A 69,634-nucleotide genomic window follows, 5' to 3' on the forward strand; every position below is an offset into this window, starting at 1 on the left:
TTCGCTGAAGTTAATGCCGGCGCGTTTCTAGTCCCATGTAGATCTCTAAGGCGACGAGAATTTTAATTATCCTGTTTTTTTCTTCTCAGTACCCAGTTGACAGTACGAGATTTTTTTAAAAAAAGTTTGCTGCCTTAAAATACTTCTGATTTGCCATTCTTGCTAAACTATTTAGAATTACACGTATCTTCGCGTCGTGTGGGTCGGCTCTGGTTGTAGTTTCTTGGATTTTTGTTTGAGAGGACTGCAACCACAGTTGAATTTTTCATGTTAGAGATAATTTTATGTGGGTTATAATTGTATTCTGTCATCTCTGTGTTCTGTCGATTAATTACAACTAACCAAGATTTGAAAAGATGAGACCAAGTGAGTTGATGCTTTAGGCTATTAATCATTTAACATTTTTTTCTAGCATGTGACAGTGTTTTCATATTAAATGCCTTAACGTCTCTACTTTGGAAGACACACGAAGACATTAGAATGTAAATGTGAGCCCCTTTATTTAAGGACTTTGGATGAACTGTACTTAATGCATGCATTAAATGGCAGTTAATTTGCTGAGGAGCTAATTCAGTTGCAAAACAATTCAGGCCATATCTTAACTTTTAAAAATCTGTTTCTCTTGTGCTCCATTGTCAAAAAGCATATATTATATTTAATATAAGTGCAGCTTGCCCTTTTTGTGACCGTATATTTTTGAAATTTTTGCTGTGTGATACAAGTGCAAATAGGTAACTTTACAGTATATACCCTAAAACAAATTAGTTACAGAAAGCTATCAAGATATTGGTCGGTGTCTTTTTGTAATTTTGGGGGGTGGGGGAAGAGTGCTGGTTTAGCCTTGAATTGAGGAATACCTGTTTTAACCTTGATATGCTTGAAAGTGATGGATTTTTAAAAAATTTGCTGCTCAGAATCTTTAAGTTACATATTTCAGTTTTGTGGTTTAACATTAAATGTTTGAAGTGTAGACTGATGAGGGAAGACATGAAAAATGGTATGGATAGAACACTACTTTTACAGCACTTTGTTTTCTTACTTAAAGAGTAGTTTGTCAGTAGCAACTTCTAAAGTAATTTGTCCCCAGATACTTTAGTTGTAGTCCAAAGTTAAGGGACTTTTGATTGTGGAATTTTCTTGGACTTAAATGTAGTTGGAGTGATATTGGCATTTGTAAGGCTATGTAGATTTTTTTTGGTATTTGGGTACCTTTCATCAGTGGTGTGTGGTCTTACTCCAGTTTTTAATTGGACAGTGTTAATGGTATAGAAATCTGATACTGAGTTTATTAAATATTTGTAGCAGATTAAAGACTTGTGCATCTCTGCAATTCACCTGGTAAAAGAAATAATTAAAATGTATTTGTTTCCTCAGGGCCATGATCCAAAGGAACCAGAGCAGTTGAGAAAACTGTTTATTGGTGGTTTGAGCTTTGAAACTACAGATGATAGTTTAAGAGAACATTTTGAAAAATGGGGTACACTTACAGACTGTGTGGTGAGTTACTAAAGGGACAAAAAAGGTTGTTAAAGGGTGTAGGGCCTGTACAGATGTATTTCAGTACTTTAAAATTTTGTTTTATAGGTGATGAGAGACCCCCAAACAAAACGTTCCAGGGGTTTTGGTTTTGTGACTTACTCTTGTGTTGAAGAGGTGGATGCAGCAATGTGTGCCCGACCACACAAGGTTGATGGGCGTGTAGTGGAACCAAAGAGAGCTGTTTCTAGAGAGGTATTTTCATAATATTATGCTGTGTAATATGTGAGATAGTTGGAGAATTTGGTTTTTGACTAATTTTTTAATCTGTAGGATTCTGTAAAGCCTGGTGCCCATCTAACAGTGAAGAAAATTTTTGTTGGTGGTATTAAAGAAGATACAGAAGAGTATAATTTGAGAGACTACTTTGAAAAGTATGGCAAGATTGAAACCATAGAAGTTATGGAAGACAGGCAGAGTGGAAAAAAGAGAGGATTTGCTTTTGTAACTTTTGATGATCATGATACAGTTGATAAAATTGTTGGTAAGTAGAAACTTCCTGGAACTTGAATGAGAAAACAGAAAAGGTCCCTTTGTGCTATGTTAGATTTGCCAAATTGCGTTATCATTTTGTATTGCATTTAATAGCCTATAAAGCATATGGTTCAGTTTTCATAAATGACATTCTGGAACATTCCCTCATTCTTGAAGTGACTACTTTCTTGATATTTAATAAGTTATGTAGTGATGTGTTTTTCCAAACATCAAATAACTTCTGTTTGTTTGTTTGATTAAAAAAATTTTTAGTTCAGAAATACCACACTATTAATGGGCATAATTGTGAAGTGAAAAAGGCCCTTTCTAAACAAGAAATGCAGTCTGCTGGATCACAAAGAGGTGAGTAGTACAATATATACACATAGAATAGGTATGAGTGGCATTTGTAAGGTTTTTTAAAGCTCTCCCTTTCCCTTGTTTAAAGGTCGTGGAGGTGGATCTGGCAACTTCATGGGTCGTGGAGGAAACTTTGGAGGTGGTGGTAACTTTGGCCGTGGTGGAAACTTTGGTGGAAGAGGTAAGAGGGTGATCTAAGCTTGTGTCTACCTGAAGTTTATTGGTAAGTTGTATGTTTGTTTTTAATTCATACCTTGTTTTTCTTCAGGAGGCTATGGTGGTGGTGGTGGCAGCAGAGGTAGTTACGGAGGAGGTGATGGTGGATATAATGGATTTGGAGGTGATGGTAAGTTTTTAATAGGTATTCGATATTTTGATTTTGTTTCTATACTTCATGGAAAGTTACATACTTGTTTATATTTTTAATTTCAGTTATAATTTGCATGGCTTGACTACATTAAAGTAGACTTTTCCGCCTTAAGCTTGTAACATTAACTAGTTCCTTTTTTGGCCAGTAGCGTTTTTTGTACTAGCATTTGAGCTGAATTGTGTCTTGGGAGATAGTTTACTATTTTCTTTAGTAGTGAACTTAAATTTCAAAAAACTAGAATAATTTTTTTTTTTTTTTGGATACTTAATCATTCATCTTAAATTCCGTCCTCTCTAGGCCTTGCTGCTGCCGCTGTTGCTGCCACTTTGGACGGCACAGGCAGGGGAGGTGGGGAAAGGCAGAGGGAGGAGGAGAAGCAGTTCCCCACTGAGCAGGGAGCCCAATATAAGGCTCAGTCCCAGGACCCTGGGATCATGACCTGACTAGAAGGCAGCCACTTAACGGAGTTAGTCACCCAGGTGCCCCTAGCCCAGGTTTTTGATGCTCTGTTAATAAGGTGTTAACTAGTCTTGAGTGTTAAATTAAGTCCTTGGTTTATTTCCAAGTTGATCAATTGTAATATAAATTAGAGTTCAGTAACTTGACTTCACACATTGATGTTTTTGTGTGACTTCCATTTTTCTTAAGGTGGCAACTATGGTGGTGGTCCTGGTTACAGTAGTAGAGGAGGCTATGGTGGTGGTGGACCAGGATATGGAAACCAAGGAGGTGGATATGGAGGTGGTGGTGGAGGATACGATGGTTACAATGAAGGAGGAAATTTTGGAGGTGGTAAGCTTTCACTTGTTTTAAATGTTCAAGATGTTTATAGTTGATAACATATTTCAAAATGTGTTAAAATGCAACATTTGGTCAAATAGTAATACTAGAAAATACTAAAAAGATGAATGATAAAACTGAATTTTTTTGCTTTGCTGGCTGTTCAGCAAATTGGTAAAATATGAATGTACATTTTTTGGTCATACATTTTTATGTAATTAAACATCTTTTCAATTTTTCAATATTATGTAATTGAAATGGATGTTTCTCAGTACTGTATTTATTGCTAGAATTTTGATTCTGTGCACTTTTAAATTGGACAAATGGGAATAGCAAATTGAATGTGCAGACACATTGAAATGAATAGAGTGTGGTCTGGAGTTCAGGGGACAGAAGTACTTGGAATTTTAATGTCCTAGGTACATTTTATTTAAAAAAAATTTTTTTTTAAGATTTTATTTATGTATTTGACAGATCACAAGTAGGCAGAGAGGCAGGCAGAGAGAGGAAGGGAAGCAGGCTCCTTGCCGAGCAGAGAGCCTGATGTGGGGCTCGATCCCAGGACCCCGAGATCATGAGCTGAGCTGAAGGCAGAGGCTTTAACTCACTGAGCCACCCAGGTGTCCCCCCTAGGTACATTTATCTTTAAGCTATATGCCCAACATGGGGATTGAACTCATGACCCCCAAATCAAGAGTTTCATGCTCTACCCCCCGAGTCAGCCAGGCACCCCTAGAAAAAATTTTTTTAACAGCCAATTTAGAATACCTTCTTTGTCACTGACTAAAAAGTTGTGCTAGTCCAGATTAGAGCAGGTCAAGTATAGTTGATGATAGTGGTATGAAGGCAAGAATGTGTGCTAGGGTATTGGCATCTGATGTGGATGAAAGATGGCACCTATCTGTATACATGCTTTTCTTGGACCATCTTCACTTTATATCCTCTCTTCCTAGTTAATGCCTGAGGTCTGCTAGTGGCCCTCTTGTGGAGTCGGTACCTCTGTATATGGTTTTCAAAGGGTCGCCTTGTAAGAGTGATGTCATGATTGTGGAAAGATAATCAGTATATTGAAAAGAAGAAAATAATTGTGTAAGTTAACCACAATAAAACTTTTGTAATTTCAGGTAACTATGGTGGTGGTGGGAACTATAATGATTTTGGAAATTATAGTGGACAACAGCAATCAAATTATGGACCCATGAAGGGGGGCAGTTTTGGTGGAAGAAGCTCGGGCAGTCCCTATGGTGGTAAGTACTTTTCTTCCATTCCCCACCCCTACCCCTTTTGGTTAAAAATTTTTATAGATTTCTTAATTAAAAACTTAAATACATTTTTTTAAAAACCTGTGTATTTCTAGGTGGTTATGGCTCTGGTGGTGGAAGTGGTGGATATGGTAGCAGAAGGTTCTAAAAAATTTTCAGAAGAAAAGGGTAGGTATCTTTTTAAAATTTTATCATGATGATAAAGAATATGTGGAACTGTTCACTGAGTGTAATAATTTTTTTATCCTGTATTATTCAACAGGCTACAGTTCTTAGCAGGAGAGAGAGCGAGGATTTGTCAGGAAAGCTGCAGGTTACTTTGAGACAGTCGTCCCAAATGCATTAGAGGAACTGTAAAAATCTGCCACAGAAGGAACGATGATCCATAGTCAGAAAAGTTACTGCAGCTTAAACAGGAAACCCTTCTTGTTCAGGACTGTCATAGCCACAGTTTGCAAAAAGTGCAGCTATTGATTAATGCAATGTAGTGTCAATTAGATGTACATTCCTGAGGTCTTTTATCTGTTGTAGCTTTGTCTTTTTCTTTTTCTTTTCATTACATCAGGTATATTGCCCTGTAAATTGTGGTAGTGGTACCAGGAATAAAAAATTAAGGAATTTTTAACTTTTCAATATTTGTGTAGTTCAGTTTTTCTACATTTTAGTACAGAAACTTTAACAAAATGCAGTTTTGAAGGTGTTTCCTTGTGAGTTAACAAGTAAAGAAGATCATTGTTAATTACTATTTTGTATGAATTTTGCTAAAGTTAACTGTAAAGAAACACCTGCTGACTTGCAGTTTAAGGGGAATCTATTCTCCGCATTTCCAAACCATGAAATGAATGGGCTCTGACATGTGGAGAGAATAGATAATTTGTATGTTTGCAATGTGTGTTTTAGATAAATAGAATTGGGTATTTAAATTAGCATACTTGTGAATTTAATAGCATTAAGATTTACCTTCAAATGAAAAAAATCTCAAAATTCCTATTTGGTTTTTGTGCATTTTCTTTCAAAATGTAAATCATATTTTAGTGTGTTAGTTTTGCTAAGAGTCCTAGCCATGTTTAGAACATCTCCATTCTACATTCACCTTGGTCACATGTGAACTGCCATAGTTTTTATTTGGGTGTAAAGAATGTCTACTGCCCTTTGTTTAAATTCTGGAAAGGGGCAGTGGATGTTTTCCCTTTCACTTAAAAACCATTCTTAAAAATTTAAAAATACAGGACCACTAAGCGTGCTGTGTCTGAGCAAATTAGTGGCTACCATTTTTTTTTTTTCTTCCCGTTTTCTCAAAGCACAAGAGGCCCATAAATCTTCGGTTATTTTCCTTGGTTTAATATATATATTTTTTTGATACAAGCTTTTAGAAGCAAGAGAATAAAAATCATGCATTGTTGAACCCTTAACTGGCTGGCATGCTTTCCTGTTTGTACCCTCTCTATTGGATAAAACCAAGGACAGTCTAGAAAATCCTAAATGACTTCACTGCAGTAGAAGTGTAGCACAGTTGCTTAGTACAAGCTTCTCACTTTCCCACAGACCTGAATTCAAAGTTGAATAGTCTGAGTTCTTGCTCACTTAAAATCCAAAAGAACACACTGTTACTCCATGTGTATGCTTGAACCTGAATCGTGTTGGTATGAGTTAACAGTTTGGTTTGGAAGACCTTGGTTGAGAAGAGTTTGAGATAAGGTCATATATAAACACCAATGTCTACTGTTTTGCGCCAGCTAGTGCTTACAATTTCATTCGAGCCCTAAGTTATGTGCTCTGCTGTTCTCTTTCTTTGGCAGTTGAACGTTGAATTCAAGATTATTTTTGTTTTCAGAAGTACTAAGCAAAACAAGCAATAAAAAGGGGAATGGGGCGTGCTAGTGTTTGAATATGCTCTCTTGTTGCTCTAATTCTGTGCCTCTGTGCATTATTAATATTTGGATGCATGCAATGCCAGCATGGAAATCGGTCTTCACAGATACTGCAGTTTTCCAGAAAACACTCACAAACCAATAAATGTAACAGACAACATTCCATTTGTTAATGGACATATGTGAATAAGCAGCGTAGAAAATAGGCTAATATTAGAAAATGGTTAAGTCTTTAACAACTTCAAATGTGGTTATATAAATGGACACTGTCAATGTTCATACCTTAAACCTGGGTACCTGGTCAAAGTACTGCTTGGGAAACATTTTATTAAAATTGAGCTAAATTGTCTCAAGTTCTTTTATTCATATAATAAAGGTTGAAGGAATGGGGGAGATTAACATTTCCTGTTTCTATGTTTGTGAAATTGTTTGACACAACCTTGACAGTATCCTTTAATGGCATATGAGGTTAATTGTACTGTTTAACAACCTTTTTATGTTCTGGAACTAGTTTAATAGTGAAAATATTTTCAGTAAGTTGATGTTTGCAACCTATAAGCAGGTGAAATCTGTGTATGTGACCTGTTTATAAGTTGTATTAGCTTAGTTCTTGTGAACAGTGTGGAAAAGTAAGCCATGAGGAGAGCGATTTAACCAGCTTTAAAGGACCTAAGGTGTGCATTTTAAGCACAGTCTGGATCAAAGGAGACTCACTAAGACAGGACTTCAGCAGCCTTTTGAGTATGGACAAGTCAGCATAAATAAAGAATGACAAGGCAGCAGCAAGAGCTTCAACTACAGAGAAGTGAAGGCATAAGATACTATGGTGATAGTGAGCAACTTTCCAAAAGCTAGTTAAATCTGCTTATTACAACTGAAATATCGAAGAAAGTCTAGCAGGAAGGAGCTCTTCGCCTATTGGAACATCAATGAGAGATAGTTGCCACAGTCACTAGGTCTAGCATTTAGACCTGCAAGGAAGGGCAATAAGCATTAGGTAAGGCTTGAATTTGAATTTTTTCACTAATTAAAGAGTAATTTTTTGTAAAGCAAGGTAAGAGTAATCTTTTTGATTTGCAGGTTGAATGAGAACCCTTCTTGCCTAAATGAGGAATGTCTTTCCTACCATCTTAAATACGAAGGTTTCTGGCTGGGTAAGGTTTGTAGCTCACAGTAAAAGCTGATGACACCATTTGTTTCCCTACAAATACATATTACATATTTTCAAACCATTAGGTACACTGGCAAAATTATTCAGCTGATAACTTCGAGAACCACATCCAACACATTTTAAAACCATTTTAGGCCCTGGCAACAACCATGGGTATCTTGAGTCAGATACGGCTCCATGTATACGATTTATTCTTGGTGTCTTTAGGATAAAGTTAGTTTTTGATAAGAGGAGTAAGGTGATAAGCAGGACACTTGTAACAGAAGCATTAAGCTGCCAATCCTCATTCTTTGAAAAACACCTTAGAATGAACTTCCAAAATTGCCAGGTGATTCAGATTGAAAAATGGTCTTCATTCAAGTGGCCTCAAATTCTCTTGCATGTAAATTCAGGGAATTACTTGAATAGGGTACATTTTTGGTTCTTTTTAACCAGTTAGCCGGAAGTAGTAGGAGCCTAATTATGCTATTCCCTTTTTAAAAGATTTCCCAAAGAACAGTTAAAATATTCCTTAGTATTCGTATCAGTTGATTATTCATAAGGGCTATTGCTGCCCCAAAAGGGCTTATTAAAAGTTGAGATTTGAGGGGTACCTGGCTGGCTCAGTTGGTAGAGTTGAGCATGCAGCTCTTGCTTGGGTTTATGAGTTCAAGCCCTGTTTTGGGCAGGTTTAAAGCAGTTTATAAAGTTCATACGTAGTAGATTTAGTTCGCCAGGGTTTATTCTCGGAAAATGACTGGTTGGCTCTGTTTCTGTACCTAAATCAGGATTGAATTTCTACACAGAAGTGTTGAAGAAGGTAATGGCATTTTGATAATTTTCTTTACTAAGTGGTTGTAGTGTGACATTAAGATAGGAAACATTTTTTTAAAAAGGCATTGTTCGTTCTTCACAGTCCATCTCATTTCTTACAAAATAAATTGATTTTATTTAAATGTAGTTCCATTGTCATTCCTGAAAATGTGCTCTTCAGTCATAGTACCAGTTTAAAAAAAAAAAGTTCTAAGGGGGAAATGGTTGAGAAAAACATTTCAATCGATCTTGTCAAGCCATCTCACATGTTACTGCTTCCCACACTACATTTTTTAAAAAATAACAAGCCTGATACACATGAAATCTTGAAGAAAATTGGGTAATACAGATCATTTAAAGATCTGAACAACGGAAATAAGCTTGTTTCTTGAGTTCCACTATGTAAGTTACAACTTGAAACATTTCTAGTTACGGACAGTCTCTCGAAGTTCGGATGTCGCAAGTAGAATGATTCGCAGGTTAATGCAGGGGTGATGTAAGGATTGTTAGCCTATATAATATTCAAGATTACTTTTAAATTCAATGTTTTATCCTGATTTTTAAGACTTAAGAGGTGGTCTGTAATGGATTCAAATGTTTCATTTGTAGTATAATGAGATGTTTACAGAAAGATAACTTTTTCATTAAAATATTTTTAGAAATGTGTGTGTTGTTTTGTTGCTTCACAGTGTTGATGTGATTTAAACACTTAGGTGAATATTACATTAGTAAAATAATAGGAAACTTGGAATGATCCTTTATATAGTGGTTAAAGATAATGGATTCTATTCAGTGGAAAATAAATACATGACACTAGAAATACATGTTAGAAGAATAAGCCAAAAGCATATTACTTAAGGATGTAAGTCTTGAATACCAATAGGCGAGATGTTGGGGTGATGAGGAATCTGAGCTTTTGGGGAAAAAATACAAAGTTATGGATACTCGGGAAGAGAGATGGGGACAGGGTTTCAGATGTTGGATCAATTCCCCTCCCCACCCCTATCCAAGGCAGTGGATTGCTTGAGTCTACTGTGGTGTGATGGTGGGCTGGGAGGAAAAAGCATGAAATTTTGTTAGACCGCAGTGGTGCACTGATAACAGCAAAGTAATCAATTGTAGGGTAGGGCTTTGAGAATTGTGACTTTTAGGAAAACTTCATAGCACAAGTATTTAGATTCTTAGTGTTAATAACAGCATATTAAATACAGTTGAAGCTGTGTGAGGAATTTGAGCTATTAGGATTGCAACACATTTTGATTACAACGCAATATATTCAGTGGTTTCAAATTTTGCAGCTTTAAGTACCTTATAATCCTGTTTTAATACTTCTAAAGTAACTCAGCAAGAGTGAACTTAATTTCTACCAAAATAAATTTGTTTTTCAGAATGAAAATGATAATCTGGCAACAAAACATTGGAATCTTCCATATGTTTATAGACTAATTAAATCTTGGAGAGAGATGAGTGTTCTGCAAAAACTGGACCTATGTTATAGTTGATTTAAATTAGGATTGTATAGAAGGTACCAAGGATTGGGAAGGGGTTAAGATTAATAGGTAAAATATGCCATTTTTGCTTAGATTTTTTTTTTCAAAGACCAGTAATGGCAGGTTGCATTGAACTGCCTTTCAAGCAATAAAGGTTAAGTGAACCACCATACTGAAAGCTAGTTAGGAAATAGGAATTTGCCCAAGATACGCAACTTGAACAATTTATTGATAAATTTAGATTAAGTACAAGGGTGTTGGCAGCCTTAAGATATGGAATGGTTAAGTGTCACCTAATCCATGTATATAGCCATTATAATTGTTATAAGGGCCTAGAATCACAAGGGCGAATCAAGTGTAACAGTTAACACTTGACGTTAAAATACATCGTTAGTCTGTGCATTGTTGACAGAAATGTTGAATAAGTTTTTGTTCTTCAAAATACCTAGGAAAAGAACTGATTGGTGCTCTATTTGGATTTAATCTCATTTGTCTCCTTTTACATCCTTAATAGGTTGGAAAATTCACTTAGGTTTTAGTTTCTTAGAATCAAGTTTAACAGTAAAATACTTAAATACAGAAGTTTTGTGAGCTTTGGCAAGTTTACTTGGGGTTTCTTTTTTATGCATGCTACACTTAGGCAGTTAGGTGATGCCAACAAACCCTTAGGAATGGTGGTTTTATATACATTAAATATGTAGAATTAAGCATTACATTGAAAATCGTAATCAAGGGACACCCGGGTAGCTCAGTTGGTTGGGCATCAAACTGCAGCTCAGGTTGAGAGAAGCCCCATTGTTGGGCTCTACTGGGCTCTGCTCGGCATGGAGCTTGTGTAAGATGCCTCCCCTCCCCCCCAATAGTAATCAAAATATACTGTTTAATTTAGTAGCATATGCTTCAAGTATTAAATGAGGCTAGTGGGTCTGACTTTGGACTTTGAGGTTGTGATGCATAAATGTTGTCTCTAATATTGAAGGAAATGTTAAATTTCATTAAATGTCAGTAACTCGGTTCAAAATTCTCTGACATCCTATCCAGATAGTAGCTGTTTTGACCTAATTTTTTTTTTTCGTTTGTGAAATGGAGATTATACCTACCCTCGTTAATTAAGCCTGAAGGTTAAATCTGATAATGGGTTTAAAGAACTTAATCTGTTACCTGGCCCATGGTCCCTAAAGATACTTTTGGTAATAATTTATGGGTACTGTCTTAATATCTTCAAGCATAGTTAAAATTCTAATGGACGACAAAGTTAACTATGCCATTCTTTTATTTTTTTTTTTTTTTAAAGATTTGAGAGCAACAGAAGTAGGGGGAACGAGTGGGGAGGAGAGAGAGAGAATCAGACTCCCCACTGAGCAAGGAGCGGAACTCTGCTCTGTCCCAGCACACTGGGATCATGACCCTAGTGGAAGACAGATGCTTGACCTTGACTGGGCCACCCAGGGGGGGTTCCTTGATATGCTAATGTCTTAAAGAGGTTTTTTCCCTCCACATACAGTGAAAGTTTTTGAGATCTTTAAATTTTTCTCCATCTCTCAAAAAGTATAAAATGCAACTGAAAACTGAGCCTGTCCTGGTATTTTTGAAATAGGAATGAGAATTACTTTGCATATGTTTTGAGGCTGCAAAGTATGGTATGAGAAGTACAAGTTGAGCAGCCACTCCTTCCCTAAAAATCCTGGCCTTAAGAAATCTCAGCAAGAAGATGTTTCTTGGCTTAACAAATGCAGTATCTTTCAGCTAAGGTTTCTAAGAACGCTTGATGTATGTCAGTGTAAAAGGCATAGGTACAGATTTTAAAATGAGTCTAATATTTCAACAATTGGATTGCCAAACAATCTGAGGACGCTAAAAAGTCCAGGTGGGCTCAAGTCCAGCTGAGGAGATGAACACTTCATTTTGTCATGAGGTTAGGATTTGCTGTATTTAAAATTGGGGTTTCTAACTCTGCATAGTATGTGTAGTAGTTCAAAGTTAGTTTTTCAGGTACTGTAAAGAACTATGGTTACAGAATGAACTGCTCTCCGGCTAGAAGTCTGTTGCAGTCTGCCTGGCAGTGCTTTTCACTCCTGTTAAGTGCCAGCCCGTTCCAGGTGGGGCTGCTGGTTTTGGACTCATGCCACGTCCCCAACATGCTCACACACCTATAATTTTGTCTAAGGGTGGGGCACTTCTGTCAAGATCCCAAGATTTATTTTTTTGTGTTTGGAAAAAAACGAGGTCTCCAGGATCTCAACACCACCACTTACAGGAGATACTTGACTGCAGGAGGAGGACCAGGGCAGAATCTGAATATTAAGATACACCCATTAGTTCTTAAATTCACTTTCAACCCTGAGCTTTGACCTTTGAGTCAGATTCTCTAACTTGCTAATCTGACTTCAATTTCTTTGACTAGCAGCTAAAAGGCATTCTAGTAAGGCTAATAAGGAAAATGAGAAAACACCCATTTGCAGAGTGCTTAATGAGCTGGGCACAGTACTTTCTGTGTAGTAACTCAATACTTGCCCTACAGATGAGGAAGTGAGCCTATGTGCTTTGAGTTACTGGAGGTCATTCCAGGAAGATGGTGGCAGCAAGCTCAGCCAATCTGGCTTTAGGGCCTACTTTCTGTGTAGTAACTCAACACTTGCCCTACAGATGAGGAAGTGAGCCTATGTGCTTTGAGTTACTGGAGGTCATTCCAGGAAGATGGTGGCAGCAAGCTCAGCCAATCTGGCTTTAGGGCCTGTGGACCTCTAAACTGTATCACTCCTAACCGATTAATAGGACTCAGTGAGTAATCCACTACATAACTCTCAAGATGAATCTTCAGATTGAATTTCCCCACTCTAAAAACGTAAGACAGATTAGATGAAGAAACAGTGAATCAATGCTGAGTGGTCTACTGGACAGACTACAGATAGTTTTGTGGGGCCTTAACTTTGTCTTTATGTTTAATCTCTCAGTATGTCCTAAAGTGAATGGACTTTCCCACCTAGACTTCACTTCTAACCAATCTTCATCTCGGGGCAACTCAGTTCTTAAAGATGTTCAGGTCCTTGGGTGCACCTTCGCCCAACATCCATTCTATCAGAAAATTCTGTTTTACCTTTGAAACCTACCGAATCTAGTGCCTTCTCATTCCAGCTATCACCACCCTAGATCAAGATAAAACTATCCCTCCCATGTGAGTTATTTCAGAGCTTCCCCACATTCATCTAACTGCTCCCATCTTAACCCTCTAGACTATTTTCAATGCATAAGGCTAAGGAAATGTACACATAACACCCATAGCTCCCCATTTTGTAAAAGCCAAAGCCTTCATGAAGGTGTTAGGGGTTCTGTGTCACATTACACTATACCTGCCCTTTTCTTCCCCCCTCCATTTTCAGCCATGTAGTCCTTTTTCTGTCTCAAATAGGCTTCAGAGCCTTTGGACTTCGGTGTCTTGTCTGCAGTCCTCTTTTTAGCTAATAGAATGGGTCTCCCTCACCTTCAGATGTTGCCATCTCAGTAAGGCTATTCTTTGCAACCCTATTTTATTCTAGCATGGGGGCAGAGGGAGAGGGAGGGAGAATCATAGGCAGGTTCCATGCCCCAGTGCAGAGCGTGACACAGGGCTTGATCTCCTGACCATGACCTGAGATGAAATGCTTTCAGACACCAATTGAGCCATCCTGATGCCCCTCTAACCCCATTTTAAATCACAATGCTTCCTTTCTACTGGCCTTCCCAATCCTGGCATGTGTAAAGTTTGCGGTCTTCAAAAACAGATTTTGGGGCACCTAGGTGGCTCAGTCATTAAGTGCCTGCCTTCGGCTCAAGTCATGATCTCAGGGTCCTGGGATCGAGCCCCACATCAGGCTTCTTGCTCAGCAGGGAGTCTGCTTCTCTCTCTCCCACTCCCTCAGCTTGTGTTCCCTCTCTTACTGTGTCTCTATCAAATAAATAAAAATAAAATCTTAAAAAACCCAGGGATTTCCACTGTGTCCTCTGTATTTTAAAAAATATCTAGCACATGGGGGGCGCCTGGGTGGCTCAGTGGGTTAAGGCCTTTGCCTTCGGCTCAGGTCATGATCTTGGGGTCCTGGGATCGAGCCCCGCATCAGGCTCTCTGCTCTGGTGAGAGAAGCAAGCAGAGAGCCTGCTTCCCTCCCTCTCTCTCTCTCTGCCTGCCTCTCTGCCTACTTGTGATCTCTGTCAAATAAATAAATGGAATCTTAAAAAAAAAGAAAATAGCACATACATGGTAGGCAAACATGCACTGGTGTGAATAAACACAATGTTTTCATGTCAACATACAGTATTTTCCTTGGTTGAGAGGTACTTGCTATTGAAAGAAAATATCTTCTTAATACACTTTATAATCTCTGGAACCAGAAGTTTAGTATAAAATACTTGTCATATTTTCAGTGACTGGAAATATTTTGAAAATGCAAAATGCCTGAATATGTTAAGTGTGTTACTGTTATGGAAAATAAATAAATGCAAATGAATTCCAAAGAACTTAACAGTAATATTCCTTTATTAGTACCAGCTTTTCAACTAAATTGGTTTTTGCCAGAGTAAACAATTTAATATAAAAAAATGCTTTTGTTCATACAGTATTTATAAAAAAAAAGTACATAGTGGTTAGTTTTACAACAATTTGCTTTTAGCCAGATATCATATAAATCTATGAATGTAACAAATTAGATAAGAACAGTATAAATAAGAAGTTTTTGTAGTATTTACACTTATACAGAAACTAGCCCAAATGGTGTTCTAAGAAATTAAGTTTGCAGTTAAAGTGAAACTACTGATTCAGCATACTGATGAACTATTTTAATGCTTTTTAAAGTCTGAATTATTTTCTATACTAGTTTTGACTACAATTTTGCATAGAATTACTTATAAAGTATATTTTTGCATTTCACATCACAGTAGGAGCTTTTAGTATAACAGTACAAAAACAAAAAACCAAAAAAACCCCCCAAACAACCCACTAGCTCAGAAAAGGTCAGATCTTCCCAAATCTAGTTTTTCTTCATATCTGGCTTCTTACTTTTGGGCACAAGGAATACATTGCCGTCTCTTGTCTGCTGCAGGGAGTACTCACTAGGAGAGTAAGGTTTTCCATCTTCATCACGGAGCATGCTGAACACTTCGAGATACAAGGTGCTGAGCTGTTTTTTCAGTAGATGGAGGCTTTTGTCATTCTCCCCTTTTTCTTTGAGCAATTTTTCTTTTTCATCTTTTAAATGATCCAAATCTTGTTCCAGTTCCACTATATTTTCCAGTTTTCTTTTTCTGCAATTCTGAGCAGCCACTTTATTCTTACCCCTCCTGCGTATATCTCGAATTAATGCCAACTGAGCCTCATTGAACTGCTCCTTGGACATCATTTCATTGAAGTCATCAACAGGGAGGTTAATGATCTTTTCAACAGGGAATGGGATATGGAGAGCTTTTGCCCTTAGCTCATCTCTTGTGAGATGAGCCTCTAAGCGGCTCGAATGTTTGTCTTTTGTGAATGGGGTTTTCCGATGACCAGGGCTTACAGGCAATTCCTTCTTTGGTGTGTTTTCGCACTGGGTATCACGTGCAGGAGCGCTGTGCCCTGGAGATGGTGACAGGGGTTGGGCTGTATCTCCAGCAGACTGTACTGGCTGTGTTTTAGGACCATTCTGTTTAACACTTCCAGGAGCACTATCTGTCTCTTCCATTTCTGAATCACTGAAGCCAAGTGGTGTGTCTCCATAGACTGAAGATTCCACCGAGTGTTCTGGTGATGCCATGCCAGGACTTGTGTTGAGTGAAATGCCAGAGTCAGAATCATTGAATTCTGTGCTTTCAGGCTGGTTCTGATTGAAGGCTTTACAGAGTGATAGATCAGAAACATCAATTGGCCCATTAAGAAGTTCAGAGAGTGACTGGCTTAACGTAGCAGAGGAGGGCATGCTGTTGCTACTACTGGGTTCTGCTATGAAAGCAGAATAAAATTCATCACCAAAATCTGTGTTTATTGTGGCATCTGAATTTAATGAGTTCACGGTCAACTGGCTGGAATCTTCTGTGGAGAGGATGCTGCTGAAGGAATCCTCGAAAGCATTGAGAAAATGCGGACTACAGTTACCTACTTCTTTTTCCAGCGAGGGCACTGATGAGTAGAAATGGTAACTGTTGTCGATTTCTGTCATTTTGGTTTCTGGACTTGGAACTGTGCTAGTCTCAACCAGTTTGTCATTTTGAATATTAAGACACTGTGTGGAAAAGAAATTTTTACTAAATGTAAATCAGGTTAAATATTTTAATAGCTGATAATCTATATCTCACGGCAAATATTTATTATTTATTTATTTTTAAAGGATTTTATTCTTAAGTAATCTCTACCCCCAGTATCGGGCTTGAACGCACAACCCCATGATCCAAGGTTCACACGCTCCGGTGATGAACCATCTAGGTGCCCCTAATGGCAAATATTTTTAATAGTGGGTAATCTGCATCTGATGGTATACTCTCCCCACCCCCATTCTTTCCAGGCTCTTCTGTAATTCAGATAATTCCCATTTCTGACAGATACTTATGTCTAAGCATTCGTATTATTTTCAAAGTTCCTAGATCAGACTTCTGGCCTACAAAGACCAGATCTTTCCTCAAGACATCCAGTCCACTTAATTAAAGTGCACGGAAGTGAACACGGACAGCCCTTGTGACTAAATTTATTTAAGTAACCTCTACACCCAGCGTGGGGCTCAGACTCCCAACCCCGAAAGAGTCACATGCTCTACCAACTGGGCAGCCCTCTCACGACGGATTTAAAAGCCCCCTCCAATCCTTGCACTAAGTCAGTGACATGTAAATAACTGCAGTAATTAGTTTAAAGGCACTGAATAGGAGAGTGTCTTTGGCGTTTACTGATAGTAGATCTTAGTTACCTGCAATTCTGGAATGGACAGTAGCTCCTCCCAAACTTGCTCAATGTCCTGCTGCATATTGTCTAGATCAGCAATGACTGACTGAACGAGGAGAGTCTGGGATGACTGAGCCTGATTAGGAGCAACAAAGACTGGAGTCTCCATTTGGCTGGGAATATCAGGAATAAGTGACTGAAACGCAGCTGAAGAAACCTAAAATTGACCAAGCATGTATCTACGTGAGTCTGTGGGCAACACTGAAGAAGAACACTCCCAGGCCCCATCACAACACCTTACACTGGACCTGGCTAACAGTTCTGTGCTTCTCTAGTTAGAACCACTTATGACCCCTATTTCTACATAACGAAAACACATCTTTTCTCCCCTGCCCAACTGACTCCAGATGGACTCATTTACTAGTTTAACTGTTTTATGCTATGTATTTGAAGGTAAATTTCAAAATAAGTAAAAATCTTGAAGTTTTAACTTGTATCTCTTGGTAAAAATAACCTAGTACGGGGCTTCAATCACACACACACTATTTAAACTGTTAACTGAGCAAGTCTTGGTTTATTACCCGGTTTGCTTTTTACTCACCAAAATTTATTTCTAAGTACCTATAACCAATGGATTATTTGTTTCCATGGTTATGCAGATCCACGCTTCTGGGTATGCAGGGTAAGTGGTTTTGGTTTGGTATTGTGTAGGGTTTTGGTTTTTTTGCTTTTTTTTTTTTTTAATTGTGAAGTTAACTGTAGGCTAAGGTTTCTTCGACAAAATTTCCTCCTAAAATATTTTTTTTAATGGAGACACACTTATAGGACATATTAAATGTAGTTGGGGAGCTTCAGTGTTAGTCAAATGCTATACCTCATTGTCATCGACAAACGGGAATGTCTCTGCCAAAAGCTGCATGCAGTCATCAAAGTACAAAGCGTCTGGTTTGGGAATGTCGGCAACCTTGATAAAAGGGAAGGACATCAAAGAAGAAAAAGATTGCTCAGTGTCAGACAATGTTTATAATATAGTTAACCAAACACTTATCTTCTTTCAGAAATCAGTTTAGTATAGAGCACAGAATCAAACCAACAAGACCATCTGGGTTCCAATCTTGGCTTCCCCAATTTCTTGAGTGCTCTGAGCTTCAACTGCTCATCTATAAACAAAACACTAGCAATCTATACTACTAGTTTTACTGCTGCTAGATCCTCACGTTCTGTTCCCACAGCTTACAAAGCGCAGTCAATGTAACATACACCTTTGCACTCCTTACAACTCTGTGAGGGCAGTCAGTCAGGTGTTGAACTCGTCAGGAGGCTGAGGTTGGGAAGCTGACTTGATTTGGTCATGAAGACAGTAAAAAAGGCAAAGCTGGAATGCAAATCCAGACGTTTTAACTCTTGGGCCAGTATCTCTCTTCCTTAAACCCTGACACCTTCCCAAGAACTGAGTTTTTTGTACCTGGGAGTAGTTGGCAGAGCTGCTGGTTTCTGATGGGATGTGTTGGGCTGGCTGAATTGGGAGGAATTCACCTGTTTCTTCATCTAGTTGTAACTGAGCAAAAAAGGCTTTCTCTTGCTCCTTTTGGAGTTGTTCTTGTCTTTCCTTTTCAAGTTTCTTCTGTTTTTCCAGCTCATGCTCCTTCCGTCGTTGACTAAAGTCAAATACTTCTCGACTTACCCCAAGATCTATATCTTGCCTCCAAAGTATGTCAATCAAATCCATGTCCTGTGTTAAAAAAAAAAAAAAGGAGAGAGACCACGGTTAAGATGGTTTTTAAAATGGCAGGTACCATATAATCTACATTATGCCATTGTTGATGGGGGTAGGGTAATGACCATCTGAATGGGAACACAGATCCAATGTCTGGAAGGGCACAGTTAATTCCATTCAATGAACCTATTCATTAAAAGAAACAACCACCTACAAACACAGCCATCCATTCTAACCACTTATTACTTGATTATTAATGACTGGATGATGGCAGAGTTCACGGAGGAGCATGCTGCACGTTAAAGTTCCTGAATTAAAAAAAAAATCCCACACTTGTTTAATGGAATACAGAAATTACAGCCAGGACTCCAAGTCACTGGTTTCTTATGAGAAATGGAATTTGGCAAACATGCTCAAATATGTGGAATTTTTTCTAAACCCATTTTATAGCTGGAGGGAAGGTGAGGAACGGCACCCTTGTTAAATGTCAATCTAGCGGCTGTGAAATTTCACCTTCTTTTGGTATTTCCTACATGAAATTATTTCCCCCCATCATTTCTTGCTATTCTTGTCCCTGTGACTCATTTATTAAAACAATTTCCTTTTGACTTGAGTTTTAGCTCCTGAGGTGTGAACAAATTAGTAAAGAAAAGTCCTAGCTAATGGTGATCTTGTGACCCATGGGTGAAGCAAGAGGCTGCCTTGAAAAAGAGGTAGTGCTCACTAGTTTCGCTTCTGAGAAATCACAAGCAGCCCTCTTAAAATAACACAAAATGAAAAACAAAAAAACATGGCTCCAGGGAAGGATGGAAGTTACCAAAAGTTTTAAGATACAGGGAGAATCTTACAATGAGGGATGGTTATTTTGATTTCTGTAACAAAGCTAGGCCTTGGTTCCACGTCCAGACTTTCCTAACCACGTGTTAAAGGCAGTTTTCTGATTTATACCTTTCATTTTGGGAAAGTCTACACAGGAAATTTAAATCACTCTCCATTGAAGAAAGTCATCTATACTGAAAATAATATAATGAGATTGAGACCAGAAAAATCAAGACATGGGGGAAGGGAGTTGGGGCCCGAAGGCAGGGTAGACACAGTGTGCACAACCAGCATTTTTGGTCCTGGTGATGGTGGGCCGCATTAGGTTGCCCCGTGTGTCTAGACTCTACTGCTTTCCGCCTCCAAGGACAAAAATAACATGGTTATTGCTTCACTGAGCAGTCAGGCTATTTTTACCTGACAAAGGAGGAGCAGGCCACCCAGCCTAAACGCAGCACAGCGACATGGATAGCAGAGGCCATCGCTACAGCCTTGGTGGGAGAATCCTAAACACCAGGAAATCCTGCTCCTGGGGTCTATCATCCTTCTAGCCTTGAGCAAGGTTAAAAAGTGTCCCCCACACATGGCAGGTACAGTTAGAACAGCTGTAGCTCTTCAGAACTACAGCCAACGTCTGTCAAAGGCTTTCTACATGTCAAGCACCATTTGAAGTACTCTACATACAAACAGATCCACAAGACAACCATATGCAGACAACATTCTTATTTTACAGATGAAAATACCGAGGTTTAGAACAAAGGGAGACTGCTAGAAAGTGTACAGGGATATGTCCTAGGCAGTCCCAAACTTGGACTTGTGCTGTCTTAAACCACAGATTACACTAAAAAGTGTAAAATCTGTTCACTGACCAGTGGGCAGGATATAAAATCCACTGTCATACACATACACACACACACAGACACACACACTTTAACATCTTGGTGGTGTGAAAAAGTGGCTAGTTTACAGAAGGCTGGATTGAGCACATCCCCTCAAGTCATCTTCCTGGCCATGACAAGAACACAGCAACCACAGAGCATTTATTCATACGTGGCTATCTCCTCAGGAAGCTCCCCATGAACAGTAAGCATGAAAATAATTTCCAGGTTAAAAATGATGGGCCTCCATTTTAATGGACATGTTTTATCCAAAGGCAGAGAGAAAGCTACTTTAAAATTCTGATCTCAAGGTGTCTGGGTGGCTCAGTGGGTTAAGCCGCTGCCTTCGGCTCCGGTCATGATCCCAGGGTCCTGGGATGGAGCCCCGCATCGGGCTCTCTGCTCAGCGGGGAGCCTGCTCCCCCCCCCCCGCCCCGCTGCTCTGCCTACTTGCGCGTGCTCGCTCTCTCTGTGAAATAAATAAAATATTTAAAAAAAACTCTTTAAAATTCTAATCTGGGAAAAAAAAAAATTCTGATCTGGTTAGGTCGTAGCTTCTCAATAGGTTCAGACCCAGCGGAGTATCCCATCCAGCTCGGAGAACTGGGCAAAGGCACCAAGCTACTGAGGTCTTCAGACTATTCACATCCACTAAAAGCCAGTGCTGAAAATTAAAAGAATGCACGATCACAGTCTCAGCTGAACTCCGGTCCCTCTCAGAAATGGATGCGGACAGCGTGCTGAGCTCTTCAGGGCAACAGAAGAGAAACGCGCACACGCGTCCTGCAGCTGGGGTCACTCTGGCGCATCCTTCCCTCACTTCCCCAGAATGCCCAGGCGGGGGCTTCTCCTTGTCAAGCGATCCCAGGATCAAAAGGAACACCCAGTTTTGATTTGTTCCTGAAAGAATTGAAAGGACAGTGAAGCAGTTTATGCTGCAAATACCTGCTCACAAACCAGACTATTCCAGAGTATCCCCCAAACCCAGCTCTTACAGGCTGAAAGAAAACTTCTACTGTAATTGACTCGAAATTTATCAGTGGCGGTCACACCAAGAGTTGATACAACTCTATTCCTTCCTTTCCTTCTCCAGATGAGCTGTCTTGAGTGGGTTCAGATGGTTTAGCTCCACGTTCACGACCTAATAGTTCTATCCCACCCCTATCTGCAGATGTTGGTGGATCAAGTGAGACGTGAAAGAAACTGCTCTCTATTCGTGTGACGTCTATGCGAATGTTGCTGCGCACACTGGCAGAGATGGTTCTAGTACTCGCAGTCATAGGAGCAAGATCGAACTCAGGGCAAATGGATGATCATGAAGCTGTGGGCCCAAATGTAGCAGGAGCCTGCGGCAACCTTCAGCGACGAAGCTACTTGGTTCCTCCTCCTTCAGGGAGGGCCTGAAACGGACTCATGGGCTTGTGCAACATGCATTGAAAACAAAAACACATTAACACACACTTTTGTGTTTATTTTCATGTACACACCCACCCACACCCATTCAACTGTCGTTCGATTCCTGACAGGACTACCCTTCAATGCACAGCTCGACTGATTCAATTTTTTAAACATTTCCCTAACATGCTCAGAAGAGGACACCTTGACGGATCTTTATCAACACACAGGAAAAACAGATCACGAAGCATCACCCGGCCCAGCTCTTGAATCTCCTGTTCTCGGACCTGAAACAATGCAAGGCCCAGGGAGGCAGAACGGCCCCCATGGCCCGAGCGTACTGTCTCCACCAGGAATGCCATCAAAAGAGGTTTCAAGTGACAACATCTACTTGCTCTTAATGCAGACTGGGCAGCCTTCAGTGAGATCACAATGGGCCCAAAACAGGTTTCAAAGTGTCCTCAGAGGGTTTTTCCTCTGTGTTTTAAAGTTTATTTTGATGTAGTGTTTATTGTTGCTATGAAAAGTCTCTAAAAGAAAACTTCTACTTAAAAATAAAAGCAAGGGTAGTCTTAACCACCTCGAATTCCTTAAAGCAGATGTTCTGATCAAATTTATAATGAAGCAACAATGGGTTTCCTGTCCTGGCCTTCATGTATTATCCTCTGTGTTACTTACATTTCTACAACATTTTCAAAAGACCACGGCTTCGGGGATTTGATATTGTTTGAAATCCTCAAAGCTCTAATTGAAAATGAGAACTGTGTCCACCCAAGACTTGCCACTGGGGAGCCCCCTGGCCTCAGGACTGTTCTGTGCTACCCTCACGGTCATGATCTCAGGGAGCACTTCCTGCAAGGAGCCCCATGACTGGGCATATGACTTCTTCCACAAATGACCCATTCGGGGCGACACTAGTGCCTCATCTGAGAGGAAGGCATCCGGGTGGAGCCCATCAACAAACAAGAACAGGACACCAGACAGTGGGGAAGGGAAATGCCTGAGGAAAAGCTAAAACTGCTCTAAGGCACATAAATCCCAGGCCCTGAGAAAGAAGAGCTCCTTATTCCCTCCCAAGCCCCTGAAGAGGAAGGCCAGCACGCTAAATGGCAGCTCAGTAGAGTCTGGGGAAGGAACAGAAAGCAGGGGGACAGTTCCCGCAGCATTCCGACAGGTATTCCTTAGGACTAGGCAAAGAGCTGGCTGTGAGCCTTCACATGCCATATGGAGCCGCTCAGCATCTTAAATTTTTTTGTTGTTGTCCTTTAGTGATTCCTGAGTGTGTTGCAAATTATGCTGCAGCTTGGCTTACACAAAAGATGACAATTTAATAAGAAACATAAATGTTTGACAATTCGCATTAAATCACCATCTGGTCCAAAGGAATTCTTCGTATTTAAAATGTATATATCATCATTTGCCATCTGTGTAATCTATTACACATTTTATGGGGAATCTGAAGTTGGATTATTAATTTATACCATTTCAAAACAAACATCTCTGTTCCAGGATAAAGAAAGGAGAAAGGCCTCGAACAAGTCAGCATTTTTCATACTCAGATGATCCAAAAAATTAGAAAAGATAAGGTAAGATAGCACCATCTCCTCTTAAGAAATTCTGTAATCTGAGGCTCTGGGAAAATATCTGAAGTGAAAAATAAAATGGCTTCTATAATATATTCACACATGTAAATGAGACTTGCACCTCCCAACCCACTGCCTTCCCCTCCCTCTCCCATCCTTTATTTTGTCTTGAGGATGGGAAGGCAGTGGGAAGTTTGCTTCTAAAAACAAATTTCACCAATCAACTTAAAAAATTAACTCCACAGAGTACGAAGCTTGTGAACAGAAAATGAAAACTCCTCACTTTCTATTTTACTGTGTAAGCATGAAACCATGTCTCCAGCTACTCCTAAAAATCATGTATTTCCATTAAGAAAGTAATAAATGAGGCTTTTAAAGTTTATTCTCCTTGAGATCTCTCCTTCATCCAAATATTAATTACTAGCATTCAGAGTCCAAGATATTTTTCAGTAATTTTTTCCCCATTCATGTCAGTCTTTAGATTATGCCCAGGTGGTTGTATTATTCACCTGAAAATGAAATCTGGGTTAATATTTTTTTGACAGAAGATGCTCAAATATTTTTTATCAAAACCAGATGGAACATGAGTCCTATCACGCTGTCCAACATGAAGAGCCAAGTGGGCTACGACACAACCAAGGGCCTGCTCAAATTCTGAAGAAATGATAAAACAAATCTCTCCTTGACTCCCAAGTCCCAGTCCTTAATAAATCCAGTAAAATGATAGGGGCGCCTGGGTGGCTCAATCGTGGGGCATCTGCCTTTGGCTCAGGTCATGATCTCAGGTCCTGGGACTGAGCCCCACATCGGGCTCCCTGCTCAGCGGGGAGCCTGCTTCTCTCTCTCCCACTCCCCCTGCTTGTGTTCTCTTTCTTGCTGTCTCTATCAAATAAATAAATAAAATCTTAAAATAAAATAAAATAAAATGACAACAAGCAGGTGTGGTTTTAAAATATTTTTCGCTGATGACTATTATATTTCATAAATAATTATCTGCCCATTTACTTCTCTTAGCTTCTCTTCCACTGCTTCATTACAAGAAGATACACAACAGGGACACTTGGGTGGCTCAGCTGGTTAAGCCTCCGCCTTCGGCTCATATTGTGATCCCAGGGTTCTGGGATTGAGTGCTGCGCTGGGCTCCCTGCTCAGCGGGGAGCCTGCTTCTCCCTCTGCCTGCCGCTCCCCATGCTTGTGCTCGCTCTCACAAATAATTAAATTAATTTAAAAAAAAAGGTAGAAGATACACAAAACAATGCCAATTGTTTTTTCAGTGAGCATTCTAGAGAAGGCAGATGACAGGTTATCCTTGCACTGTTGGTTCTACTGGACTGATGGGCTAATGTTTAAATATATTTGCTACAGTAACTGTGAAGTACGTAAGAGTCACAAAGAGTGTGTGTGTGTGTGTGTGTGTATGTGTGTATGTATACTCATACGTAAAACCACAGAATGTTAGGTGTGGAAGGGGCCTTTCAGCCATCTAGGCCAAGTACGGATGTCACTGAGTTAACTTCTGTGTAACTACAGCTCCATTTTTAAAAATAACTAGCCTAACAGAAAGTTCTATGTCTGCAGAGGCTCCTAGTAAGTAGTAATAGTTACCAATAGTCCAAGTTTTCCTTCTAGAGAAATCTTATGGAGGATTATTTCCCCAATCTTCAACAACCAGCGATTTCTAATAAATATTCTTAAACATATACCAAGAGATGCACATATACCAAGATCACGAGTTTGCTCTTCCCTGAGGACTAGAACCATCCTTCCCACCTTTTGTCTCGTAACTAGAAAACGGTCCAGTTTCCTGAGTCTGGCGTGTTACTACGCACAGACATTTTCATGGGCTGCTTCCTGTTCACAAACCAGTTTCTCAGCAATGACTCAGTCTAAGAAATATGATCCAGCCGGTTTACTGGAACTCTCACCCATTATGCTCGTCTCCAAGCTGCAAACACAATACAAAGATAAAGCAAAACCAGACAGTGAACAGAATAGGAACTTGGACTGCTGGTTTGCTCAGGAGGCATGTACGTGTTTAGCCAAAAAGAAGTCAGAAAGGACACTGCACTTCCAAAAGGGTCGGTGAGCCCACCTGCTGCAAAAAGTGCACAGATCCAACTCTTCCATGAGAAGTTTCACACCTGTGTCCCAAAAGACTTCCTCCTGGGTATTTGGGTGGATGGGGCTGCCAGGTCTGGGAGGGCTTCTGGGACCACGGCTTACCCTGAGTTTGCCAGGAGAATGGCTTGGTTTGATAAGCAAACTTGATGATACATTTTTCTGAACTCTTTTGCATTTTTTTTAAAAGATTTTATTTATTTATTTGACAGAGTTCACAAGTAGGCAGAGAGGCAGGCAGAGAGAGGGAGAAGCAGGCTCCACGGAGCAGCGAGCCTGATGTGGGGCTCCATCCCAGGACCCTGGGACCATGACCTGTAACCCACTGAGCCACCCAGGCGCAACCTCTTTTGCATTTTTTTTTACCAAGCCACATATATACATTCAGTTCTGGACACTGTCCTCCATACATGAGAGGAAATCTGAGTAGGTCCTCCATCACTATTTGAATGATTCTACTGGGGGGAACACCTGGTTGGCTCAATTGGTTAAGCGGCTGGCTGTCTTCCACTCAGGTCATGATCCCAGGGTCCCGGGACCAAGTCCTGCGTCTGCTTCTCCCTCTGCCTGCTGCTCTCCCTGCTTATGCTTTCTCTCCCCATCTCTCTAACCAATAAAAAGAATCTTTAAAAACAACAACTACTACTACTACTAGGAAACACACACACACACACACACACACACACACACAACGCCCCAGAAGAACCTTCAGAAGCACTGGATCTAAACCCTCTACCTACCTTACTGAAATTCACCAGGTGTGAACACACCACATGGCTCACCCATCCACGCTGAGGTCCAACAGCGCTGCCTGCCCATCCTGGTTTGCATTCTTTCTACAGGGTGGCTGCCAGGAGGGAGAGCAGTGCTCTAGCACAACTCAACGGCTGGGCTCTTTACAGCCACTTCTGCTACTTCTAAACACCCTGTGTGATCCTTTACCCTCTTTGGGTCCTGCTTTTTTTTTTTTTTTTTTTTTTAAGATTTTACTTACTCATTTGTCAGATAGAGAGAAAACAAGCAGGGGGAGTGGCAGGCGAAGGGAGAGGAGCCTGATGCGGGGCTGGATCCCGGGACCCTGGATCAAGACCTAAGCCAAAGGCAGATGCTTAACTATCTGAGCCACCCAGGCGCCCCAGGGTCATGCATTTATAAAAAGAAATTATTTATTTCAAGCTTAAAGCTCCTTTTCAGATTTAACTGCCTACCATTAGCTTTAAGAAGTAAGAATCAGGGGCGCCTGGGTGGCTCAGTGGGTTAAAGCCTCTGCCTTCGGCTCAGGTCATGATCCCAGGGTCCTGGGATTGAGCCCTGCATTGGGCTCTCTGCTCAACAGGGAGCCTGCTTCCTCCTCTCTCTCTCTCTGCCTGCCTCTCTGCCTACTTATAATCTCTGTCTGTCAAATAAATAAGTAAAATCTTAAAAAAAAAAAAAAAAAAGAAGTAAGAATCAGGGGAGTCACCCAGGCTTGGAGGCTGAGTAAGCACTATGTGGTAGGTGACGGCCACTAGCCAGAGACCTTGTTTGCCAGGGCGGGGGTGTGCGCTGAATATTAAATACAGACACAGGAAATGTGGTAATACATAGAAACTACCTAAAACACAAAGTTGTTTTTTTTTTTTTAACTGTAGATTTGTTAAAATATATTCTAAGGGGTCTATTTTTTAGCTTTTTTTTAGCATGCTATCTTCTGAGTATGAAGTTATTTCCTGAAATAATGAGCCGCTGATGGCTAAAACCTCGTTTTACTGGGATGGTGGTAGTTATAATACGGGGGGTGGGTCAAGAGCAACAAGACTTGTGCCTGTAACTACACGGATCATCACTCCGCCTCCCCATCTAACACGTGTGTACAGAGCACCTCTCAGACACCAGCAACTGTGCAAGGTGCCCGGGGGGACAGTAAATAAAGACAGTCTCTGATCTTAGTTCGGACACGCTGAGCCACACACAGAAGCCAAGGCAGCACGAAGGCAAGTATCACTAAACTGCACAGACAGACCTCACTCACCAAGGTCACAACCAACAGAGTCACAACTGTGTGGACATGAATGTCCCACTCGATAAACAAGGGTTACGCCTGGTCTGCAAAGGTCTACTCCAAGCGAACATTTGAAAGCAAAGGAGGTAATGGAGGTGGAGAGAATAGAGAAGGATGAACACGTCACCACTCCGCTCACTTTAGGCATTCCTGGTCTCCTCTCTTGGTGGTGGTAGTGTGTGCCCCCCCGACTCTCCCCACAGGGGCGCAGCTTCTCCAGCACAAGGACAATTCTCCGATGCAGAGACTTCCTCCTCACACTCGGACTTCTCCGTCAGCGTGACTCCTGTCAGCTGAGCTGGGCATTACTGCTCATGCCACACAGTCACAGAATGCTTCAACTGGAAGGGACCACAGGGCTCACACAGACACCCCGTTCATTTTTCAAACAGGGAAACAGGCCCAAGGATGAAATGACTTGCCCCAAGCTCAGAGGTCAAGGATTCCCAAACTAACAACCTCTCTACTCTGCAACTCTTCCAAGTTATTTGGCAGAAGGGAAGAGATACATTGATATATTTTTGCTCCATCTTAATTTTTAAATGAACCTCTGTTGCTCTAACTTGCCAGCCTGTGGGCTTGTATTACAGCTGGCCTTTGCCAAGCACTCATGGGCTATTCGTGGGCAAGATCTCATTCCGGCCTCCCCGCGGTGCCCCAGGGAGCTGGTTTATCTTCATTTAGGGATGAACACACTTGCGCTTTGGGCACCAAGGAACCCTGCCCCAAATCACATGTTTGGCAAGCAGCAGAGCCAGGATTCCAACTCAGAACAGACTCTGGGCCTGCCCGGCTCTTCCCAAGCCGTGGGGCCGGTCCCTGGCATTCACTCCCTAGCAGGACAAGGTCTGGAAACTGCTTTAGCCCCAGTGCCCTCTCCCCAGGCAGGCCAGGGAGACTTGGAAGCTGTCCCTCTTTACACTAGGACCTGCTGGCAAATCAGGTCGACTTAGCTGTACCAGGAGACATCCACATTTCAGTCTACCTTCCCATAAAGACAGTAGTTACCCCATACTTCCTTATGTCTTCTCTGGGCTCTCTTACAATGCTCTGATTCAACTGCGAACAACTTTAGGGCATGACAATGTCTTTTTAAAATAGATAACACGTGTTTTTGGTACAGAATTTAAAAGATGCAAAAGTAATCACCTAGTTACTTTCCCCAAGGCAACTGCTGGCATGAATTTTCTGTGTTTTCTTAGAAAGATAGTCTATTAAATACACACAAATAGCATATTATCATTGTGCTCCCCACTTTCTAATGTATTTTGGAGACAGTTCTAAATCAGGGCATAGAGATGTTCTAGTATTATTATTATTTTTTAAGATTTTATTTTTAAGTAATCTCTACACCCAACATGCAGCTTGAACTTACGACCCTGAGATCAAGTCACACACTTCACTGATGAAGCCAGCCAGACTCCTGGTTCCATTATTTTTAATGGCTGAGCAGTATTTCACCATAAAGATGCACTAGAATAATGTATTATTTCATAACATAACCATTTCATTAGTCCCTCATTGGGTTTTTAAGTGATTTTTGGATCTTTTACTTTGACAAATAACACTATAATGAGTATCTTTGTACAGAAATCATTCCATAAAAGTGTGTGAAGACATCCGTGGAATATAGAATTATCAGTGGAACTGCTGGGTCAAACAATACAGCTGACCCTTGAACGACGTGGAAGTCAGTGGCACCAACCTCCCCACAGTCAAAAACCCATGTGTAGGGACACCTGGGTGGCTCAGTCAGTTAAGTGACTGCCTTTGGCTCAGGTCATGATCCCAGAGTCCTGGGATTGAGTCCTGCATCGGGCTCCTTGCTCAGCCGAGAGCCTGCTTCTCTCTCTCCCTCTGCCTGCCACTCTGCCTACTTGTGTTCTCTCTCTGTTTCAAAAAAATAAATAAAATCTAAAACAAAACAAAACAACAACAAAAAAACCCATATGTAACTTTTGACCAGAAGCCTCACCAGTAACAAACAGTAGATTAACACAGGTTTTGTATGTTCTATGCATTATACATTATATTCTTACAATAAAGTAAGCTAGGGAAAAGAAAAACATTATTAAGAAAAATCAGAAGAAGGAGAAAATACATGTAGCCAAAAACATCTGTGTATAAGCGGACCTGGCCAGCACAGCTCAAACCTGTGTTGTTCAAGGGCTAACTGCACGGGCACCTGTCATGAGGTTAGATACTGCCGGATTGCTCTGCGCAGCAGCTGTGCCTTTTACACTCCCCCAACACTGTGTGGGGTGCCCATCTCCCAGTCACGTGTCCCGCATACCCTGTATCATATTGGCATGTGGTAACCACATGATAAATGTGTATTAACTGTACAAGGTCTCCTAGTTAACTTCAGAACCATTTCAAAACCAGCCCCTCCCTCTACCTTTCAATAATGAAATTGAGGCTAACAGTGAGATAAACATCACAGTCGGTTGGCAAGCAAGCAGACCTTCTCTAACTACCAATCTAGGTCCAGCCTTGCTCCTGCCAACTTAACCTTGGTTGTTGCCTTTGGAGCTAGCGGAACATTTATAGAAGCAAGAGACGGAGAGGCCAGCGGTACACACAGGTAAGGCAGAGGCTGGGCAAGGCCTCAACAGCGGAAATACCACAGCAGGTCAGGCAGAACCAGAAACTTCTGCCTTTCTCACGGACAAGGCAAATGTCAAAGAAAAAAACAAGTCCAGCCTAGTTGCTCCTCTCCCAAGTTCTTAAAGACCAGGAGAAAGCATTCTTTCTCGGAATGAATCTCTCAGGAACAGAGGTTTCTTGGTTATTAAATTACATTTAGAGTACGCACAGACTAAGGACAGCTGACCGTGATCTTGGGAGACCACAGTCCAAACCCCAGGTTTATAAATGAGGTTCCTGAGGCCACGAGAGGCTAAATGAGTAACTGTCCCTAGGTCTCATATGATGAAGCAGAACCAAGGAGGGGTCATATGGTCAACCTAACACAAATTAGATTTTAAGGGGGACTTTCTACTACAACGTCTATTACTTAGGACACAAGAAATATTAGGAATTACTCTGAAAACAGACCTTCACAAAACTGTTGTGTGGCACTGACCCCTGCAGCCAAATCAATGGCCTATAAAACCCTGTTATTTGACCAATGTCTAACATGCCTTTTTCTGTGCAGGACTTTCCTTCTGCCACTCCCAAGCTCTAAATAGCTTCCTAAAGACTGCCCCTGCTCCACACAACAGAGGTAAGCCGCTTCAGGCAGATCGTCTCTGCTACCACAACAAAAGCAACTCAGAATCAACGTGGACAGAGGGGACAGTGTCCCAAATCCCAGAGATAAGGCCATGGACCCACTAAATGCACATTCCAAACTTGACGGAATCATCAAGGGTTCACTGAGAACAAGTGTAGTCCAAGAGTTAGTTCTACACTGTGTATGAGAAAGCAAGCCATTAAGACAGCAGCCCATAACACAGAGCTTTAAGATCAGAAAACTCTTTCACAAACATTTTTTTTTTTTAAGTCAAAGACGGAGAGAGCGAGCGAGCACATGTGCACACCAGCGAGGGGCAGAGGGGTAGGGAAAGGGAGATGGAGAATCTTAAGCAGACTCTATGCCCAGGGCGGAGCCGACCTCGGGGCTCTCGATCTCACAACCCTGAGATCATGACCAGAGCTGAAATCAAGAGTCAGAGAAACTCCCCAACTGAGTCTCCCAGGCACCCCTCACGTGCATTCTTACGTCATTTAATCCTCACGCTACTCCGTGTGAAGATCAGCGGGATGAAGAAACGGAGGTTGAGAAGGGCCACATGTCAAAGGTTGCATACTTGTCACCTGCGTTTTAGGCAGAAGCAGCCTCCTCTAATCTGATGGACATACTCATAAATCAAATCACAACCTGGTAAATCAAAATGCCTTCCTTTCTTCTTCCACGCCTCAAAATACAAATAAAATTCAGGTTTGCTCTAAGGGTGTTCCTTGGAGTTTGTGGTGGCTTCTTCCTTTCAATCAGTTTTGCTACCCTTGTAAAATACCATAAAACAGGCCTAGACTTTTACCAAATGACCTAAGACAACCTACCTAAAGAATAAACACATGAAGTCAAGCTCTTAGCCTTTTTCTCAAGGACAAAAGCTGTGGTCTGGTTTAAAATCCTCTGGCGTTGGGAACAGGACTTCTTAAAGTATGAAAGCCAGATGTGTGGAGGTTCCCAAAGTAAATGTTCACACAAAACATGGGTATTATTTTTACCTTATTACTATTCCCCCATGACTGTCATTATACAGCCCAACAAAAACACATGTCAAACCCGGAATCGACCATCCTGTCCACTGGTAGGCAAAGCAAAAAAATTATTTTTCCTTACCATGGAAAATAATTTCTTCTGAAAGGCCTTTTCTTCAGAAAAGGGGAAGTTTAAGTTTAAGTTTAAGTTCTTCAGAAGCTGGGGAAGTTTAAGTTCTTTGCGGCCCTTTCCAAGGCCAACCAAACCACAGACCCAAGGCAGCAGGCTATCAAGAACACCGGTTTCCAGTCCACATCTAGTCCTGCCATTTAACTGTATGTTTTAGCCTCGGGTTCTTCCTCTGCCAAAGGACAAGTCTGGGTTAGGTAACTCCAAAGATCCCTTCCTCTAAATACGTCTGACCGTATGATGTCCAAAATGTAAGTCTGAAATCTAATTTTGAATTTTCAGACAAGCTAATTTTAGCTATCTGTAATAGATGCTCTAAAGCAGTACTGTCCAATAGAAAAATAATGCAAGCCACCTATATCATTTAAAAATTTGGGGGGCGCCTGGGCAGCTCAGGGGGTTAAAGCCTCTGCCTTCAGCTCAGGTCATGATCTCAGGGTCCTGGGATGGAGCCCTGCATTGGGCTCCCTACTGAGCAGGGAGCCTGCTTCCCCCTCTCTCTCTGCCTGCCTCTCTGCCTACTTGTGATCTGTCAAATAAATAAATAAAAATCTTATTAAAAAAAAATTTAGTAGCCTTAGTAAAAAGACCAAAAAAAAGTGAATTTATTTTTAACAATATATTTAATCCAATAAATAAAAAAAATCATTTTAACACATAACCAAAAATTTAAAATTATCAATGAGGTATCAGAAGTGGTGAACACACTCAATATCCACTACAACAAATCTCATGGTCACGATCACATCAAGTATAGTGTACTCCCAGAATAAAATTAACAAAAAATCTTAACACCGTTTCTGTTTTTAAATTTTTTTTTTAGTTAAGTTTAAATTAAAATTCACTGAAATTAAAAATTCAGTTTCTTAGTTGCATTAGTCCCATTTCAAGGGCTCAGAAGTGACAAGCTGGTTAATGACGGGGCACAGCTCGGAGGGAGCTCACAGTCAGCCCTCCACACTCCTCCGGGAGAAATTCTACTAAGCCGAACTCTTCTGTTTTGCAAATTTCTTCCTGAGGATACAACGGGAGCATTAAGTCTTCCAAACTTCACTAGGTAGTTATTTATGCCGCTAGCAATTATTTGTAAAAAGCTACTACAGTGACCTGCAAGCACGAGTGTGACTCTGAATGCCTAATGGGGCTCTTAATGACTGACAGGACCTTGACGGTCCCTCAGCACTTGTCTAGTCCAAACGCCACACAATTACCAGACTTTTGCAAAGGTCATCGGAAGAATGCAGGAGAAAACAGGGGGCTTAGGTGATGGGGAAGCACTATCTGTTCCAACAAAGGACATGAATTAAGCTGAGCTGGGAAACTATCTCAGGACTTTCAGATGCATGCGTTTGAGGACGCACAATACCCGTTGTTGTTGCCAGCCGCCAGGCGGCAATCCGGACCTCTTAGAGAAAAACTGTAATTAGTGTACATATCCTACTTCACGCTCTTAAGATCTGTACAGAAATCTTTTATTTTCCTTAATGTAAATCTTTTCAATTAACTTGTTAAATGAATATGTAAGGACAAGGGTTACCTGCTGAGCCTTCACATTAAGATTTGAGAAGGAAAGATCACTGTGCCATAGGATTCCAAATCCAGATAAAGAGAGGTATGACGCAATCGAAGTAATACTAATGATGACGCTTACCATTTACTGTGCACTTTCCATGTGCTCGACATTTCTGCAAGTACTTGTGTCTATTATCTCATTTACTCACACCAAGCTGCAACGTTGGTAGTATAATAATAATCCCCTTTTGAAGCAAGGACACTGAAGCACAAAGACCCCCATCTCCTGGATGACCATGAGATCCAACCCAGGTGCATGTCACAGAAGCACTCAAGTAACACAGGCTTTACTTCAGAATAAGCTAGGCTTCTGCTCTTGACTAGCTGCAGAGAGTAGCTTGGACCTGGCCACCTAGCCTCACTGTGCCACCCCTATCAGGAATAACTGGGACACTAAGACTAGCCTCACAGAGTTGTTTTCTGTAGGAGAAAAAAAAAGTATGTAATGCCCCTTAAAAATACAAAGGACAACCAGGGATGAGTTATTAAAACTGTTAACAAGTTCAACTCCTGTTGTGATGTCAAATGAACACGAGAAGCCTCTAATTTTTAGGCTTCTGGGTCTAACTACTATATAAAAAATAGAAGGCGAGGTCATAATTTATTTATGTACAGACAACTGCATGGCAACATCAAAGAGTAGTGAGTATAAGACGGTTTCAGCTGTGTCATCTCCCCTCAAGGGTTTTCTAGAAGGTCTTCCTTCCCTTTACCATTCTACTCCTTAAGGCCAGTTACTCAGGGGTAGCTATTACAAAAGCAACATTTCAGTCCTGAAAGACTAAAAGTAGGGGTAGGATTGGGAAGAGGACAGGTTGCAGGATCAGCTCAGTTCATGTTTGGATGTGGCCTTGTACTAATACACTTCTATTCCCCAAACTCTTTGTTTGTTCAACTTGCCTGTGGACGCTGCTTCTTTTCCAGAGCCAGAACCCCAGAGTAAGCAATTCTGCCATGAGTGAAGGAGTCTGTCTGGGAAGGAGTTCAATGAGATGGCTTATCTATTCGCATCACTACCGGGAATCTGGCAGAAAGGCTGCAGGGTCCCACAGGGGAGACCAGGGCAGCAGGAAGCCCTCTGTGATCCCAGGGCACTCATGAGGTCTTGCCACGGACTGGTTTTCTGTCTCTGGAGACTTCAGTGCCCAAGATGAGGGACATGCACAGGGAAGACCACAGGAGAATGTTTACAGCAAAGAGCAAAAAGGGGCATGAATGTTCATGCCACTACAAAGCTGGAATTCAAGGAGGGTTTCTTTTTTTTTCAGGTATGCCCAAGAAATCTGAGCCCCCCCACATCAAACATCCCTGACCAAGAAGAGACACAATCGTGGTAACAATAAGCACAGCCACTGTTGTTTGTTGAAGGTGTGCAGGTGGCTCGCTCTCGGGCTGGTTCTTTTCTGGCTTAACTGTAAGAGCGCCAGGGTCAGGGTCCACTCCGTTCTACTGATGAGGAAACTGAAGCACATGCCACTGGAATATCCCGCAGCTTTGACTCTCGAGGCCTCGGTTCTCTGCCTGCAAGACAGGGATCGTGTCCACCTCACAGGGCAGAATCAGGAGCGCATAGGAGTCCATCAGTGTGTTGAAGCACGAGCACCCTGGCCAGCACTGGGGAGAGCCCGAGAGATCGCAGCTGCCACCACTGGTATTGTTAGCTGCCCCCTCTGTTGGCTTGGGGCTCACAAGCAAAACACACGGGGGAGGACAAAAGGGAGGATATTGTCTGTTTTTCTTCTCTGGGGTGAATACTGCTCATCACTAGGCTTGGAAGCCAAGGATGAGACTGTAACAGCTGAATAAAGGCCATAAGAGTGAATCAATCTTAGAGGAGGGCCCGAAGAAACAAACTCCCTCTGTGCCTCCTTGGAGAAGAAAACGAGCCATCCAGCCAGCAAAGCTGCAACTTCTGGCTCCTCCTCCCTCCCTTCCCATCAGGGGAATGAATACAGTGGCAGATGCTTTCTCTTATAACACTGGAACAGCAGGAAGTGCGAGTTTGAGCACAAGTGCTATCAGGATGGGGCCAAGAGAAAGAGGACATCTCCCCTCCTTTGAAAAGGGGGCTGAAAGCATTCTTCTTAAATGGCTAACAAAAGTGGCACAGATTCGAGTTATCAATACAGATCCTCAGTACACGTGCCGATGCCTAGTTAGCTAAGCCTCTCCCACACCTCTCTGCCCCCCATCCTTCTCTCTGCCTCCAGCCCGTCCCTCTTCTGATTCACGGGCCATAATAACTTCCTGTCCACATCCAGCTCACGTGTCTTGCCCTTTTCAAAGCCTTCTGTGATTTTGAGCTCTGTACGTAAAACCTGAAACGGCACATGTGGGCACTGCAGGACTCTCTACAGTCAGCCCCAGATTAACCTTTTCACCCCTAGTGACCCGGAGCCTAGCTCCTACCTGCACCCTTCCTCAGGCTTCCAACAGAAGCGTGAGCCAAAGAAATCTGACTGACTTAAAACAACAACAACAACAACAACAACTAGTTAAAACGCTCCCTCCTCCAGGATGTCCCCTCTGAGTACCCCAGTTGGAAATAATATTTTCTCCTCTGTACTGTCACAGAGCTGTCACACGTCATCACAAGCTCGTATAAATACCAAGCTCCTGGGGGCAGGAACAGGCTCGCCCTCACTTTACTGAGCAACTACTACTACATGGACACTAGGCACGATGCCAGACACCAGAGTTATAAATATGAATAAAAACATTTTTTGTCCCTGCCCTAGAAAAAGTCATACCTTAAGCAGAGGGGACACAGATGTAAAGTAATTTATGCTCATGGATATGAAACATGTACAATCTAGGTTTACAAAGAGCAAAGGGATTGATTGGGAGGAGGGCTATTTGAAAAGCAAAAGTCCTTCAAGAAGAGACAACACATTTGCTGTATTATCTTGGTGTTATCTTGGTATTATCTTGCTGTATTATCTATTAATTTCATGCCCTGGAAGTTCCTAGGGTGTGTAAGTACCTAATAAATATTTGTGGAATGAGTAAGTATTCATTTAGGCTCAGGATTCAGTATTTTAACTGAATACCTAAGGCATCTGGGATCAAAGAATTCTAATTATTTAAATGATTAAATAACAAAGATACCATGTTTGATTATCAGTTATGACCCAACTACTAGCCACAGAAAAATTATTTAAAATCACTTCATAGTTACCAATACTTCAAATTATTCCTTGGGTGCTCTTTAAAAACAATGTATCACACCTTAAAAACTATAAACACCTCCCCCTTCAAGTTAACAATATAATTGATTTTTTGTGGGAATCAACAAGATAGTATCTTCAAATATCCACCAAAGAATCTTGCAACCTGAGTAACACATCAGTCAACATAAATGCTAAGTGTATGTTCTTACAGGACAACAGTTATGTCCCTCAGACTGACGGTCAAACACGGCAACTTTACTTGGCCCCCATATTCTGACTTTTTTCAAAGCATCAATCTATTACCATAAGGTCTTAACCTCTTCAACTATTCTATACGCAGTACTCAGACTTCTTCACGAAGTCCCAGCAGAAATGGCAGTAAAGACCCAGAGAGATATGGTACATGACCTTTAACTTCATCTTGAAAATTTGAAACAATGTGTAGTTTATCTTGTGAGGACAGGTTCTTTGCAGGGGTAGGCCTGAGAAATGGTAACTATCAGCAGGGGGAGGATTAGGGCATCAAAAGACACTGAACTCTGTGTTAAGTGAACTGGACCCGACACTCTACCGGAATAAATGAAATGTACTCGGCCTTCTCGTTTCTGGAGATTTCATCACTTTCTTTATCACTCCCTTCTAGTTCGGAGTAAAAGGTGTGAATACGCTGTCATCTGAGGAGACGGGGGCTTCCCTACAAAGAGCAAGGGAAGGACCCATGGAGAGCCCCCTGATCTGCGGTTTCATTTTCCACCACTTTCAGTGACCTGCAGTCAAACAAGGTCAAGAAGCAGATGATCCTCTCTTGATGTATTGTCACAGGGTCAACAGCAGCCATAGCAAGGCCTACGTCATTCATTTCATCTCATTACGCAAGCATTTTATCATCTGACGTCTTTGCAAGAAAAGTGAGTATAGTATAGTATTTTCAGAGACCATGTTCATAACTTTTATTACATTACATTGTTATAATTGTTCTATTTTATCATGCTGTTGTTAAATCTCTTACTGTGCCTAAATAATAAATTAAACTTTGTCCCAGGTATGTAGGTATAGGAAAATCATAGTATATATACGGTTTAGCACTATCTTGGGTTCAGGCATCCACTAGGGGTCCTGAACTTATCCCCACGGAAAATAAGGGATTACTGTAATATCCTTAGCTTTCCTGGGAACAGTAACGTCCTAGCTTCAAACTAGCTGTAGAAGTTGGCAGATCACCGTGGTTCCAATGAGGCTGGGACTACCCCCGAGGAGCAACTGATCCTGGATGGGGATGAGGGATGGGTTTTCTAGTTGTCACAGTGGTGCTGAATATCCTGGAATGTGGGACAGTCCTCCACCCCAAAGAGAAGTCCAGCCCCTGTACCAGCAGCACTCACTACTTCCGATAAACACTGAGCAAGATCCATAAGGTAGGGACACTGTCTTAATTCATCTTTGTAAAGGAGTCCCTCACTCTTGAGCACCTAACACAACACTCACAGTCATTAGACAAGAAAAGAAGAAATGGAATGAAGGAGGAAAGCAGGGAGGGGAGGACAGAGATTATGGGCATTCTAAACTCCTGTTCTGCCATCGTGAGGGACATGGCCCTGGACAAGTTACTTAATTAACCTTTGAATAGGTTTCCTCGTCTGTAAAATGGAGGTAATGGCTCTTATCACCATAGATTTATTGTCAAGATCAAATAAGAGAACATGCCCAAGACCTACTACAGTGCTAGCAGGTGTTCAGTGATCGTTAGCTTCTTTTCCTTTCCTTCCCTACGAAATCGCTAGCAGTCTATTCAGATGCCTTGTAATATCAAAAGGCTGACTCTTTTTCACAACACCAGAAGTGAGTTAGTGAGTTGGTAAAAGGTGAACTGCAAAGAATAATTGTCCTCCCCTCTCCCCCCGACCCATTACCACCTTCACCAGCAATGCTGAAGAAAGGGAGAAGGATGAGCCATCTAGGGGAGTCATTTCTATTCCTATCTCTCTGCGCAAGAAAAGGCTTTATTTATCAGGATCAATGAGAAAAGATGTGAGGTTCCCCAGCTCTCAAGATACTTTCCCCCTCCTTTCTGAACTCCCCAAGTTCAGGACCCAGAGGCCAAAGTCCTTCAGCAACACCAGGAGCAACCCTAAGCGTAATCTATCCTGCCCTTGCATCCCAGGGACACCTCAAAGGGGAAGGGAGCACATGACCTAGCAACAATGGGGGCACTCCCCCAAACTGGGTACTCCCTGAGTGGAGACTGTGTCTGTCCTCCACAGGAATTTCTAAGATTACATTATGACTGAATTGCCCAGTGGTCACATATGTGCACTCAGCTAACTAGAAGGGGTACAAGGGGTGCTGGGGGGTGGGAGGGAGAGCCCTTCTCTCAGGGCTGCCAGCTCCTGATGTGGTGCCAACTTCTGGAGGCCAGTGGCCTCCTGAGGCTGCTCATCTCTGGGTTGTCTGTCCATCACCTAAACAATTAATTTCCTATATTAAATTCCCTGCTTGAAATATCATGTGGTTTCTGGTTTCCTAAACTGAACTCTGGACTCCTTAACCTCTCCAAAGAGTTTTCTCAAGAACGACCCAAACCTGTATTATCAGGGTCATTAAAAGAACTAAAGGTTATGAGTGTAAACAGCACAAGTAAATACTCGAAAACACTCTCCCTGTCCTCACATGGAGAATCTAAGGGCAAGCTGCAAAGTAGTAAAGATTTAGGAGATCTTCAGTTAAAAATTCCAGGTCCATCTGAAGCTTTCCTCAGAAAGAATCCAAAAGATCTATATTCTCCCTGAGTTCATTAAAAGAAATCCCTTAAGCTAGTTTTCTTTTTCCTCCCAATCTCTTTTCCTTTCATGATAGAACCTTTCCCCCACGTCAAATAGAACCTGGAATTTTCCGTCACAGAGTCATCATCTTACTCTCAATCCACTGCCCCAAGGATTCTCCCAAACACGCAGCCGGGTAAAGAATTTTCCAGCACAGGGGGCGCCTGGATGGCTCAGTGGGTTAAAGCCTCTGCCTTCAGCTCAGGTCATGATCCCAGGGTCCTGGGATCGAGCCCCACATCCGGCTCTCTGCTCCTCGGAGAGCCTGCTTTCTCCTCTCTCTCTGCCTACTTGTGATCTCTGTCTGTCGGATAAATAGGTAAAATCTAAAAAAAAAAGAAAAAAAAAAAAAAAAAAAAGAATTTTCCAGCACAGGGTGAGCCTCTGTCTCTGGAGGAGGGGGAAAAAAAAAAGCCTGAATTCACAGAATGGTTCTTATTCTTGGTACTAATCTCAGCCTGGGAACCAGCAAAAAAACACACAGGCCAGGGCCCACAGCTAGCACAAAGTAAACCAGCCCTGTTCCTGTCCTTTGGGGCTGTTCTCTCAATGTATATTCTAATTATGTTTCATTGAGACTTACCAAGAACAAAAACAACTTCAAATATTGGCCATTTTTTTCCTACTTCAATTAAAAAATACAGTTTTTGTTTTGGGTGGTTTTCATTACCCAAACGTTAATACTCTTTATTTTCCCCTGTATCAAAAAATTCAAGGCTCCTCAACACTCTGCAGACACAGCAGCAAGACTCCCTGGATCAATTCAATACTATAAAACAGAGCAGCAAAAAGGTCAAACCTCAAGCTCCTATAGAAGCAGCAGCATTCTACAGAACACAGCATTCTACGGTTCACTGTGTGTCATATCTGTGTTCCAATTCTGTTCACAGAAAGCAACAAAACACCATAATCCTTTTCCCCTGGATTCTAATCCCGCAGACTGGAATAGGCCGGCTTCTACATGCATGTGCGTTATTATTTTGTGCTGAGGCTGGAGCCGGATGCCTGGTGCCCCCCCCCCCCCAGGCAGGGCTATGCCAGCTTCAGAAGGCCCTGAACCACACCTTCAGTTCTCCCCAGTGGTACTCCTGTGCCGTATAACACTCTCAAATGATACAGAAATTAGCCTCAGTTTCCAAAGACGGACAGCAGAAAGCCATTCAGCTAAGTACAACTTGGCAGCCACTGAGGTCAGAATATAAAGTAGAGTTCACCAGGCAGAGCACACAGGGTGTCAAAAAAATGAATTGCTAAAAGCTGCCTTATAGATTTAAGGTTTTTGTTCTTTTTAAATAGGATAATGAGGCCAAGGAATGCAGAGCAAAGAACTTCCTGGAATAAAGCAAAGTCTGTCCTGGCCTCCAGGCTCCCCAGCATGTACCCAAGCACACAGCCCTCACTGCCTTTTCTGTGCGAGTCCCAATCACAGGTCACGTTCCCCACCAAACACAGGAAAATTCTGGCCCACTTGGAGAAAACGTTTTGATAACAAAATTGCCACCCAAATCAACTTCAAGAGCTTAAAGAGCTCAAGTTCTATGTACTGAATTTCAAACATTTTGCCAGGCATCTTAAAACAGTTCCCAGATTTAGGTGTAACCTTAGGTTGTGAAGGTCAGTGATCAAATATAAAACCACTTCTTTTCATGGATTTAAGACAGACATCCGAATACCATATCTTCGACGGGTACCAAGACCTGAGCTCGGGGCTCTAGGGCACTGGTTCATAAACCTGACTGCATACTGGATTCCCTTTTCAGAAGCTTTAAAAACAAAAATGAAACAAAAACTTGCTGCCTGGGTCCTATCATCACAGACTTTCATTTAATGAGGGATATGGCCTGGATTTCAGTATTTTAAAATACTGATGGTGATGCTACTAGACAACAAAATTTAAGAACCACTGTCGCAGGGAAAAAAAAAAGAAATAAAGTAGAAACAACCCAAAAGCCCATCAAATGATGATTAGATAAATTAAATGGGGGCTATCCATACAGTAGAATAGTACTCTGCAACAGAAAGAAATGGAAGTCCTGTGCTACTCACCCTATGGTCAGACTTTATAAACACCACATCAACTGAAAGAAGCCAATCACACAAAATGGTATGATTTCATTTATACGCTACATCCAGAATAGACAACTCCACTGAGACTGGGATGGCTGCATGGCTACCCAGGACTAAGGGAGCTGAAGGGAAATGGGGAGTTACTGCTAGTAAGTACGGGCTTTCTTTTTGGGGTGATGAGAATGTTCTAAAATTGACTGTAATGATGGCTCCACAACTCTGAACACACTAAGTCACTGAATTTGATATAATGGGTGGGATATATGGCATGGGAATATATGGCATGGGAATTCTAGCTCAAAAAGCTGTTCTTAGAAAAAAGGACACAAATATAAATTCTATGCCCAGCTTTCAATGAATTTACAATCTAGGTGTACAGGGGAAAAAAAAAGATACACAGTCAAGACAAGTATCAGAGATTTTTAAAAACAATTTAATAAAATTGCTAACAGAAAATAAGAAGTCTAAGGTTCAGGCTTCAAAGCCAAAATGATTTGATTTTTTCTTTTCTTACACAATCATTCTTCTCTTACTTTAAAAAAAAAAAAAAAAAGGCAATGGAGAGCTCAGATCTGGCCACTATACTGTTACTCGGGCCCCAAAGTCTCCATTTCCAGGCTTGTGAGAAAGGAGTGACTACTTAGCTTTGCCAAGAAATTTTTTTTAATCCTTCAGAACACAGGCTCTTGATGGGATTATAATGAGTTTCAAGAGTCAGTTATCAACAGGGCCATTGAAAGATGGACTTGGTGCTCTAAATCCTTCTCATGTCCTAGATTTCTCTTTACCACCAGAGTTTAGGCCAAATAAATTTACATGCTTACACACACAGCAACTCTCAAATATGAGGCTTTATGACACACATGTATTATATGCCACATGCAACAAAGATGATTGGTTAAAAGTGCCTTTTACACTAAGAGTTCCTAAAATCCCTCTGTCTCTGACAAATAAAAAAAAAAAAAAAAAAAAAAGGGACGCCTGGGTGGCTCAGTTGGTTAAGAGTTCCTAAAATCCTTCTTTTTCTTCTTCTTCTTCTTTTTTTTATAAAGTAATCTCTACACCCAACGTAGGGCTCAAACTCATGACCCTGAGATCCAGAGTTGTATGCTCTACCAACTGAACCAGCCAGGTGCCCTCTTCCTAAAATTCTTAATAGTTAAAAAGTTTATTGTAGCAGGGGCTGACACATAGAAAACTCCCAACTCTAGGCAGAATGGAATTCTGTTTAGCAGTCTTGATTTTTTGAGGGGGGTGTCCATGTGTATGGGAGGTTAGTGTAAGAACACCATTTCCCCCCTCCAATACTGTTTGGGAATGTAAATATTATTAACTTGAATGTATTTTTGCTTTTGTTTCTAGAAAACACACCGTTATCAACTGAGCAATTGAAAAAGCCTTGGCCTTTATCTTAGAGCTGTTTAAATAAATGTTCGTTGGAGCATATTTAAAAGCAGGTGACAGGGGTGCCTGGGTGGCCCAGTGGGTTAAGCTCTGCCTTTGGCTCAGGTCATGATTTCAGAGTCCTGGGATCCAGCCCTACATCAGGCTCTCTGCTCAGCAGGGAGCCTGCTCCCTGCCACCCCAACCCCCCCTCCCCCACCCCCCGCCTGCTGCTTTGCCTACTTGTGATCTCTCTGTCAAATAAATAAAATCTTTAAAAAAAAATAAAAAATTAAAAAATAAAAGCAGATGGCAGTGAAATCTTAGTAACCCCTAGAAATACCAAAATATAAATTCTTTTCTCCATATTACAGTAAATTTAGAACAAACATACAGCCAAAGGTAAAGGAGGCAGGTCAAATACTGCATTTAGGAAACCTCTCTTCCTGTATCTTGGTGTGCATTAGTTTTCAGCAAACCTTCAAAGTGGCTGGACCAGGATCCACTGGATGGCAGCATCCTTAATTAGACGAATAAGACAATAATTCTGAAAGTGCCTTGTTTAACAATAAAGACTAAGAAATAATATATTTAATTTTGAAATGTACTAACTCAAAACCCTAATTTAAGCTTCAACAAGACAGACTGGAGCTCTTATGCTTGCTTCAATTCAGAAATGCCCCAAACAAGGGACCCGTGATTAATTTGAGCCAACAAGTTTCTCCTAGCCATTTTCCCCATCCTACCCAGTGACCTTCAACCTAGCTTAACCCAGTCTCTCCCACTCTTTGCCATACTATGTATCTTCACTATCAAATTTATTTTTGACTACTACTTGAAAACAAAAAAAGCCAATGGAACAGGAGAAGATACCAACTAACTAGACAAATAAAAGTAAACAAGGAGTCTGGAGCTAACAGATTTAGTTAAGAAAAAGGAAAATGGTCCCTGAAAAATGTGATGTCCTAACCCCAATCCTATCCTTAATCTGGAACACTGCTGAGATCCCAGAATTTCTGGGTGGTCCTGGGGTGCCTGGCTGGTTCACTATAGCATGAGACTCTTGAGCTCGGAGTTGTGAGTTTGCCCCAAGCTGAGCACAGAGATTACTTAAAAATAAATCTACAAAAAAACAACAAGAACAACAAAAAAAGGTCTTGCCTCTCCAAATTAACCCCCTCTAGGTCTGTACCTTCCTTAAAAGGCCCCCATGCAGCAATTCCATTGACAGGCTATACTTACTCTCACTGTATTTAAGGTCCACCTCCCGCAATACACACACAGTTACTGAATTTCTTGTTAAGTGGAAAAGGTGCAGAGATTTCAATTCCTGCCTTTCCTCCCCCAGGTTTTTCTCAATTAATCCACTTTTTAAATAAAGTATGAGCTTTTCCTTCTGTTTAAAGTTTAAGGGGTCCCGGTCTACTTTGGAAGTGGTGAGTGAAAGCCACTGGAGTCAGACTATGTAGGTTTGATTCCCATCTTCACCACTCAATAATAGTTGGGGCACCTCTGGTGTCTGGCTGGCTCAGTCAGAGGAGCGTGTGACTCTTGATTTCGGGATCATGAGTTTGAGCTCCACACTGGGAGCAGGGATTATGTAAATAAACAGATGAATTAATTAAAAAAAAATAGTTGGGGCACTTTAAGCAGAACTCTTGGCCCCTTTACTCCCCCTGGAAACTTGAGATAATAGTATTTCCCATGGGGTTAGTGCGGAATTATGCATGTGAAGCAATTATTGCAGCGCCTGGCACGCAAGAAGTGCCCAATAATTCATCTAGTATCATCTTAATGCCAAATTCTTCCTGCACCCAGGAGTTTGCACTGAAAAATTAACCCCAGATCAAGGAAAAATTAAAGAGAAAATATTATTTATGCAAAACCCCCTTTAAATTATGCCCAGCCAGTAGGTAGGCAATTCCCAGAAAAATGTGCTTACTACAGTCCACAGAGGGGTTCTTTGCTATATAGCTCTGAAGGATATTTCATCCTGAATTAAAGTAAGTATTGGAAAAAAATAGTCTATTTGGCTTTCAACTCATCCCGGTAATCTTAAAGACAGGAGTTCTTTTTCCCAGCATTGTTTATAAAAACCCAAATTAACGAGAAAGAAAGATGCCAAAAGGCCCAAGTTATTTTTAATGCAGAAAAACTATTGTGAATTGTGTATTTATTCTCCAACAATAATCTCTCAAAAGTCTAAAAAGTCGTATCTAAAAAAGTCAAGGGGTTCTTTGCTCAACATTCATTCAGATGAGAGGCCTGTCCTATTTGCCTTTTTAAAAATAATCTTATCAGTCTAGTCCAAGATCAACTTCATCCCTTCTTATATAAAAGTACTTTAACTCCCCAAGACACCCTTGGAAAGGGTAATGAATGGCTCCTTCCACTTAACGGAAATACAAAATCTAAGGCTCTCCTTATTACCCTGTTTATCAACATCCCCTCCACACACAGGATGAGAAATTGTATCCTAGTACCACCTCACACCTGCAATTTCTTTGACAGAGGTCAGAATCCATTTTGACTCTACTGAAATCTTTCCAGAATACCAAAAATTATTTAAGATCAAACAGATTCTAAATTTTACTCCATTTTTTTCATAGCCTTCAGATATGAAAATTAGGTCTGATTAAAGGTGGAAAAGTAGTTACCTTATCAAATAAAACTGTATATTCACTTTTGAAAGAGAAAGCAGTACACATGCTTTTTGGCTTTTGTATGCATGGAATATTAAATTACACAGTTCTTTACCATTATTATTTAAAAATAACAGAGGACTCTAGGCCACAGTTTAGAAAAGCAAAAGTCCATTAGCCTCATATCCTTTGATCATGAAGATTACTATATAAATGGCTACATAGCTATATGAATTACTGTTGAATAACAGCTAAATTGAAAGGCACAATTTACTTCATACTAGTGGGAGCTGGGGGAATACAATCCTAATCATTACTGGGAGAAAGTTCAAGGTAAACAGCTTCAAACAACAAAAAAGCACAATTAATAAATTATCAATAACTTAAAATCTTCCTTTAAATCTTCAAGATAAGTGTAAAACTTCACATATAAGAATATAAACATACGCTCTTAATGTACTTTTTACGTTACACATTTCCTTGAACCAAGTATTTTTTCCTAAGGAACCAATTACCAAAAAAAAGTTGTAAGTATAAATATCTACTCCTTTAAAAGTCCCTACAAAGTATGAACAGAAACTTGTTTTCCCTTTTACAACAATTTGCAAAACTTGTTAGGAAAACACTATGAAACACAAGTGTCCCTTCCCTCTGCCTTAGCGAAAGAAGCAACATGCTAAGAAATAGAGGCAAATTCTAAAAAATCAGAAAAACTATATAAAGCATCCAAGGAAGAAATAGTTTATGATAGCAGAAATTTTACTAACAACCTAAAATCAAGAGAAATTCTAATCTACACTCGAAACTCTTACCCTTGACAGCACAGAACAGAATATCCTGCTTTACACATTTTGTAATTGCAATTCTGAAACGTTAAATCCAAAGACAAAGCCGCCCTGGGGAAAATAACAATTGCGCAACAGATCAACAGCTCCAACTTGTCCCTTGGCCCAGGCGCAGCAAGGTTTGCACGCTATAAAGCAGGAAAGGGCCAACCAAGGGCCGCCGTGACAGCCAACCGGCCACTCTCCTGGAGGCCGAGTCCACGCACGCGGCGTGCGCCACTGGGAGGCACCCGCGCGGGGATCGAGCTGGGGCGCGGCGGCATCCGACCTCAGTCCGCCGCCTAGCCCCCCATTTACCGGCCGGTTGCCAGGGGATGACCTCGGATCTGCGAGTCCGAACTTTTCCCACTACGGGAGCAAGCGCGCAAGGCCGCTACCTCCGCCGCACGTCGGGGCATCGGAGCGCGCCCGGCACTTCGTGACCTCTTCCCTCCCCCACCCTGGGGGCTGGGCTTTCTCGCTAGGCTGCCTACCAGCGATCCGACGGACAGACCCACGGATTACTCTGGAAAGGAGCGCCCTTAGACGGCTCAGCGGGTGGGCGCGCAGCGCCACAGTCCGCTCCCACGGAGGCCGTGGATGGGGGCGGCGGCAGAGCAGCGGCTCCGGGTCCCAGTCCGGAGGAGACCTCAACTCCCCCGAGAGCGGCCCCGTGACTAGGCACATTTTTGCCGGCTCCGAGGCGGAGGAGCAGCGCAGCCCCGGAAGGGCCGGGCCGCGCCGGCTCAGACCGCCAGCGTCCGCCCCCTCTTCCAGCCCGGCCACCTCTAACTCCGGGGGCCAGCTGGGGCTTCGGAGTCCAAGCTCCGGAAGCTGGGGACGCCGCTAGCGAGGCCCCTACGCCCGAGAACGAAGACTCCAGACCTCCACCCAGCCACCCTCGGGGGCCGCACCCCCCAGTCCCCTCGCTGCCCCTTGGGTCCTCGTGGCCCTCGGAGGTCTCGCTCCTCTCCCGACCCGGGCCCGGCGCAAACGCAGCGGCTCTACTGTGCGGCCGCTGCAGTCCGGACTCCGGTGGTAGACGGGAGACAGGAGACACTGGCCGCGGCTGTCCCCGCCCGGTCCGCGGCTCCCTCACTCCCCTGAGCCCGTCCGGGCACCACCGCGGGGCTCCCAGGGTCTGGGCAGCACCTGCTGGGACGGCAGTCCGGGCGGCGGCAGCTCCAAGTCCATCATGATGAGCTGGTGACCGTGCTCTGGCGCTCCCCGACGGCGGCTGTGTCCCAGCTGCCGAGGCGCGGCGCGGACCGGGCGGCGGCGGCGGCGGCGGCAGCAGCGGCGGTAGCTCCTCCAGGATCCCCAGCACTAGCTAGTCCGCGACACGGCCGGAGTGGCCAGCCGGGATGTTGCCCCGCTCCGCCTCCCGCCCTCGAGGGCGGGGCGAGAGCCCGGGTCCTTCCTTCACGGGCTGGCGGCGTGGGCCGAGCTTCCGAAAATCCCCCACCCCCGCTCCAGCTGACGCAAGAAGCTCGCTGGCCGCGGGTGGCGAGGGGTGGGGGTGTCCCTGGGGTCGGCCGTGGGTGGCCGTGGGCAGCCATTGATGGCCACGGGCGGGCGGGGTGCCCGGAAGAGGGTTGTATTAGCTCCCCGCTCCCTGAGCTCAACCCCTCCGCCCCCTCCCCCCCCCCCCTGCAAATAAAACCTAGGCTCTCGGACAGCAAGATTAAGAGTTGTTTGTCGAAGGTCGCTCGGATTTGGGCGCTTTGAAACAGTTTAAACAGTTGGAACAAACACGCCTGGAGACCCGGCAGAGGCGCCGGTATCCGAGTTGCGCCTCCCTGATTTGGAAACGCAGAACCTTGCCGGGCTTTATCTCACTGCACAGCTCGAGAGTGGCGCCAGCCCTGGGGGCGGGGGCTAGAGGTTTGGACCCAGGCCCTGCGCAACGCGGACTGCCCTCTCGCCCTCTGTCCCCTGCGGGGTGGGGGCCAGCGGGACTCGCCCAGGGCTGATACGGACCGCGCGGGGATCTCGTGCTCGCAGTCACCCTGAACGCCCTCTGCTTACTCCCCCGCCCTGGCACTCGCGCTAGGCCCAGATCGCCAAGGGCAAACGGGGAGGTCTCTTTGGGTCGGGAGAGTGGTCAGTATGGCCCAGCTAGAGTTTTCTCTTCCACCAGAGCGCACACACCACACTACAGATGGCGTCTTTGAACACTGCAGTACTACAACATGCCGTAATCTCTACAAGTTTCTTTTCACGTACCCAGAGTAAAATTTTTAAAATAAGAATAAGAAAGACCAAATTATAAAATAGTTTGGGTAGTATGGATCTGTCCTGTAAAAACATACGGTGTCTAGGAAAAAAATAGTTCAACAAAACAGTAGTAACATCACGAATGACTTTTACCTTTCCCGTTACTTTAAATTTTAAGTCTACAATGAATACGTATTACCTTTTACATTAAAAGCGATTATTTTAAAAAGTAATCATTGTCCACGAAAAAACTTCAATTATTTGAAAACAGGAATATTGTGAAATTTTAAGAGAGAAGAGATAAATGGTTTTGTTTTCTCTTATGCATCAACAATATTTCTAATTCTTTAACAACAATCTTTAAGTTTCTAGTTTCTTGGAATTATGCAAAGCTGGGTGAAGTAGACAGTGTTGTTCTAAGTTTTACTATTCCATTCAAGAACCTGGCGGGTCGGGGGGGGGGGGAAGCCTGGCAATTGCAGATCAACGCCCCCCCAAAACTGCAAAGAACTTACCTTCTCTTGTTTGCGTAATTTGACACTCCCAGGATTTATCTGTAAATTTATATGTTCAAATATTCATTGAGGTAAATGAAGCCTAAATTAATTGCTTGTAATTGAAGGAAACTTCTTCAACTTGAATTAAACCTTTTCAGCTGTTATTTGAAAAGCCAGCAAAATGATCTGAACATTGAAAACAAGCTTAGGAGCAATTACTTAAAATGAACCTGACATGAAACAAGCAGAGACATAATGAAAAGACATTTCTGCGTCAAAGAAGGGCACAGAAGTATATTGTTTAACAATTCAAGTTACTTATTAAAACTACTCCATGGGAGAAAGTAGACAATGAACCCCGGAGGCAGGACATACCAGAGTCATATATGACACAGTTGCTGCCCTCAAGGAGTTTATAAAGTATTTGGTATTTCCTTGTTAAGCAACAAATTTCCATTGAGTTTAATGAATGAAATAACCTTTATTTTTCAAAACTGCAATTGCAGGGAGTGTATTATTTTAGGCACCTCCAGAGTACATATTTTCAAAGGGAGGAGAATAAGATGATAGCAGTCTAAACATGTTAAAGAAAATAAACATTAATGAAAGCTGCTTGGTGTTAAATGGTGGTTCCACACCAGAAAAGGGAACCCTAGTCTCAGACCATCCATGTCAAAGAAGTTCCCAGTCGTTGTAGACACTTAAATGACGTTGTCCTCATGTGAGAACCTGGGCTGTTCCTCGTTCTATAAACTTTCCTATTGTGCTGTGGGGGCACAGATACTATGCACTGAGAAGCTCTGGAGGAACAGGAAAGAAAATGCTGGTTTTCTTCTGTCCTGGTGCCATGGGAATCTTTACTGCCTGCTCCTCTAGCTAATAGTTAAAATTTCCCCCAATTTGTTTCACATGCTACTAAATCTTGCACATTTCCATTGATGTCTGAATTCTCCTCTGTCAATGGAAAAACAACCCTCCATATATGCTTCAAATGTTTCAGAATTATAATACTTTGTTCTAGAGTTATTATAAAAAAATAAGCACTATTAAATCTTCTGAGTACACAAAGTTTGGATAGTGGTGATGCAGTGACCCATTTATTTCACCTTCTTCTCTGGGATCTAATCTGCCAAGTTTGACAAGGCTATGAAAGCACCTACTGCTTCAAAATCCATCACCTTGAGGCGCCTTCCCATTTTTTTCACTTTCTTTCTATTTTATTTTTATTTTTATTTTATTTTTTTTAAGATTTTATTTATTTATTTGACAGAGGGAAAGAGATCACAAGTAGACAGAAAGGCAGGCAGAGAGAGAGGAGGAATCAGGCTCCCCGCTGAGCAGAGAGCCCGATGTGGGGCTTGATCCCAAGACCCTGGGATCATGACCTGAGCTAAAGGCAGAGGCTTAACCCACTGAGCCACCCAGGCGCCCTATTTTTTTTTTTTTAAGATTTTATTTATTTATTTGTCAGAGATCACAAGTAGGCGGAGAGGCAGGCAGAGAGAGAGAGGCAAGCAGCCTCCCTGGTAAGCAGAGAGCCCGATGAGGGGCTCGATCCCAGGACCCTGAGATCTTGACCTGAGCTGAAAGCAGAGGCTTAACCCACTGAGCCACCCAAGCGCCTCTTCACTTCCTTTTTAATTGTACTCCGTGTTTGAGCTAGAAAATATCTTTTGGAATTCCAGTCAAAATTCTAAATTTGTCCAGCATACAGTTGGAGGATATTGGGTAACTAGGTTCCAAAAATGGCACCCGGTGAACCACCCCTCCTCATATTGATATGCTTGTATAGTCCCCCTACATTGAATCAAGACTGGCCCTGAGTTGCTTTAACTTATGGAAAGTGGGTGAAACTGATACTATGATAGGTCTCTGCCCAAGCCAAAAAGTCCTGAAAGTTTTAAATTTTCTATAGGAAGTCAGCCATCATGGAAGAAGTCTATCAGAAACCCTGGAGGAAAAGACTCCAGGTGGAGAGGAAGGCTATGTGAACCAAAGCACCAGACATGGAGTGAAAAAACCATCTTGGAACCTTTCAGCCCACTTAGTCAGCCTCCAGTGAACTCCAGCCCCCAACTGCTCTCTGACATCATCAATGAAAGACTCCAAGCAAGACCTGTAGAAGACTGCCTGGTTGTGCCTAATCAGCCCAGAGAATTGCAAGAGATTATAATCAGTTGTTTTCAGCCACTAAATTTTGGGGGTGGCTTGTTTCTCAGCAATAGATAACAAAACAGCATATATTAAATATCAAAGGAAGGTTTCTCCTGGCTGCTTTTTGTTTGTTCACCATCATTGGGAGCACATATAGGGATGGTATTTTGCAATTTAATAGAGTCTCAAACCCTTTGAAGCAAATTGACTTCCCTGTGACTGAGGAAGATATCTTTCCTATAATATAGACTTGTTGCTACATAAAAAGTAAGTCACTTTCTCACAGCATACGTCAGTATCATACCATTAGATAGATGATGGTGGATGATGAGATATTCTTATCACAATACCCCTAAGGAACATAGACATTTCATCAATAATAGGTGGAAATATAAATACATATAGAAATTCCGGCCCTCATAATGACCTCATTTATACCAGTTATGTAAGATTCTTGCTGAATATCTGCTGAGGGAATTTGAACTTCAGGAGCAGTGTGGCCACTGGATACACTGAACTCCTGTACAGCAGTATTCAAAGTAATTGGTGTATTAATTTCAAAACACACCCATAACCTTGGTTCCTTGGTGTGCATACCTCACTATGCAAACTACTGATACAAAGAGCTGTATATCTCCAAAGCCAGTTTTAACTTGTACAGTTTCCTGCTGATAATAAAAACAATGCTTTGCAGAAACTGCAATGCAGTGAGTGAAGAGAAAAACCCAGTTGAAAGAGTGCTTTTGAATTCTGTGTTGATAGTTATATAAGTATATATGCATAAGAAAAAAAAGACTGAACATATATGCTCCAAAATCTTAGTCATAATTATTCTTTCTTTAAAAAATATTTTATTTATTTATTTGAGAGAGAGTATGGGGGGAGAGAGGAGGGGGTGGGAGAAGCAGGCTCCCGGCTGAGGAGGGAGCCCAATGTTGGGCTCTGTCCCAGGACCCTTGGACCAGGTCGAGCCCCTGGGATCATGACCTGAATCAAAGGCAGATGCTTACCCAACTGAGCCGCCCAGGCGCCGCAGTCACAAATATTCTGATTAGATTACTTATTTTTTTTTCTCATTTTTGTCTGTCTGTATTTTTCTAAATAAATGCCTATTACTTTTATAATAATAAGCAAAAAAAGTGGGGTGGGGTATGGGGTAAAGGAGGAACACTTACTTTTCTCCCGAGCCACTGGGTCTATTTCATTTTCAAATTGAATTTTAACCACAAGCTTTGCAAATCTTTTCATTCTGTATCTACAGAGCGGAGCCTGGAGAATTTGACCACATCTTTAAGTGCGGTTGTGGTAAGGGTCTAAAGATCCTTTACTCTTTCAATCTACTGTTATCTTTGCAAAGTTTCACTCAGAATAGGAGTCCCCACACGAAGATGGAGTTCTGTGAGTACACTGAGGAGAGACTAAGAACCATAGCTTCAGAATGATACATAACATTGCCATATTAAAAAAAAAAAATAGAGTACAGAAAAACACTTAAACATAGAGCTATGTCTGGAAGATCAGTTACCAAATAGTAATAAGTGGTGTTGGGTATCAGATAATTTTCACTTTTATTTTGTATCAGATAATTTTCACTTTTCTGCACTGTTCAAATTTTTACAGTAAGCATTTTTAGAATTAGAGAAAAAAATGAAACTGTGCTCATTCTGGACAAACAAAAAGCTGAATGCAATCATGGAAGAGCAAAGTATCCTCATGGACAGGACTTTCAGGCAAAGTCTTTAACACTCAGAGATTGGAATGTGAAAAAGAGAAGTAAGACTTGCCATGGAATTTGTCTTTTGGCGTTTGCTATTTCATAGATTCTCATTTTGGCCTTTGAGTAATATCAGAATCAGAACCTTTAAAGCTGGCCCAAAGGTGGCAAGTACGTTTTACTTTGATTACCAACTCTACAATGCTTTGTTGAGAATTCAGAAGCAGCTTCCCAGTTTGGTAGAAAAATTTCAGTGGTTGATTAATAATGTCTGTCCTGGGGGCACTTGGGTAGCTCAGTGGGTTAAAGCCTCTGCCTTTGGCTCAGGTCATGATCCCAGGGTCCTAGAATTGAGCCCGGCATTGGGCTCTCCACTCAGCGGGGAGCCTGCTTCCTCCTCTCTTGTCTGCCTGCCTCTCTGCTTACTTGTGATCTCTGTCTGTCAAATAAATAAATAAAAAATCTTCAAAAAAATAATAATGTCTGCCCTGGACAGACTTATGCCCTTGACAGACCATAATAATTATTATATATTAATAATAATATATTATTATATATCCCTGATCTAGCCCAACTCTCTACTTTTACATTTGAGAAAACTGAAGGGTGAAGTGGTTACCAATGATCACAGAGCTAGCTATTGGCAGAGGCAGGAATGGAACAACACATTTCCTGATCTTGGTAGTACATTCTTCTCATGCAACAAATTGACCAGGACTTTCTTCCTTCCTTCCTTTCTTTCTTTCTGAGATTTTATTTATTTCTTTTTCTTTTTTTTTTTTAATTTTTAAAAAAGATTTATTTGTTTGCTATATATAAAGAGAAAGCACAAGCAGGGGGAACAGGAGAGGGAGAAGCAGGCTTCCCACTGATCAGGGAGCCTGATTTGGTACTTGATCTCAGGACACTGGATTCATGACCTGAGCTGAAGGCAGATGCTTAACCGACTGAGCCACCCAGGTGCCCTTGACTAGGACTTTTGAAGGCAAATTTGACATTTGACCAACCCTAAAGGGTTAGTTGTAAATTTTATTTATATCCTAGCACCTTATTTTTAGAGAAGATTAATAACCTAGTTTCTTAAAGATGATAATTATTTCATATATTTAAAAAATATTTTCTACAAATCATGGTGACATGATTAGATCCAGTATTATAAGTCAGAGGGCTACAAAACAATGATGTGAGTTGCTCAAAACTCAAGAAAATTATTATATGAAGCTGGCCAATTCTAAAGCCAGTCTCGTCCACTCTAGGTCAGGTCTCTGTAGAGTCCCTTGGCTGTGCTCTATTTACTGAGAGTACTGACAGCAAGACTCCTTGGAGATGACATTTTTCCACGTTCTGTTTAATTAATTCCCCATAGACAGAATGATAAAATATTTTTCACTAGAGAGAAAACTTGCAAACAAATATGAGAACAGGATTTCTACATGTAAGATCCTCAAAGTGAAGGGTAGGAAAAAACTAAATGAACTGTTTGCAACTTCAACCTCTCTACCTAATGGTAGGGTTTTTGTTTTTCTGTTTTAATGAAAAGGTCTAAGAGCATTGGTATAAAATGTACTGACAAGAATATATACTATTATAATCCTTGCACTTCTTCCAATAAATTAAATTCCTCTGGTTGTGTGCTTCTAAAAAACCTAACATGCAGTAACTTTGCTGCCAGTTTAAAGCTATCTTTCCTGGTAAGGTTTAGGTAACCGTCCATCACATTTTTTTCTTCTTTTTTTCTTTCTTTCTTTCTTTTTTTTTTTTTTTGTTGTTGTTTGTCTTTTAAATATTTTGTTTGTTTATTTATTTATTTGAGAGAGGGAGAGCTAGGGGAGGGACAGAGGGAGAGGGAGAGCAAGAATCTCAAGCAGGCTCCACGCTCAGCATGGAGCCTGATGCAGTTGAATTCACAACCCTCAGATCATGACCTGACAAAAATCAAGAGTCAGATGCTTAATCTGGGCCATTCAAGTGCCCCCATCACATTTCTTTCTCCTCATGAAAGATAAAATATTTCAGTCTTCGAGGTTCATAGACTTCAAAAAGTTTGTGATGGTAAATGTATGAGTTCACTTGCCTTTTAAAAATTGAGTTTTGAGGGGCGCCTGGGTGGCTCAGTGGGTTAAAGCCTCTGCCTTTGGCTTGGGTTGTGATCCCAGGGTCCTAGGATTGAGCCCCGCATCAGGATCCCTGCTTGGTGGGGAGCCTGCTTCCTCTTCTCTCTCTCTCTGCCTGCCTCTCTGTCTACTTGTGATCTCTGTCTGTCAAATAAATAAATAAAATCTTCTAAAAAAAAATTGAGTTTTGAGGGGCATCTCGGCTCAGTTGGTTAAGTGTCTGATTTCAGCTCAGGTCAAGATCTTGGCGTCCTGGGATCAAGTTTCACATCAGGCTTCCCACTCAGCAGAGGGTCTGCTTGTCGGTCTCCTTCTGTCCCTTCCCCTGCTTGTGCTCTCTCTCAAATAAATATATAAAATCTCAAAATAAAGTAAAATAAGATTGAGTTTTGACTATGGGCTATGCACTTTACATGGATCATTTTATTTAATCCTCTCAGAAAACTAATGACATAGGTATATTATTTTTTTTTAATTTTATTTTTTTATCTGACAGAGAGAGAGAGAGAGAAAGAGCAAGCACAAGTAGGCAGAATGGCAGGCAAAGGGAGAGGGAGAAGAAGGCTCCTTGCAAGGAGCCTAATATGGGGCCTTATCCCAGGACCCTGGGATCATGACCTGAGCCAAAGGCAGATACTTAACTGACTGAGCCATCCAGGCACCCTGACAGAGGTATATTATTACCTCCTCTAAAAATGAGGAAACAGAGGCCTGGAGTGGCTAGCTATTTTTTAATCTATGGCCAAGTAGTAAGTAGCTGAGCAGGTCACTTTGGCACTAAAGTCCTTAAGCATGAAGATTTGCTGCTTCCCTTGGATGTCAAAAAGAAAAAAAAAATTGTTAACCAGAGAATTTGAGTAGAACTGTTTTCTGAAATGTTTTGTCAAAAAGTATCTAAGCAATTTAATCATTTAAAAAATAACAGTTGAGGGGCACCTGGGTGGCTCAGTGGGTTAAGCCTCTGCCTTCAGCTCGGGTCATGATCTCAGGGTTCTGGGATCGAGTTCCGCATCGGGCTCTCTGTTCTGCAGGGAGCCTGCTTCCTCCTCTCTCTCTCTCTGCTTGCCTCTCTGCCTACTTATGATCTCTCTCTCTCTGTCAAATAAATAAAATCTTAAAAAAATAAAAATAAAAAAATAAAAAAAAAATAACAGTTGATGGGACTTTCTGTGCTGGGGGGTTGAGGGAAGACCCAGATGAATGAAATATGAATTCTATCCTCAAGGCTCTTAAGGTCCAGTAATGAAACATCAGCATTGCCCACAGCCAGGAAGTGGTGGATGCCACAGAAAGGGGCAGTGGATCTACCCAACCTAATGGCACAGGGTCAGGTTTGTCTCTTCGTTTTTATGAAAAATTGACACAATGCTTTCCCCCAAAAAACAGTTTTAGGGAGTGCCTGGATGATTAGTCATTTGATTAACTGACTCTTGGTTTTGGTTCAGGTCATGGTCTCAATGTTGTGAGATTAAGTCCCATGTGTGGATGGAACTCTATATGGGGCATGGAGCCTGCTTAAGATTCTCTTGCTCCCTCTTCCTCTCTTTTTGCCTCTCCCCCGCCCTTTAGGGAAAAGAAAAAAGAAATTTTGCTGTTAGATAATCAAAGAGGAATTATGGGAAAAAAAAACATTAACTATTGATTTAAATGACATAAAAATTCCAGAAAATAGAAAATAGGCATCTTAACGCAAATTTGAGTTTATAAAAAAAGAAACTACAAAATACTAAGCTTTTACCTTCTACTGGTATCTCAGAATTTCTTCCATGCACCATGCATTGGTGGACCTACTTACTCATACTTTCTGAACTGTGTTGAGAAGCAACAAATATTACCTGTTTCTTTTACCTCCTTGAGTCCTCTCTCTTTGAAACCCTAGTTACCATAAACAGTTTAAACTGAATTAGTTAAAATCATCTATTAACTACCCTGACAAAGTCACTGAAGATTTATTAACAATGATAACAACAAAGATCTAAACACTGAAAAAATAGATATTTTGTGACAATACTTATTCATAAGATAGATTTGTGACAATACTTATTCATATGTTTTTGTATATACTATAGACTTCGCCATAGAGGAACATTATGGAGACATTTCTTACTAAGGTTGGTCTGTTTTAGTCTTCTAGGGAAGTAAGTACTGTATTGTCAGCAGGAAATATGTCCTTTCAATTTCAATTGTCGATTCCAGGAGGAAGGTCATATAATACCAGCACTTAATTTCCTCTTTATCAATTCAATTTAATACAAAATCATCGTACTTACTTTGTGAAGTGTCCCATGTGAGACTTGACTTTATTGAGCACCTACTGTATAAGAGCCTTTACTTCTAAACCTTTTGTCAGTCATTACTAATCCTCACAACAACCATTTTACAAGTGATAAAGCTTAGTTCAATCTGATATAGTAACTTGGCTAAGGTCACACAACTCCATTCAATAACTTGGCCAAGCTTCCACAGCAGAGTTCATGTGAAATCCCAGGTTTAGCTCATTCCAAAATCTTTGCTTTTTCACTAGGCCAACCTAGGTCCCAAGATAACACCCAATTCTTATTTACAGTAATTTATTCACAATAAATCAAGTATTTGTGAATAATTTAACAACATATGGACTATAATCTATACCATAATTTTTGCTATGGACATCATTTAAGTGTATGATATATTTTGAAGGGTATAGCATAATTTCATGCTGTTGGGATATAATAAAACTATTTATATGTTGTAGTATAATTTTTATGTTGAAATTACATTTAAGATTTCCACATTTTTGTCTTTCTTTTTTGATTGCTGCTTACCAACCCTCTCCTAATGATCCAAATGTGTAGATACATTAAAAAAAAAAAAAAAGAAAGAAAGAAATTGCAAGAGCCCCTAGAAACCTGTATGTGATTGCTAGTGGCTCACAGGTGAATTTGAAGAATATCACTTTAAGGAACACAGTTCAGATTTTATGGTCTGATTCCAAGGTCCAAGGTCTTTAAAACTAGCCTACAATCAGTGGTAAATTCAATCACAAGACTCTACCCAAATTATCTTTTACTATAGATCACCTTCATGATCTATGCAAAATCCAATGATCTTTGCAAAAATCCAAACCTTACTCTGAGTAAGCTGTGCATCAATAAATCACTGTAAAGTGTTTGTCTTGCTCCTTGGAAGGCTTAAAAGCAGAGGAGCATGTGTGTTAGGAGAAGAGTCACACCAATGTGGCTAAAAAAAGAAAAATCAGGTACCTTTTTAAAAACATAATAATAGGGGCACCTGGGTGGCTCAGTGGGTTAAGCCACTGCCTTCCGCTCAGGTCATGATCTCAGGGTTCTGGGATCGATTCCCACATCAAGCTCTCTGCTCAGCAGGGAGTCTGCTTCCCACTCTCTCTCCGCCTGCATCTCTGCCTACTTGTGATCTCTGTCAAATAAATAAATAAAATCTTAAAAAAACATAATAATAATATAACATAAAAATATTATATGACTTAAAAAATATAATGAGACTTGATATAGCTATTCAAAAGGCAGAGCAACACAGTTCGATTGAACAAAAGATAAGGTCATAAGAAGGTTTGAGGATAAGGGTGCCTGGGTGGCTCACTTGGTTAAGCAGCTGCCTTTGGCTCGGGTCATGATTCCAGAGTCCTGGGATTGAGCCCCGCATCGCACTCCCTGCTCAGCAGAGAGCCTGCTTCTCTCTCCCTCTCCCCGCCGCTATGCTTACTTGTGCTCTCTCTCTCTCTGTCAAATAAATAAATAAAATATTAAAAAAAAAGAAGGTTTGAGGATAAAAAGGTAAAGGACTATAATGTTGGAAAAAACCCACTAACTTCATTTATACATTGGTCATTTTAATGCAGAGTATTGTAATGACCAAAACGCATAGTTATCCAGTGTCATTTCATGGTCTTCTTGAACTAACATTAAGCTGCTCAGAAATACATTGTTTACAGTTACAGTGTGCTTTTCTCTTAAGAAATTCTCTGTGAAGCAGCGGAATATTTAACAATCAAAATGACAATGACAATCATGTACTCTTAAATATTAATACTAGTTACAATTTGTAAAGCTTACATTTTGATGCATCCTGCTGGGTACTATGGTAGAAAGAATACAAGCACTATCGACAGATCTGGGTTCATTTACTTACTAGCTGTGTGATGCAGGGAAAACTGATTAATCTCACCAACATCAGTTTCCTCATTTGTGAAACGAAAGTTTTGTGAAGCTGTTATAATGTATATAAAGTTATTTGTGAAGATGAAGAGCAATTAGATCCTCTGAAATGATAATCCAAAACCAAAAAATTACTATCTGAAAACCTTGGAGTAACACTAGGCAATTCCCATTCCTTTAGATTTAGTTATTTTCATAAATGCTTGATGTTTGGCATAATCAAAAGAAGTACTGGTTTGAACTCGAGACCTAGAGATACCTCAAAATAAAAGTAAAGGAGTTAGTTCAGGCAAGATTCGCAAGGGCCAGAAACTGTGTTACACATCATCTGATCCTATTGCTTTCTACTTTGTCTGATAACATGGGCGCACTAGATAAGTATTTGTTAAAAGAATGAATGATTGTGTGAGTAGACTTGTTGATTTCTAAAGTTTCTTCCAACAGCAACACACCGCTTTTATAAGAAGAGAGGAAAGAGAGTGTACTGTATAAACACTGGTTTGTTGTGTTGTAATAAGGCACATGCATTAAAAATACCAACTGCTGGTTTGGCTAGACACTCCGATATTTACTTTGAAATGGGGAGGCTCTATATGTTTTTTTCATAGCTACTTATAACATTCATTTACTACTCACCAAGGAATTTTCTGAGTTGAAGAACATGATCCTGAGGGGATCTTGGTAACGTGGTATTTGCTTCATTGCTCCAGTGGAATGTCAGATTCCAGTGAGAAAAGATTTTTAATAATTTTTAATAACAGCAGTGGAAAATCAGGAATAATTTTTAGTGTTCTTTGCAACTCTTTTATGTTTGTAATTTAGAAGACTTTGCTGGCTGAATTCTGTGCTTTCATTGCCGACTTTTCAGACCCATAAACATTTTCATTTGCTGAAATGTTAATGTGTTGATTTCACATCCACATAATAGAGGTGATGATTAGAGCTAATGGCCTCTACCATTCACTTTTACATGGTTACCTAATTCAGAATTATTCCAGTTCTAATTTTACATATGCCCGAACTTATATAGGATTGAATGTGCTATGTAAGCCCTGCGGCTCATGGTAAGTGTGCAGAAGGAGGCCAATATTTATTTCCACTTCTCATCTTTGGTCTAAGGGGATTTGGCAGTGCCATGACAACATTTCAGAGACTCAGAAAATAGTGTTTTCCTTGCCTAGTACATGATTTTTTAAAAAAGTATCCTATCTCCTTCTCAGTGACTCAGTCTCTTAAGGTCAATAGCCATCTGTTGACATTGGCCTTCTCTGAGTGGTAGGTTTAGGGGTAGGGGAACATTCAAGTCCTACTTTAGGCATTTCTATATTGATTTTTTTCAGAAGCACCTTTACAGTATTTAATATTTGCATAAGTAATATATACCCATGGCCCAAATATTTAAAAAATATGAAAGGTGAAAGTTTCTCTCCCATTCCTGTCTCCCATTCACTAGATCTCTTCCCAATCTACTGTTATAGGTTTCTCAGACTGTTGTTTCAGAGTGGTTTAGGCATACACAAACACATACTTATATGTATATATATATATATATTTTTTTTTCACACAAAAGGCAGTAGATAGTATATACTGCATTTTGGAGATTTTTACATATCAGTATAGCATATTTTTTTATTTTTTGGAAGATTTTATTTATTTATTTGACAGAGAGAGAAATCACAAGTAGGCAGAAATAGGCAGAGAGGCAGGCAGAGAGAGAGGAAGAAGCAGATTCCCTGCTGAGCTGAGAGCTTGATGTGGGTCTCCATCCCAGGACCGTGGGATCATGACCTGAGCCAAAAGCAGAGGCTTAACCCACTGAGCCACCCAGGCACCCCAGTACAGCATATTTTTATGTACATACATATATTTATGTATTTCTGTCTTTTTATGGCTGAATAATATTATAATATATAGAAGGCATTATGATTTACTTAACCAGTTTCATACTGATGGACACTGGCTTGTTTCCAGTTTTGCTATTACAAGTATTGCTACCATGACTAACCTTGTACCTAGGCCATTTTATGTGTCAAATATATTCATTTGATATATTTGACTACAAGGAATTATTGGGTTAAAGGATATGTACATTTGTAAGATTGATGGATTTTGCCAAATTCCCCTCCATGGAATTGTATCAATTTACAATCCCACAAAAATAATGCAACTTTTAGGTGTTTGAAAATCTGATATGTAAAAAATGATATATCAACAGAGCTTTAATTTGCATTTCTCTTATGAGTGAAGTTGAATATCTCTTCACATATTTATGAATTTTTCTGTGAGGTGTGACTTTGTTATTTATAATAAGAAGTATGTATTTGGTCTCCATAAGTTTCTGGCAGAGCTCCTAAAACTCTTAGAATTTCCTAAGTGATGAGCCACAATAAAGATATCTTTTGATATGTTAATGAGGTGACTTTTGGACGACACTTAAGGATGGGGGCTAGTCACCAGGGGAGCCAATCTTTGATTAGAGGCTTGGAACTTTCAGTCACACCTCTCTAACCTCCTGGGATGGGAGAGGAAGTGGACATTGCATTCAATCACCAATGACCAATGATCTAATTAATCATGCCCATGTAATGAAGACCCCATTAAAAAAAAAAACAAAACAGGGGCACCTGGGTGGCTCAGTGGGTTAAAGCCTCTGCCTTGGGCTCAGGTCATGATCCCAGGGTCCTGGGATCGAGCCCTGCATTGGGCTCTCTGCTCAGCAGGGAGTCTGCTTCTCCTTCTCTCTCTGCCTGCTGCTCTGCCTACTTGTGATCTCTATCAAATAAATAAATAAAATTCTTAAAAAACAAACAAACAAAAAACTTTAAAGGCTCAGAGAGATTCTGGGTTGGTGAACATGTGGAGATTCTGGGAGAGTGGAGCTCTCAGAGAGTATGGAAACTCTGAGGCTTTCTTTTTTTTTTTTTTTAAATTTATTTAATTGACAGAGATCACAAGTAGGCTGAGAGGCAGGCAGAGAGAGAGGAGGGGAAGCAGGCTCCCTGCTGAGCAGAAAGCCAGATGTGGGGCTCGATCCCAGGACCCTGGGATCATGACCTGAGCAGAAGGCAGAGGCTTTAACCCACTGAGCCACCCAGGCGCCCCTGAGGCTTTCTTCTTACTTCCTCTGTGCATCTCTTCAGCTGGCTACTCCTGAGTTACATCCTTTCATAATAAACTGGTAACCTAGGAAGTAGAATGTTTCTGTGAGTTCTGTGGGCTGCTCTAGCAAATTAATCAAACCAAGAAGAGGGTTGTTGGATTCTCTAATCTACAGCCCAACTTTGGAAGCACAGGTGACAACCTGGACTTGCTTTTGGCATCCGAAGTGGAGGGTTGGCAGTCTTGCAGGGCTGAAACCTTAACCTATGGGATCTGAGGCTATCTCCGGGTAAACAGTGTCAGAATGGAGTTAAATTGTAGGACACCCAACTGGTGTCTGAGAATTGCTTGTTGGAACTGGTACTAGTACCCTTTGGTTGTTTATTCATTCCATTGCCCATTTTTCTTTTGGGTTATCAACTTTTTGTCTTACTTATTTCTAGTAGTGCTTTTATATAAGGGATATTAGTGCTTTGTTATCTGAGTTGAAAATGCTTTTTTCCCATTTGTCATTTAACATCAATGATGGTGATTTTTCTTATTCCCAAAAGAAACTATTTTAATGTAATCGATTTTATCAATTTTTAAATGGCTTCTGGATTTTTCAGTCACATTTACAAAGACATTCCAAGGTTATAAAGAAATTCTCTTAGTTTCTAGTGATTTTATTGTTATTACTTTTAAAATAACATAATTTTTTTAAGTTTGTTTATTTTTAGCAACCTCTACACCCCACATGGGGCTCAAACTCACAACCCTGTGATCAAGAGTCACATGCTCTTCCAATTGAGCCAGCCAGGTGCCCCTCTTCTAGTGATTTTATTTTATTTATTTGAGAGAGACAACAGTGGGGGTGGGGGAATCTTACGCAGGCTCCATGCCCAGAGTGGAGCCCTACCCAGACCTACCTAAGGCTTGATCTCAAAACCCCCAGATCAGGACCTGAACCAAAATCAAGAGTTGGACGATTAACCAACTGAGCCACCGAGGCGTACCTCTTCTAGTGATTTTACTTGTAATTTTCTATATTTAAATACTTATCTGAGCAGTGCCTGGGTGGTTCAGTCAGTTAAGCATCTGCCTTCGGCTCAGGTCATGATCCCAGGGTCCTGGTATCTAGCTCAGCATTGGGCTCCCTGCTCAGCAGGAAGCCTGCATCCCCCTCTCCCACTCTCTCTGCTTGTATCCCCTCTCTTGCTATGTTTCTCTCTCTGTCAAATAAATAAATACAATCTTAAAAAAACCCCACCTTATCTGGTATTTGTAATGTACTTTAATGTATAGCGTGTAATATGGGTCCAGTTTTATTCCAGGTGGCCATTCAGTTATACCAGTGCTATGTACTGAATGGTCTTTTCCTTGGCAATTAGCAATGTCACCTTTACCTCATACTAATTCCTGCATCTCTTTGGGTCTATATCAGAACACTCTCATCTGTTCCATTCATCTATATGTTCATTTATCGACTAGGCCCACATTGTTTTAATTATTGAGGCTTTATAATGTGTTTTAATATCTAGTAGGGCCAGCCATTCCACCTTCTACCACACACAGAAGTACGTATTTCATCTCTTTTCAGAACTTCCCTGGCTATTCTCCTCCTCTTCCCAATACAAATTTGAGGATTATTTTGTCAGGTTCAAAGAGAATAAAAATTGATATTTTTATTGGGACTGTGCTAAAATTCTTTTAAAAGATTTATTTATTTGAGAGAGAGAGAGATTGTGAGGGAGAATCCTCTCCCTCTGCCCCTCCCCCCACTTGCCTAACGCCTAACCGACTGAGCCACCCAAGCACCCCAGATCTATTCTTCTGCCTTATCTGTCCTCCCAACCTCCAGTCTCTTGCTGATGTCTCCTCTTGATTGGTCCTAACTAGAAGACAGAGGAGAAGGGAGTCCTTAAGGGTTGGCTTCCCAGGACACACAGCAGGTTGGAGAAGAAGGATTGAAGGTAGAGTCAATGCAGAAGCCAAAACCATGTAACAAAACAGCCTCTCTCATCATTCGTTAGGGGAAAAAAAAAAATTATTACAGGTGGTAAAAGCAATTTTCTTGAAGTCAGTAGCATCACTTTTGTTTATAAGAAAAGTGTGGGGTCTTAGTCTTAGGCATTTTTATGTGGAAAGCTGCTGGTACCCATCTTTTTCTAGGTCTCATGCTAGCAGGCCCATGGCCTTCATTTCCTGGTCAGGACTGAGCTTCTTGAATGTAGTTCTCCCTACATCTAGTACCTTATTTTTAAAACCTTGTCAGTCCTTCCTCAGATCTAAAAATAATGTTTTAGTGCAATGGATATCAGATAGGTTAGTTGTCAGCACCGGAACCAGACACTGTATCGTCTGGGAAGGATCCAGCAGAACACGCCCTTTTCACTGGCACCTTGGCAGGTCTCCAGGGGTTTTGGGTTCAGGCCTACTTCAGATGCCCCCACGCATCAGCAGGCCTGGCTTTGAGAACAGAGACTGTACCACATGTTGCTCTCTTGGGTGGACTGGTTCCCTTCTGCCAGACATTTGGAAAGTGTTCCAGACTCTGCAGCAATCCTGGCCTTCTACTGCACAGGCTACATATCTGGGAGGCCTCATGGGTCTCAGGGTTGCCAGATAAAATATAGGACACTGAGTTAAATTTGAATTTCAGATAATCGAATAATTTTTAGTATATCACAAATATTGCAACGGACATCCTTATACTAAAAAATTATCTGTTGTTTATGTGCAATTCAAATTCAACCGGGCATCCTGAATTTTTCTTTGCTAAATCTGGCAACACCACAGAACTCTTCCCAAAATAATTCTCCACTGTGCAGCCTGCCTCCTCCCCTGCTTTCAGATCCCTCCACTGGAATTAAGTTCACTAACGTGTTAAGACAACCTAGAAGGAATATTAACTGCATAAGTCACAGTTAAGATTTATTTTTGAGGTATTCACCTCTAACTTCCCATTAAAAGTGATTTGCTTACCTGATCAACAAATTTGTTATTTGGGCACTAACAAGGATATCTCACGAATGGATGAGAACAAGGGAGGATCAGGACAGATTTAGATTCCAGCAGGTGTGTTGGGGGGTGGATAAGGAATGCATGCAGAGAAGAGAATATTACAGAGAACTTGTATTGTCTGACAATTTTGCCTGACTGGGATCCTTGCATTGTTCCTTCCTTCCCTCCCCCTTTCATCCCTTCCGTCTTCAACACATACTCGCCCCCACATTTAGGGCATGAACTAGAGGCTAGGTCCCAGCAGAACAGAAAGCAGGCCTGGTGGGGAAGACAACTGCCAAGCAACCAAGGGCTGGGGACAAAATAGACCAGGAAGAGAAGTAAAACCAAGAAATATTTAAAAATTAGGTGCATGACATTTAAGGGAAAAAGTCCAAGGTTAGCCAAGAATGACTGCTTATTGCAGGATTCAAAACCTCCGAATGACAAAACTTCTGAAAAAGGAAGCGATGGTAGCACCCTGCTGACCCTTCTCCCTGCCCGGGTACTTCTCCATTTTGTCCTCCCCGCAGCTGCACGGAGAGGACAACAGCAGCAGCCCTCTCCTTGCAGGCTCTGCTTATACAGCAGCTCAGCTCTACGAATTGAATAAACCAGACCTCAGCCTAATTTTCAGAGACTGACTCGATGGAATCAGCTTGACCAAATGCTGTGGCCCCAGAGGCTCAGGGTCTAGTCATGAGGTAGATACAACCTTACCTCACATGGCTGCTTCCTTGTGGCCTCCATGTTCCAGCCTAGAGACTGACCCCTCGGGGACTAGCCTTGATGAAACTGGGCCTTGTAAATTTGTGTTTGCGGTCATCTTCCCGCCTGGAGCTTTTGAGCTGTATGGAGCAGTTCTGAAGCCCTCGCTGCAGGGTCCTGCTCGAGTCTGACCTGGCCAGAGAAGCAGGAGAGTTTGAGGCTCCAAATGAAGTAGGGTGGTCAGCTAGTTCTGATTTATCTTAGACTTCCCCAGGCTGAGCACTGAAAGTCCCACGTGCCAGGAAACCCCTCAGTCCCTGGTAAACTGGGGTGATTGGTCACCCTAAAAATCAAGATGCCGAGGTTCTGGTACCTGATTAGGTCTCCTCAGCTGTAAAATGCTGGGATTGGCCAATACAGCTTCTAAAGTTATTGCCACATCTAACAGCGCACGATTCATCCTCATGCTCCTGACCTTACCCATCAGCCCTCAAACAAAATTCGCTCCATCCAAGTCCTGAGTTCATGTAATCTGATGATAAACTGATCATCGGTGTGTTAACAGGAAAGGATGATGGGGTTTGCAGAGGAATTTGAACAATGGCTCTGGGAGGAAGGCATGTGGCTGTAGCCAAGTGGCCCTAACGGTGGGAGTTCAGCTGGGGTGATGGCCTGTGTAGCTCAGTGTTGTCCTGGAAGGGAGATGTTTATAGACAGGCGTTTCGAGGCAGCCAGCCTGAGAGAGCTGGTTTGATGGGCTGGTTGCAGCTGCACAGCAGGAATGGTAGCCACAGGCAGAGCATTCCTGTCTGAACTGAGCCAACTTTCACAGTGTGACGTGAATAAAGTCAGTATTTGAAACCAGAGACTGTAGAAGAAAGGAAGTAGTCTACTGATCCCACTATTTATTTATTTTTAAATGCATTTGCCCTGAGCCCCAGTCTGTCATCTGAAATACAGGGGCTCCTGGGTGGCTCAGTCGGTTAAGCATCTGCCTTCAGCATAGGTCATGATCCCCGCGTCCTGGGGTCGAGCTCTGCATTGGACTCCTTGCTCCGCGGGGAGCCTGCTTCTCCCTTTTCCTCTGCCATTCACCCCACTTGTTTTCTCTCTCTCTCTCTCTGTCAAATAAATAAACTCTTTTAAAAAAATAAAATAAAAAAATGAAATAGATATGCAGTTATTATTTTGGGGTACTTGAGAATTCAAACTCTGGCATCACCCCCTACTAACTCTATAATATTGGGCAAGTATTAGGTTGAGTCATATGAACTTGTCAATATTAGACCTTTTGACCTGCAAACACAGGAATTCCACAGGGTTAAGTCTAGTAACTTACTCTCTTTTCCTCAGTCTCCTCATGTATGAAAGGCGGGTAGGCGCCCACGAGAAAGTATGCAGAAAGGACTAGGTGAGAAGGTGCTCCGAACAGTCCCTGTCACACTTCCTGTTCAGTGGTGTCGCCATACTGCTGCCTCCTCGGCCACTAGCTGCAAAGAAGCACAGATGGCCCGTGGACTCCATCAGCTGAGCGTAGGGAGCCGCAGATTGTCCCTGGATGTGCATCACTGACAGACCAAGGGGGATGGGGTACCTTAGCTGAATGTAGAACTTCATTCTCCTGCCAGGGTTAGGAAAGAAGAATAAGGTTATACCTCAGATTTTTCAGTTGTTCTGAGAACTGAAGTTTCTTCCTTTTCTCTCAGGACAGAACAACTAATTCTGAAGCATGGCAAAGGGCTTTTATAATGGAGTCTTGCTCTAGCAAATTTGGGCCCCATCTTTAACCTTACATCTGTGTTTGTAGCAACCACACAATGTGGTCATCTTATTCAATTTGATTATATACACACATACACAGAATAGAACAAATGAGATAGCCTCATCATTAGTGGAGTATAAAAAAGTTACATTGGATTTCTTTCAATAACTAACAGGAAGCAATAAAAGGAGAGGAAACAAAACATTTTGCTGCAGTACTGTCATTATATTATTAAATAACATTTATTAACTTAAGCAAATGCACTTGGCTTTTTATGGCTCAAGGAATCTAGGAAATAGTTTCCTTACATGTAATGAGGAAGTGCATTGTTAGGTCTTTTAATATGTTTCTTCCCTATAGCACTTCTGTGTTTTGTCTGTGTTCTGCACTTTCATTCCCTTGACACTAAAGCGATCTGTTCAACAGACTGGGACCACTCTAACTCTTAGGTCAAACGATAGCTGGGGGAGCCTTTGGACTCCAAAGCCAGTACCTCCCCGTTATGCACATCCCATAGATATGTCATCAGAAATCCAAAAAAGAAAACAGCCTTGAGCCTGACTTTTTAAAATTCCCTCTCAAGCAGGCCTCTTGCAAATGTGAGAAAGTTCAGCTCTCAACATATATTAGCAATAAGGTGTTTACAACAAAATGCCTGGTTGTGCCTATTAATGGCTTTGCTCTTTGAATTAATTCCTTCCTGGTGACAAAGGCTGAGCTTTTGAACTTCTGGGGATGGCTAAGCAGGGCGTTTTTGCTTGGCTTGGCTCTCTTAAATGGGTAGAAAAGGCTTGGTTGAACACCTGGTATTTTGTGGCCAGTAATTATACTACGGTTGTTACTGTGCATTACCGAACTTCACTTTTTTGACCACAAAGCTGAGCGTATTCTTTAAAACAAACATCTTTTGAAAGCTTCATGTGCTCTGAAATGATTTTAAAATCCACTTCGCCAATAGGATTTGGTGCAAAACAGAATTTTTTAACCAATGTTTGCTTTAAGGCAGCATCTCTTCACCTGTCGTTTGGTCTGAGTTCTTCAGCTCTGACTAGCAGTAAGTGATCTTTCCACTTACACTGCCACAAGCCTTCCTGTGCCTCTCAGCACTGTAGGTGTGTTTACCGTACAATGACCTGTCCCCCCCGGGGAACAGATTTACTCTAGGGTGTGTGCTCATAACTGAGGCAGGGGAAGTGATAAACACTGAAACAGAGAAACAAATCACCTTTTCCGCATTTAGAACACTAGTAAATCATTCACAGATAGGCTTTTGAAGCTGTGAGTCTTCCTCTAAGAAGACCAGGTTCACAATTCTTTTCTTTTCTTTTTTTAAAGAAAGATTTTATTTATTTATTTGTCAGAGAGACAGAGAGAGAGAGAGAGCGAGCAAGCACACAAACAGGGGGAGCAGCAGGCAGAGGGAGAAACAGGCTCCCTGTTCAGCAGGGAGCCCAACGTGGGGCTCGATCCCAAGACCCTGGGATCAAGACCTGAGCCAAAGGCAGACACCTAACTGACTGAGCCACCCAGACACTCCTCATTTCTTTAATTTTTTATTTTTTAATTTTAATTTTAAAATGTTTTATTTATTTATTTGATAGAGAGAAAGTACAAGCAGGGGGAGACAGAGAAGCAGGCTTTTGCTGAGCTGAGAGCCTGACCTGGGGCCCAATCCCAGGACCCCGGGATCATGACCTGAGCCGAAGGCAGACACCTAACTGACTGAGCCACCCAGATGCTCCTCTTTTCTTCCTTTCTTTCTTTCTTTCTTTCTTTCTTTCTTTCTTTCTTTCTTTCTT

The 69,634-nt window shown here is 41.5% G+C and overlaps 2 protein-coding genes and 1 long non-coding RNA gene across 9 annotated transcripts in view; 1 reads left to right on the forward strand and 2 right to left on the reverse strand.

Annotated features, from left to right (window-relative positions):
* Nucleotides 1–8,335, forward strand: part of HNRNPA3 (heterogeneous nuclear ribonucleoprotein A3) — a 9,038-nt gene extending 703 nt beyond the window's left edge. For 2 of the 4 annotated variants that reach the window (XM_032855971.1, XM_032855968.1), the window contains exons 2-11: nucleotides 1,375–1,497; nucleotides 1,585–1,731; nucleotides 1,810–2,020; nucleotides 2,284–2,373; nucleotides 2,459–2,551; nucleotides 2,639–2,716; nucleotides 3,389–3,532; nucleotides 4,645–4,767; nucleotides 4,878–4,950; nucleotides 5,045–7,002. In XM_032855971.1, the coding sequence (XP_032711862.1) occupies nucleotides 1,375–1,497; nucleotides 1,585–1,731; nucleotides 1,810–2,020; nucleotides 2,284–2,373; nucleotides 2,459–2,551; nucleotides 2,639–2,716; nucleotides 3,389–3,532; nucleotides 4,645–4,767; nucleotides 4,878–4,930 (1,062 nt within the window). In that variant the 3' untranslated portion in view covers nucleotides 4,931–4,950; nucleotides 5,045–7,002. Of the gene's footprint in view, nucleotides 1–1,374; nucleotides 1,498–1,584; nucleotides 1,732–1,809; nucleotides 2,021–2,283; nucleotides 2,374–2,458; nucleotides 2,552–2,638; nucleotides 2,717–3,388; nucleotides 3,533–4,644; nucleotides 4,768–4,877; nucleotides 4,951–5,044; nucleotides 7,003–7,733 lie in introns of those variants that run through there. The other 2 variants (XM_032855969.1, XM_032855970.1) reach the window with 2 other exon arrangements.
* A 6,266-nt stretch (nucleotides 8,336–14,601) lies between these two features.
* On the reverse strand, nucleotides 14,602–47,743 carry NFE2L2 (nuclear factor, erythroid 2 like 2). 4 transcript variants are annotated; one of them, XM_032855972.1, is made up of 5 exons: nucleotides 47,566–47,742; nucleotides 18,452–18,718; nucleotides 17,861–17,950; nucleotides 17,012–17,203; nucleotides 14,602–16,336 (listed from the first exon to the last, which is right to left on the reverse strand). In XM_032855972.1, the coding sequence occupies exons 1-5, from the start codon at nucleotides 47,608–47,610 to the stop codon at nucleotides 15,110–15,112; spliced, it is 1,821 nt and encodes a 606-aa protein (XP_032711863.1). In that variant the 5' UTR covers nucleotides 47,611–47,742; the 3' UTR covers nucleotides 14,602–15,109. The 4 variants fall into 4 exon arrangements, with proteins under 4 accessions (XP_032711863.1, XP_032711865.1, XP_032711864.1 ...); XM_032855974.1 differs by lacking the exon at nucleotides 47,566–47,742 and adding an exon at nucleotides 46,402–46,533; XM_032855973.1 differs by lacking the exon at nucleotides 47,566–47,742 and adding an exon at nucleotides 27,677–27,701.
* On the reverse strand, nucleotides 37,676–44,039 carry LOC116866815. Its single transcript, XR_004382476.1, has 3 exons — nucleotides 43,866–44,039; nucleotides 39,331–39,335; nucleotides 37,676–37,686 (listed from the first exon to the last, which is right to left on the reverse strand). It is a non-coding gene; the product is annotated as an uncharacterized LOC116866815 (long non-coding RNA).
* Nucleotides 47,744–69,634: the final 21,891 nt, after the last annotated feature.

The sequence above is a fragment of the Lontra canadensis genome, unplaced genomic scaffold (genome assembly GCF_010015895.1).
Source record: "Lontra canadensis isolate GAN:19392208 unplaced genomic scaffold, GSC_riverotter_1.0 scaffold11, whole genome shotgun sequence".
Taxonomy (NCBI): Eukaryota; Metazoa; Chordata; class Mammalia; order Carnivora; family Mustelidae; genus Lontra; species Lontra canadensis.

Excerpts from the sequence above, each read along its gene's own strand:
- NFE2L2 (XM_032855972.1), bottom strand. The coding sequence starts at position 47,610 with ATGATGGACTTGGAGCTGCCGCCGCCCGGACTGCCGTCCCAGCAG. Across the intron at positions 18,719-47,565 it reads CCGGACTGCCGTCCCAGCAG|GACATGGATTTGATTGACAT; the intron begins GTGCTGCCCAGA and ends TTTTTAACACAG. Across the intron at positions 16,337-17,011 it reads TGTCCATTCCAGAATTGCAG|TGTCTTAATATTCAAAATGA; the intron begins GTAACTAAGATC and ends TTTTCCACACAG.